General features: G+C 35.3%; 8 protein-coding genes across 8 annotated transcripts; all 8 read left to right on the top strand.

Moving 5' to 3' along the window:
- The first annotated feature begins 3,829 nt into the window (after positions 1 to 3,829).
- Positions 3,830 to 4,774, top strand: LOC105861281 (olfactory receptor 5D13-like). The gene has a single exon (XM_076001371.1). It carries the CDS (start codon positions 3,830 to 3,832, stop codon positions 4,772 to 4,774), a length of 945 nt encoding a protein of 314 aa, XP_075857486.1.
- A 4,525-nt stretch (positions 4,775 to 9,299) lies between these two features.
- On the top strand, positions 9,300 to 10,175 carry LOC105861323 (olfactory receptor 5D13-like). Its single transcript, XM_012746715.3, has one exon. The coding sequence runs from the start codon at positions 9,300 to 9,302 to the stop codon at positions 10,173 to 10,175; it is 876 nt and encodes a 291-aa protein (XP_012602169.3).
- A 5,365-nt stretch (positions 10,176 to 15,540) lies between these two features.
- Positions 15,541 to 16,485, top strand: LOC105861280 (olfactory receptor 5D13-like). The gene has a single exon (XM_012746671.3). It carries the CDS (start codon positions 15,541 to 15,543, stop codon positions 16,483 to 16,485), a length of 945 nt encoding a protein of 314 aa, XP_012602125.3.
- A 6,097-nt stretch (positions 16,486 to 22,582) lies between these two features.
- OR5D14 (olfactory receptor family 5 subfamily D member 14) lies at positions 22,583 to 23,527 on the top strand. The gene has a single exon (XM_012746696.2). It carries the CDS (start codon positions 22,583 to 22,585, stop codon positions 23,525 to 23,527), a length of 945 nt encoding a protein of 314 aa, XP_012602150.1.
- A 9,527-nt stretch (positions 23,528 to 33,054) lies between these two features.
- On the top strand, positions 33,055 to 33,996 carry LOC105861292 (olfactory receptor 5D18). Its single transcript, XM_012746680.2, has one exon. The coding sequence runs from the start codon at positions 33,055 to 33,057 to the stop codon at positions 33,994 to 33,996; it is 942 nt and encodes a 313-aa protein (XP_012602134.2).
- Positions 33,997 to 41,032: 7,036 nt separating this feature from the next.
- Positions 41,033 to 42,005, top strand: LOC105861317 (olfactory receptor 5L1-like). Its single transcript, XM_012746709.2, has one exon. It carries the CDS (start codon positions 41,033 to 41,035, stop codon positions 41,966 to 41,968), a length of 936 nt encoding a protein of 311 aa, XP_012602163.2. The 3' UTR covers positions 41,969 to 42,005.
- Positions 42,006 to 49,507: 7,502 nt separating this feature from the next.
- LOC105861316 (olfactory receptor 5L1-like) lies at positions 49,508 to 50,437 on the top strand. Its single transcript, XM_012746707.2, has one exon. The coding sequence runs from the start codon at positions 49,508 to 49,510 to the stop codon at positions 50,435 to 50,437; it is 930 nt and encodes a 309-aa protein (XP_012602161.2).
- Positions 50,438 to 60,175: 9,738 nt separating this feature from the next.
- LOC105861314 (olfactory receptor 5L1-like) lies at positions 60,176 to 61,111 on the top strand. The gene has a single exon (XM_012746705.2). The coding sequence runs from the start codon at positions 60,176 to 60,178 to the stop codon at positions 61,109 to 61,111; it is 936 nt and encodes a 311-aa protein (XP_012602159.2).
- Positions 61,112 to 72,089: the final 10,978 nt, after the last annotated feature.

Raw genomic sequence — 72,089 nt, 5'->3', positions numbered from 1 at the left:
TTTACTTTGAGTTTTACTATGTTATCTATGTGAATTTGAATATATTCTCTAATAAAAAGTTCTAAAATAAAGTAGTAAAATAAACGTGATGAGGCATTGTTTCCGCTGATTTAGAAGAAATTACATTCTGTAAAATGCTGCATAGGAAAGCATTTAAACTAATTTCTCTGATTGTGTACTAAAAATAAGTAGTTCAGTAAATGTTCTCTGGGGTCTAAATCCCCAAGGTCATGGAGGCATACATAAGCCCCACATTTTGTTACGAGAAGTCAGAGTCATCTTCCAACCTTCTTCTTCTCTCTCTCCTCCAGCTTCCTTTTCCTGAGTTTTTCTGGGTAGTAAGAAAGAAATATTCTTCTGGAACATTACTTGAAATTTATCATTGACTACTGCTATATTTACCATCTTTAAAATTTTAAGTAATTATAAAATTACTCAATTTTAAAGTAAATTCTGAGTGGGAACTTCCCTGGAGACTACTAATAAGTAAGAACAGGATCTTCTTAGGTGAGTTGCTTCAGAGGAGTGAAGTATCTTATCCTGTGTTATCTTTCTTACATTTGGGGGACATAGAAGTCTTGCAGCCTTGGAAGTAGAAAACTCTCCATTAGACTAAACGCAAAGTCCACTGAGTCTATGTGCACAAGGGCTCAGTTTGTTGATCTCTGATCTCTTTTTCCTTCTCTGGGGTATCAATCCTGATTTTTACTTTCAGGGTATCAAACATGCTTAGCATAGTACAGTCACACTATAGACAAATTTAAGGACTATTATAAATTCTGGGAACCTCTCAAATTCTTGTAGGAAGGAAAGAATAATAAGCATAAAGTAATAGTGCACAGAATATGCCATGACATTTTCAATTTCTAATAGTAATGCCTGTAGGTATACCAAGAATGCATAAGATCTTGCTGGAGTACGAAAGGGAACATTGCTTTGTGATAGAGTTTCATCTAAGGCTTCATCTAAGGCAAATACTGCATGAGTGTATTAGAAAAAGAGGATATTCCAGGTAAAATAAAATCAAAATTAAAAAAAGCCAAAGAATAAATGAACATATATTGTTCATTATAAACTGAGACTACTGGCGTGACTCAAGATGATTGAGTACAGGAGAGCACTAGGCTATGGCTTTAGGTAAAACCAAGCATGGAAATTTATATTTGAAAAGTTATAGAGGGCAAATGAAATTTTCAAATCCAAGATTTCCGTAAAACCACAAAACATGGGGGATGAAAAAATCAGTGATCTCGGTGGAGGCTGGGAGCACTACAGAGAAGTTGGCTGTGTCTCTGCTACCATAATCTGCTGGAGTCATGGTGGCAGTTGGATAAATCTTTTACAGGCACAAACTTGAGATGAGAAACAGAGCAACATAAAGAGTCAGATAATTATGAGAAGCAAATGGGAAACAGAGCAAATTTACTGAAGGGTTCTTATTAGTGAATTACAACTCAGGGGAATCAAAGGAGATTCAGGAAAAAGAGCTGAACTAAACTTTGGTGTTTTAAATTATATGTATATGTACATTGCTGCCCACTTTGGTCCTTGGTCTGTTTTGTAGATGTTTTATAATGAAATGAGGATTGAAAAACAAAATTAGTAGTCCATAAAACTAAAAATTAATAGGAGTGAAAATGGTGGAGCCTATATATCCTTGACTCCACAATCACCAGACTCTGAGCTCAGCATATTAGTATCATTTCTCAATGTGACACTTATATACCTATGAATTATGCATATACCTATGCATATACCTAATGCATATACCTATGCATTATCCCATCAGTGTTATTCTGTCCTTATTGATAAAAAATTGAGGCTCATAAATTTTGAATAATTTATGAAAGTTCACTCAGCCAATGACAAAGCCTGAAATTGAAATTGAATCGATATTTTCAAAGCCCATGCTTCCTTCACTATGCTGATCTGTCATGATTTGTTTGTCATTCCGGCTTCCTTTTGAATGAAATGCATTTTTTCCCGAGTGTCAGAAATAACACGTAGGTACAGAAGATATGACAGTTTCCTTCTACTTTAAACTGGTCAGACAAAAATTTTGTCTTTGTTGGTGGGATTCATACTCATAGTATTTTATTGACCTGAATGTTTCAGAGATGTGCTTGGTTTTGGCTCAACTTATTTTTAAAATCATTATTAAAAGATTATAGAGACTTGTGATTATGAACCGCTTGTGAATTTTAGATACTCATGCTCTCTCAAAATAACATGTCCAAATATAGCATAGATTTAGTGACTCAAAACGAGATAATCACATGTGTACCTTCAATCAAACCCCTCTGCAATCCCTATGATGTCACTGTTCTTGTTCTTGTCAGCAGAAATTTTGAGTGTGATTGTGTAACCACTGGTGATTACTACCGTATTCTCCATCTTGCTCTAAAGAACAGAAGAAGGCTTGGACAAAACACACTTTATGTTACTTTCCAATTCAGAAACTCCATGAGTATTTAATAATATAATATGCTGGGAAAGTTACAAGATTAAAAAATAAGAAGTTAAAAGATAATGAATACATAATGAGCAAGGGATCTAGATGAGTATGTTAAGAGCATAAGTGAAACCAGGTGAGAAAGCAGTTAACTAGGAAGGAAAACAAAGGAGTGGACGAACATATCAAAAATCCACCTTCACCGTTTTATCAAGTTGTTGCATTTTTTTAGAAAATTAAGGCAATTATGGCTGTATAAGGATGGAATCAATATAGAGGTTGAAGATATATAAGGCTATATTTCCTTCAATGTCTAAATATATTTTCAAAACTCAAAAATTCCTTTGATGCCTCATGAAAGTTCCCTTACATGAGATTCTCAGACTGAACATCTGCCAAGCAGCTATGGCAGCATCTTCTCCTCCAATGTTTTACCACCTTTGATCCTTTGTAATTTTTAGTGCTAAATTTATATTCATTAATATATTAATGCTATTAAAAAACACAGAATTTCAGAATAACGGAACTGTGAAAATAATGTCTTCAAGAAAACTGTAGAAGATTTTCTTCTATCCAGCCTAAAGAAAACTACAATAGTACCCCCTTTATCCATGGTTTCACTTCCTGTGGTTTCAGTTACATCCGGCCAACTGTGTTTGGAAAATAAATGAGAAATTCTAGAAGTCAACATTTCATAAGTTTTAATTCATGTGCTGTTGTGAGTAGTGTGATGAAATCTCACGCTGTCTATCCCACATGGCATGTGAATCATCCTTTTGTCTGGCGTATCTAAGCTGTACACACTATCTGCCCCTTAGTTACTTAAAAGGCATGTCCTTTATCAGATCAACTGTTGCTGCATCATAGTTTCTCTGTTCAAGTGACTCTTATTTTACTTTATAATCACCCTAAAGTGCAAAACTAGTGATGCTGACATTTTGTTATAATTGTTCTATTCTATTATTAGTTATTATGGTTAACTTTTCACTGTGCCTAATTTATAGAACTTAATCATGGGTATAAACATATATGAAAAAAACATGGTATATACAGTCTTTGTTACTATCGAGGGTCTTGAAGCACACCCACAGTGGATAAGTGGGGGGCACTATAGGTTGACATTTACCACTACAGATTAACTTCAAAAACTAGGTTAATACTAAGAAGATGTCTCACATCATAAACTTACATATGCCTTAGCTTGCTTATATAAACATTATGGGGCCACTTGCATTAAAATTCATCTTGTTATTGGGATATTTGAATTAATATGGTTTATGTTTTTTCCCAATGTCTGACACATGTTCAAAATTGTATAAATGCACCAGATAATAATTGTTTTGTTGTCATTATTTCAGATTTGCTTCAACAGTAATCATGTTGTCACCAGAAGGAAATCACAGTTTGGGAGCCACATTTACCCTCTTGGGCTTCTCGGAGTATGCAGATCTCCAGGTGCCCTTGTTCCTGGTGTTCCTGACCATCTACACGGTCACTGTGCTGGGGAACCTGGGCATGATCCTGATCATCAGGATCAACCCCAAACTGCACACGCCCATGTACTTTTTCCTCAGCCACTTGTCCTTTGTCGATTTCTGTTATTCGTCCATAGTGACACCCAAACTGCTGGAGAACTTGGTTGTGGAGGACAGGACCATCTCCTTCACAGGATGCATCATGCAGTTCTCCTTTGCCTGCATCTTCGTGGTGGCAGAAACGTTCATGTTGGCAGTGATGGCCTATGACCGATTCGTGGCAGTTTGTAACCCTCTGCTCTACACGGTTGTCATGTCCCCAAAGCTCTGTGTATCGTTAGTGGCTGGGCCCTATGCATGGGGTATAGTCTGTTCTCTGACACTCACCTATTTTGTCTTGGCATTATCCTTCTGTGGTTCTAACATCCTCAATAATTTTGTCTGTGAGCACTCTGTCATCATCTCTGTCTCCTGCTCCAATCCCTACATCATCCAAATGCTTTGTTTTGTCATTGCTGTATTTGATGAGGTGAGCAGCCTGGGAATCATCCTCACTACCTACATTATCATCTTTGTCACTATCCTAAAAATGCCTTCTGCTGGTGGGCGCCAAAAAGCTTTCTCTACCTGTGCCTCCCACCTGACAGCCATCACCATTTTCCATGGGACTGTCCTGTTCCTTTATTGTGTACCCAACTCTAAAAACTCATGGCTCATAATCAAAGTAGGTTCTGTATTTTACACAGTGGTCATCCCCATGCTGAATCCTTTGATTTACAGCCTCAGGAACAAAGACGTAAAAGACAGCGTCAGGAAGTTAATGAATCACCTAACAAAATTTTGTTGAAGACTATATTCCCAAAAGGAATTTGATTTATTATATTCAGGTATGTTCAATGCTTTTGGTAGAGATCATGATTCAGATTGTTACTAGACAATTCACTAGAGTTTTCTATTGTAATAAACAATTTATTAGATCATTTCCTTTTTATTAATATCAATGTTTAGAATTGTAGCTTTAAACCATATGTGAAGTAACAAAAGTGTTTCTAGTGGGATGAAATTTGTCTCTTAAACTGTTTATGTCCACCCAGAACATCAGAAGTCACCTTATTTTGAAATAAAATCTTAATAGATGGAATTGAGTAAGGATTGAGATGAAACTATAGTGGATAGTCTATAATGGATAGTGGATAGTCTATAGTGGATAGTGGATTAGAGTAGGGATTGAGATGAGACCATAGTGTATTAGGGTGAGCCTTGAATCCATGAGCATGTCCTTGCAAGAGACAGCAATGGTCGACACAGGGTTGCACAAAGAAGGCCATGTGGAGATGGGAGCAAATTGGCAGTTTGCTGTCACAGACCAGGGGCAAGGAAGAATTCTCCCCTACTTCCTTTAGACAGAGCAAAGTCTTGCCAGAACCTTGATTTCAGACTTATTTTCTCAAGAATTATGAGAAAATAAATTTATATTGTTTAAAGCCATCAAATCAGTGGTAATTTCTGTGATAACCCTGGGAAACATATGCAACAAGAAAATATCAGACCATAATACCTTAACCTTTCAACTATATATATATATATATATATATATAGCCTCTCAACTTATATATTGGCATGGCAAATCATTTCAAAAATATTCTCCAATGTAATGTTAGCAATGAGAATGCCAGAGTTACAGAAGAAATCTAAGAAGCCATAGCTGGATAGGGATGTGCATTTGGAAGTGTAAATGACAGAATGGGCCACTGTCTCCAAGATCCTACCAAGTTATTTGTTCTTTTCTTATCAAGAACTTCCTACACTTTTGTTATAATATAGAAGGTGATATTAAACACGACTTTTAATATCACGTAAAAAAGTTGATTCTATCTCTGCAGAAAAGACAGATAGAAAAAAAAACAAACAAACAAACAAAAAAAAAAAAGTTGATTCTATGTGATGGTCCTGAAAGATTACCAAGGGGACAAAAAATACAAAAATATATTAATCTCACAAGTCTCACAAATTGATGTGTCAAACTTGATTTTTTAAATTCTATTTAATAACACAGTGGACATGATGATATATTTCAGAAACAGTTTGTATAATCCTGCTTTGCTTGTTAAGGTTAATAATTAGTTGATTACACTTTTGACCTGCATAGAATGATTGTTTTTTTCCTGCCATACATGCTTGTATTCCTTTGATTCAAATATACTTTAAATTGATTATTCATGTGTTTGGCTTAAACTAGTGACTGACTGAGTTAGAAAAGATAATGAAGATGTTGTCTCTGTTTATCTCTTGCTAACCATGGTCTGTGTCACACAAAGCTCCCAGGACATGCACTGTGTAGGCACCTGATATTGTTGTTTCACATCATCAATTGTTTAGGTATTTTTTGTTTTCCTAGAGTTATAATGTTCATGTCAAATAAATCTTAACTTCACCATATTTTATAAAGTTATGCCACCAAACCCTGTCTTATATATGTGAGTTGATAGGCATTATAAAACCTAAAAGAAACAGATTTATTATTCTTAATTATTCTTAGTTGTAAACCAAGGATTCTAAAAGACTTTACCAATATTCTGGCCAATCACACATTTTTCAGGTAATGTGATTCAAAGTTTGTTCATCTTGGGAAATGAAATTAAACTTACAATTTTAATTTCACCATGGATTTGTATGTTTGTGTTTGTGTGTGTGCATAGTGTTGTGCTTAAGGATGCAAAATATATACCTTCACCTTCTCAACACACAACAAATTAAACATTATCAATCATCACGTTTCAGAATAAATTTATTACATGCATTCTGGTATATTGGCTTGTATATGGAGAACAGATGAGCTGTGAAAGGAGGAGCTCTTTGATCTTTGGTTTGTTAACAGAAGAGGAAAGTACGTGATAAGGGACAAAATAGAAAAGTCAGAAAAAAATTAATATTTATTTATTTATTTTTAATTCACTAAAGTATCTTACTACATCACCAGAATTTCCATCAAATCCAAGGTAATCAAAATCAGTGATTGTCAGACTTTCATGTACATACAAATTATCAGGAAAGGTTCTAACATGCAGATTCTGGTGCAGTGGATCTGGGGGGAGGCAGGATTCTGCATTTGTAGCAGACTTCCAAGTGATGCTGGTGTTATTGGACCTTGGACCACATTCTGCAAAGAAAGAATCTAAACAAATATATATTTTTATTTTGGATGAAATTCAACGGGTGTACGGTCACATTTAACAGACAAAAGATCAATATTTACAATATAGAAGTGTCTGTAAAATTAAGTAGAAAAAGAGAGTAAATACAACAGTGATAAAATTGGAAAACAAAATGAAACAAATTATTTTATCCATATGTTTATCCATGTGTTTATCCATGTGTGTCATACAAATATTATTTTCTGTGTATGCTGTGACATGAAAAATTGTGCCAAATCACTGCTCTGGAGAATGGAAAAACAAGCATCACATCACTTCCTAACACATTGGAACTAACCATGGGATCACAAGTGCACAGAGGAAGTAAAAGTCATAGAAAATCAAGTAGGAGAGAGGGGAAGTGGGGAGGGACAAAAACCCACCTAACAGGTACAATGAACATTATTCTGGTGATGGGTGCATTTATAGCCCTGACTCAAGCCATGTATCAAAAACATCTGGGCCGGGCGCGGTGGCTCACGCCTGTAATCCTAGCTCTTGGGAGGCCGAGGCGGGCGGATTGCTCAAGGTCAGGAGTTCAAAACCAGCCTGAGCAAGAGCGAGACCCCGTGTCTACTATAAATAGAAAAGAAATTAATTGGCCAACTGATATATATAAAAAAAAAAAATTAGCTGGGCATGGTGGCGCATGCCTGTAGTCCCAGCTACCCGGGAGGCTGAGGCAGCAGGATCACTCGAGCCCAGGAGTTTGAGGTTGCTGTGAGCTAGGCTGACGCCACAGCACTCACTCTAGCCTGGGCAACAAAGCAAGACTCTGTCTCAAAAAAAAAAAAAAACAAAACATCTGTACCCCGTTAATATTTTGAAATAAAAGAAATAAAAATAAAAGAAAATTGAATATTTGGGAAATGTTAAATAAAACATGGAAATATTTCCACTAAAAAAGAGAAAGTAAACGGTGTAATTATTTGAATCAATTTCCTGTAATAAGTCATTTATGTTGTGTGTCACTGAAGCATTGTCTGTTTTTGGGGAGATACAAGTAGATATTTTTTGTGATAAAAAGGGGCAATAATTCTTTTCTGATACCTTCATTCTCTGAGTTATGTGAATTCTATGAATAGAAAGCCTTAAACTTAAAACAGCTTACCTTGAAAATACACAGGACCACAGCAATTATATCTCTTGGGTAGATGATACTATAGAAGTTCAAAGAATTAGTTTAGAAATGACTGAAATCACAATTTCTTAATGGTTAAGAAAATGTAATTTTCAGTATACAATTTCCATCGTATCATTGAATATATTTGGTATTAAAATACTGTCAGTAGTTGTAATATTATTTTATTCTAATATTATATATTATAAAAATATTATAAAATATATAATATAGAAAACATACTATATAAAACACATATTTATATGTATCTATCTATAAATATATCTCATAAGGACCAACTAAACCACATTTCTGAATAAGTAATAAACATTTATTAGATTCCATTTATTTAGTAAAATAATAATAGTTATGCAGAATGTCAATAAAAGATCCATAAAAATACCCTAGGGGGCAGTGCACATTGATGGAGGGTTTTAATGGACGTTATAAAAGCATCTCGATGAGATTCTATAGCAAAGTATCAATCATTAGGTGGACATCATACATTAGATACATTTTAAGGTTTATTATAATTCTTAACCTCTATGGTCATTTAATTTTGTACTATGCCTAGAAAAGTTATAAAATGTAATTGCAATTAATACTATGATTTTATGTTCTACCAATAAAATGCCAAGCCATCTACTTGATCCTTAGTATCACTCTTAGATCAATAACGAGGTAATTTGTACTTCTTCTTCTCTTTTGTGTATTTTTTAAAAATGTATTTTCTGTCAAATTTATATGTTCAACTTGATGTTATATTGACGGGGCTGACATTTAAATAATAGAATGATTGCTATATATATTTGTACATCAGTGGTTCTCACACATTGGCATACATCAAACTTACCTGGAGGTGGGTTAAACCACAAATAGCCTCATCCCAGAGGTTTTGACTCAGGAGGTTGATGATGGGGCTGCAGGTTTGGCGACCACACTTTGATTATCACTGCTCTGTATAGCTCTTCACAGAAACACATGAAGCCTCTTTCCTCTTTCTATTCAGTTCTGCTTTTAAGGAATAACGCTTCTTTTTTTTTAATCCAGCAGGAATGATGATGTTATCTGAAAGAAATCAAAGCAGCAGACCTACTTTTATTCTCCTGGGTTTCTCAGAATACCCAGAACTCCGGGTTCCACTCTTTCTGTTTTTCTTGTTCATCTACACAGTCACTGTGGTGGGGAATTTGGACATGATAATAATTATCAAGATCAATCCGAAGGTCCACACAATTATGTACTTTTTGCTCAGTCATTTGTCCTTTGTAGACTTCTGTTATTTCACCTTAGTTACACCTAAACTGTTGGAGAACTTGGTTGTGGAAGACAGGATCATCTCTTTCTCTAGTTGTAGCTTGCCATTTTGCTTTGCTTGCATTTTTGCAGTGACAGAAACTTTCATGTTAGAAACAATGTCCTATGACCATTTTGTGGCAGTTTGTAACCCATTGCTCTATACTATTACTACGTCTCAGAAGCTTTGTGCTCTTCTGGTGGCTGGGTCTTACACATGGGGTGTAGTGTGTTCCCTGGTACTCATGTATTTTCTTCTTGAACTGTCCTATTGTGAATCTAACAACATCAATAATTTTATTTGTGACCAGTTTGTAATTGTTTCAGTCTCCTGCTCAGACCCTTATATCAGCCAGGTGCTGTGTTTTGCTATTGCTGTATTCAATGAGACAAGCAGCCTGATGATTATTCTTATTTCATATACACTCATTTTCATCACTGTTATGAAGATGCCTTCTGCAAGTGGGTGCTCGAAAACCTTCTCCACCTGTGCTTCCCACCTGACTGCCATCACCATCTTTCATGGAACCATTCTTTTCCTTTACTGTGTTCCTAATCCTAAAACTTCTAGGCTCATAGTAAAAGTGGCTTCTGTTTTGTACACAGTAATGATTCCCATGTTGAACCATCTGAATTGATCTATAGCCTTAGGAACAAAGATGTGAAGGATACATTTGGAAAATTAGTTCTCACTAGAATGCTTTGTCACTCATTAAAATTTTCTTAGATTTATAATTTCATTATAGAAAAAATGATTAACTATCCTATAATTTTCCACCTATTATAGTGCAATTGATGATTCAAATTATTTATTCAATCATATATCTATGGCAGAACGTTTTATGAGTATTGATTTTTGCATGTATGTTTAATGAAATAGTTCTAAACCACATGTAAATAAACATTAAAACAATTAAAAATTTTGGACCATCTGTTGCAATATTTTAAAATAATTTTTAAATACTTTACTATATGTACTAGAATTTTATATGTGTGCTTCCAAAGTAAAACTAATCCCCAATTCATCAAATATGTGCAGGTTCAGGATGGCCCCATAAAACTGTAAGCAGGACATCAAACTTCTGTGTGACTTTAACAAATGTTTTGGCTTACTGTACCTTGCACAACAAACAACCCTTTCCTTTTACTTGAGTCAAATGGCAGAAGTTGATTTTTATTTATGAAAAGTATAGCCTACTGACTAGGAAACAAAATTGAACTCAGCATTGTTCTGCCTTTTCTAAATACAACTCGTATTTTATTCTAAAAAATTATCTGACTAATCAACCCATGGGATATTATAGTAATAGCATCCCGGAATGGAACCACATAATTCAGGTCATTACTAAAAAACAATTATCGAGGAACTAGTTATCCATATGGATAAAAGAGACTTAACTTTTACTCCCCATTATACACATCTCTTAACTAGAATTAATTGAAAGATATCATTGACCTAAACATAAATGATAACAGCACAAAATTTCAACATACAAGATAGGGAAAACCTTTGCAAGTGTGTAGTGGAACTTTTTTTACATAGAATACAAAAAGAATTAATCATCAAAAAATTGATCAAATGGACTTCATTGACATAAACCTTATAGTTGCAGAACTGTCAGTGGTGGCTCATGCCAATCCCAGTGGCAGAATGACAGTGCAGATAGTTGGAATTCTGGAACAAGGCCATACTGTCTATGACAAAAATCCTGTGCCCTGTAATGAACAGCTATTATTGTTTTAGTGCTCTTTGGTGGAGAGTATGACAAGCATTAGTCACGTTGTCAGGAGTCCAGAGAGAGACGGAGTGGATCAAACTTAGAGTATTTAGGTATAGTGTAACCATGGGTCACCCAGTGGTTTTAGAGAGCTAAACATGCTTCCAAAGTACATCTGTTATTTAAAGAAGGTGTGGACTCAATTTATTTATGACTTAATTGTATTATTATAAGCTAGGAAGAGTGGCATACTATGATTAGAAGAAAACATATATTACTTTCACTGAGGTGAATCCATGTTTCCAAAGGCAATGATGATTATTTCATGTTAAATTAAAAAGCCAGAAAGTACACCCTATATCGTTTATACATCTCAAGACACACACACGACATATAAAGACAGAAAAATAAGGTAACCAATATTAACAACAGTTATCCCTTCATTGTTGTGTTTTCACTCATTTAGTATTTCCTTTGTGTTTTACTGTAGTTACTATGCTTGTTTCCTAAGTGAATTTGCATATTTTCCATAATAAAAATATATTTTCACTAAAATAAATTAGTGAAATAAACGTGATGAGGCATTGTCCCCAATTTATAGAAATTACATTCTGCAAATGCTATATAGGTAAGTATTTAACCTAATTTCTCAGACTGGGTTCTAAATATAAGTAGTTCAGCAAATGTTCTCTGGGGTCTAAATCCCCAAGGTCATGGAGGCATACATAAGCCCCACATGTTGTTACTAGAAGTCAGAGTCAGCTTCCTAGCCTTCTTCTTCTTCTCTGTCTCCTCATCCTCCTTTCTCTGAGTTTTTCTGGGTATTAAGAATGAAATATTCTTCTGGAACATTAATTAAAATTTATCATTGACTACTGCTACATTTACAAAACTTAACATTTTAAGTAATTTTAAAATTACTTAATTTTAAAGTAAATTCTGAGTGGGAACTTCCCTGGAGACTACTAATAAGTAAGAACAGGATCTTCAGGTGAGTTGCTTTCAGATGGGTGAAGTATCTTATCCTGTGTTATCTTTCTCCCATTTGGGGGACATAGAAGTCTTGCAGCCTTGGAAATAGAAAACCTTGCATTAGATTAAATGCAAAATCTCCTGAGTCTATGTGCCCAAGGGCTCAGTTTGTTGATCTCTGATCTCTTTTTCCTTCTCTGGGGTATCAATCTTGATTTTTACTTTCAGGGTATCAAACATATGCTTAGCATACTACAGTCACACTGAAAAAAATTAAGGACTATCATAAATTCTGGGAACCTCTCAAATTCTTGTAGGAAGGAAGGAATAATAAGCATAAAGTAATAGTGAACAGAATATGCCATGTCATTTTCATTTTCTAATAATAATGCCTGTAGGTATGCCAAGAATGCAGAAAATCTTGCTGGAGTAAGAAAGGGAACATTGCTTTGTGATAGGGTTTTATCTAAGGCTTTATATATTGCAAATTCTGCAGGAGTGTATTGGAAAAAGAGGATATTCCAGGTAAAATAAAATCAAAATCAAATAATCCAAAGAGTAAATGAACATGTACTGTTTATTACAACCTAGACTACTGTTGTGACTAAAGAAGTTTGAATACAGGGGAACAGCTAGGGTAAGACTTTATGTAAAACCAAGTACAGAAATTTACATTTGATAAGTCATAGAAGGCAAGTGAAATTTTCAAATCCAAGATTGCCTTAAAACCACAAAACTTGAGGGTTGAATAAATCCGTGACCTCAGTGCAGGGTAGGAGCACTGCAGAGAAGTTGGCTGGGGCTCTGCTACCATAACCTGCTGGAGTCATGTGGCAGTTGGATAAATCTACTGTAGGCACAAACCTGAGACAAGAAACAGAGCACCAAAAAGTGTCAGATAATTATAAGAAGCATAGGAAAAACATAGTAAATTTACCGAAGGGTCCTTATTAGTGAATTAGGACCAAAGGGGAGAAAAAGAGATGCAGGAAAAAGAGCTGAACTAAACTTTGGTGGTTTAAACTATATCTATATGTCCACTGCTGCCATATTTGGCTCTTGATCTGTTTTGTAGATGTTTTATAATGACACAAGGATTGAAAAACAAAATCAGTGGTCCATAAAACTAAAAATTAATAGGAGTGAGAATAGTGGAGCCTATATTTCCTGGACTCCACAATTATCAGACTCTGAGCTGAACATATTAGCTGAACATATCATTTCTCAGTGTGACACTTACATACCTATGAAACATGCATTATCCCATCTGTATTTTTCTCATCTTATTGATAAAAAAATTGAGGCTCAGAAATTTTGAGTAATTTATGAAAGGAAAATGACAAAGCCTGAAATTGAAATTAAATCGATGTCTCCAAAGCCCACGCTTCCTTCAATATGCTGGTCTGTCATAAGCTGTTTGTCATTCCTGCTTCATTATGAAGGAAATGCATTTTTGTTTTCTGAGTGTCAGGTATAGCATTTAGCTACAAAGGAGATGATAGTTTCTTTCTACTTTGAAGTGTTCAGAGAAACATGTTGTATTTGTTTGTGGGATTCATACTCATAATCTTTTATTGACCTGAATGTTTCAGAGATGTGCTGGTTTTGGCTCAACTTATTTTTAAAATCATTATTAAATTATAGCGACTTGTGATTATGAACTGCTTGTGAATTTTAGATACTAGTGCTTTCTCAAAATAACATTTCCAAATATAGCATAGATTGAGTGACTCAAAACAAGATAATCACATATGTACCTTCAATCAAACCCCTCTGCAATCCCTAGGGTGTCAGTGTTTTTGTCAGCAGGAATTTTGAGTGTGATTGTGTAACCACTGGCGATTACTACCGTATTCTCCATCTTGCTCTAAAGAACAGTAGAAGGCTTGGACAAAACACACTTTATATTACTTTCCAATTCAGAAACTCCATGAGTATTTAATAATATAATATTCTGGGAAAGTTACCAGATTAAAAAATAAGAAGAAGTTAAAAGATAACGAATACATAATGAGCAAGGGATCTAGATGAGTATGTTAAGAGGATCAGTGGAACTAGGTGAGAAAGCAGTTAACTAGGAAAGAAAAAAAAGGAGTGGAAGAACACATCAAAAATCCACCTTCATCATTTTATCAAGTTCTTGCATTATTTTAGAAAATTAAGGCAATTATTGCTGTATAAAGATGGATCAACAGAGAGGTTGAAGATATATAAGGCTATATTTCCTTCAATGTCTAAATATATTTTCAAAACTCAAAAATTCCTTTGATGCCTCATGAAAGCTCCCTTACATGAGATCCTCAGACTGAACATCTGCCAAGCAGCTATGGCAGCATCATCTCCTCCAATGTTTTACCACCTTTGATCCTTTGTAATTTTTAGTACTAAATTTATATTCATTGCTCTGTTCATGCTATTAAAAAGCACAGACCTTCAGAATAATGGAACTGTGAAAATAATGTTTGCAAGAAAACTGTAGAAGAATTTTCTATCCAGCCTAAAGAAAGCTATAATAGTACCCCCTTTATCCATGGTTTCACTTCCTGTGGTTTGAGTGACCTCTGGTCAACTGTGATTGGAAAATCTTGAAAGAGAAATTCTAGAAGTAAATATTTCATAAGTTTTAACTTATGTGCTGTTGTTAGCAGTCCAGCATGATGGATTCTCATGCTGTCCATCCCACACAGCATGTGAATCATATGTTTGTCTGGTGTATCTAAGCTGTACACACTATCTGCCCTTTAGTTACTTAGAAACCATGTCCTTTATCAGATGAACTGTTGCTGTATCATAGTGTCTGTGTTTAAGTGACTCTTACTTTACTTAATAATCACCCTAAAGTGCAAAAGTAGTGATGCTGACATTTTGTTATAATTGTTCCATTTTATTATTAGTTATTATTGTTAATCTCTCACTGTGCCTAATTTGTAAAACTTTATCACGGCTACACATGAATAGAAAAAAATACATGGTATACCATGTTTGTTACTATCTAGGGTCTTGAAACACACCCCAAGTTGGTAAGAGGAGATGGCACTATACTTTGACATCTGCTACTACAGATCAACTTCAAAACCAGGTCTCAACCAATATGTCTAACTTCAAACAAGTTCATCTTACTTATATATGCCTTAGCTTGCTTATATAAATATTATGTGGCTACTTGTTTTATAATTCATCTTGTTATTTCCATATTTAAATTAACATGTTTTCATGTTTTTGCATAATGTCTGACACATGGTAAATATTATATAAATGTACAAGATAATTATTATTTTGTTGTCATTATTTCAGAATTTTTTCAACAGTAACCATGTTGTTACCAGAAGGAAATCACAGTTTGGGAGCCACATTTACCCTCTTGGGCTTCTCAGAGTATGCAGATATCCAGGTGCCTCTGTTCCTGGTGTTCCTGATCATCTACATGGTCACTGTGCTGGGGAACCTGGGCATGATCCTGATCATCAGGATCAACCCCAAACTGCACATGCCCATGTACTTTTTCCTCAGCCACTTGTCCTTTGTCGATTTCTGTTATTCCACCACAGTGACACCTAAACTGCTGGAGAACTTGGTTGTGGAGGACAGGACCATCTCCTTTACAGGATGCATCATGCAGTTCTTCTTTGCCTGTATCTTCGCGGTTGCAGAAACGTTCATGTTGGCAGTGATGGCCTATGACCGATTCGTGGCAGTTTGTAACCCTCTGCTCTACACAGTTGTCATGTCCCCAAAGCTCTGTGCATCATTAGTGTCTGGGCCGTATGCATGGGGTATAGTCTGTTCTCTGACACTCACCTATTTTATCTTGACATTATCTTTCTGTGGTTCTAACGTCCTCAATAATTTTGTCTGTGAGCACTCTGTCATCATTTCTGTCTCCTGTTCTGATCCCTACATCAGCCAAGTGCTTTGCTTTGTCATTGCCATGTTCGATGAGGTGAGCAGCCTGGGAATCATTCTCATTACCTATATTTTCATCTTTGTCACTATCCTAAAAATGCCTTCTGCTGGTGGGCGCCAAAAAGCTTTCTCTACCTGTGCCTCTCACCTGACAGCCATCACCATTTTTCATGGGACTGTCCTGTTCCTTTATTGTGTACCCAACTCTAAAAACTCATGGCTCATAATCAAAGTAGGTTCTGTATTTTACACAGTGGTCATCCCAATGCTGAATCCTTTGATCTACAGCCTCAGGAACAAAGATGTAAAAGACAGCGTCAGGAAGTTAATGAATCACCTAACAAAATTTTGTTGAAGACTATATCCCCAAAGGAAATTTGATTTATTATATTCAGGTGTGTTCAATGCTTTTGGTAGAGAGCATGATTCAGATTATTTAGTCCTTCGCCAGAGTTTTAAATCTATTGTAATAAACCATTTATTTGATTGTTTCATTTGTATTCATGTTGATGTTTTTAAAAACAGCTGTGAACTGTACGTGAAGTTACACAAGTGTTTCAAGTATGAATAACATTGTCCCGTAAACTATTTATGTCCATCCAGAACCTCAGAACTGACCTTACCTGGAAGTAAAATTTTTGTAGGTGGAATTGAGTAAGGATTGAGATGAGACCATAGTGTATTAGGGTGAGCCCTGAATCCATGAGCATGTCCTTGCAAGAGACAGCGAAGGATGACACAGGGTTGCACAGGGAAGGCCATGTGACAATGGGAGCAAATTGGCAGTTTGCTGTCACAGACCAGGGGCAAGGAAGAATTCTCCCCTACTTCTTTCAGATGGAACAAAGTTTTGCCAGAACCTTGATTTCAGACTTATGTTCCCAAGAATTATTAGAAAACAAGTTTATATTGTTTAAAGCCATCATATCAGTGGTATTTTCTGTGATAACCTTGAGAAACATATGCAAGAAGAAAATATCAGACCATAATTCCTTAACTTCTCAGCTTATATACTGTCACAGCAAATCATTTAAAAAATATTCTCCAGCATAATTTTAGCAATGGGAATGCCAGAGTCACAGAGGAAATCTAAGAAGCCATAGTTGAATAGGGATGTGCATTTGGAAGAATAAATGACAGAATGGGGCACTGTCTCTAAGATCCTACCAAGTTGTTTGTTCCTTTCTTCCCAAGAATTTCCTACACTTTTGTTATAGAAAGTGATGTTAAATACAAGTCTTAATATCACGTAAAAATGTTGATTTTATGTGATGTTCCTGAAAGATGACTAAGGGGGCACAAAATATAAATACCACATATTAATCTCACAACTCTCACAAATTGATGTGTCATATTTGATTTTTAAGATTCTATTTACCAACACAGTGGACATGATAATATATTTCAGAAACTGTTTGTATAATCCTTGTTTTTTTTAATGTTAATAATTAGTTGATTATACTTTTTGTCTAAATAGAATGATTTTTTTTTCCTGCCAGGCATGATTGTAACTTTTTTGATTCAAATATCCTTTAAATTGATTATTCATCTGTTTGGCCTAAACCAGTGACTGATTGAGTTAGAAAAAAAAGAATCAAAATGTTGTCTCTGGAATTCTAATAGTTTCACACCTTAGGTTCAAGTCTGCTACCCAGCATGAGTTGATTTTTGTGAGATTATCTCTTGCTAACCATATTTTTTGTCACTCAAGTTTCCCAGGGCATGCACTGTGTAGGCAACTGAAATCGTTGCTTCACATCACTGAGTATTTATGTATTAATTGTTTTCCCAGAGTTACTATGTTCATGTCAAATAAAACTTAACGTCACCGTATATTATAAAGTTATACCACCAAACCCCGTCTCATACATGTCAGAGAATAGGCATTTTAAAACATAAAAGAAACATATTTTTCTTGGTTGCAAAACAGGAATTATAAATAACTTTACACATAATTCTGGCCCATCAGTAATATATATTTTCACACATTTTTCAGGTAATGTGACTCAAAGTTTGTTTACCTCGGGAAATCAAATAAAAACTTACAATTTTAATTCCACCATAGATTTGTATGTTTGTGTGGGTGTATGGTGTGGTGCTTAAGGAGGAAAAATATATGCCCTCCCTCTTTCAACACATTTATAAGAAATTAATCATTATCCATCATTAACCTTCAGGGTACATTTATCATGTCTTTCTAGTACATTGGCTCATATATCGAGAAAGGATGAGCTCTTTAATCTTTGGTTTCTTAATAGAAGAGGAAAGAAAGTGATAAGGGACAAAATTAAAAAATCAGAAAAAAAAGTTATGTTTATTTATTTGTTTTCTTACTACATCACCAGAATTTCCATCAAATCCAAGGTAATCAAAATCAGTGTTTTTCAGACTCTCATATACACATGAATCATCTAGAAGGATTCTAACATGCAGATTCTGGTGCAGTGGATCTGGGGTGGGGAGGCAGGATCCTGCATTTGTAGCAGACTTCCAAGTGATGCTGGTGCTATTGGACCTTGGACTACATTCTGAAAAGAAAGAATCTGAACAAATATATATTTTTATTTTGGATAAAATTCAACTGGTGTAGGGTCACATTTAACGGACAAAAGATCAATATTTACAACATAGAAGTATCTATAAAATTAAGTAGAAAAATGACAGTAAATAAAACAGTGATAAAATTGGAAAATGATATGAAACAAATCATTTTCTGTTTATCCATGTGTATTATACAAATATTATTTTCTGCATATGCTGTGACATGAAAAATTGTGTGAAATCACTGCTATGGAGAAACTCAGGTATATTAAGACAAATAGAAATTTATAGGAATGTTAAGTACATATGGCTTGTAATGACAAAATATGAAAACAGCCTACCTAATTAACATAAAACAAATGGTTAAGATGTATGATAGTCATAAATTTGATTCCACTAGGAAAGAAATCAACTATTAATGGTTCTATTACACTAGATTCCATGCTACACAGAGTGGCTCAATGTGAATTGGTTTATATTCTATTTGTTTTAACTCACACACATGCATAATACACAACACACCTCTCACCAAATATTGTATGAGAATATTACCACTTCAATGGACATATTGGGGATGAAAATGCTATTTCTTCATCCACATTTTGGAAAATTATGTCTGTGCTTTTCATATTTTGGTAATGATAAGAAACAATTCCAGGAAAGAAGCAGATATACCATTTATATATAATGAAGTTTAGAATTGGAAATTGATTTAGACAATCTTCTTTACATTCTGATTTATGCCTATTTATCTACTTTTTTACATATATACATGCACGTGCGCACATACACAGACACATATTTGTTTGCCTACTCTAACTGAAGCACCTGTAGTCAGCCACATGCTCAGCTCTGAGCATGGGAATGCAACTTTACAGGAATAATGAATGTTGCAAGTAATTTTGTAAACAAATCAATCCATGGAAATTATAAACTAGAACATATTTCAGACACCCTAGAACTTAGGGGCTAAAAACAATCTGTCATTTCTTAACATGCTGTGGGCTGACTGAGCAGTTCTTTTGCTAGTCTCACTTGAGCTTATGTTGCTGTGATTACATGAGGATTCTATTAAACAAGGGTAAAACTTCTATGATTGCATCACCCATTTTTTATCTGCCTTGATGCTGGTTGTTGGCTTTGGTGTCTTGGTATTTTCCCAAGAGGTCTATCATCCCATAGTAGGTTATACTGACTTTCTTATGTGGTGGTTTCAGCAACGTTCAAAAAGAAAGTAGAAACTGTAAGGCATCTTGGTGCTTCACATCAGAAAGTTTACAACACTCTTGCCACATTCTCTTGGCCATGAAAGTCTGAATTCCAACTTAATGAATCCTTTACTGTGTTCCCTAGTGGAAACATAACTCTGTGGGAGTTAAGAGCTCTAAACCACTAAAGCTCGTGGTTTTGTGTATGGGAAGCAAAGATTTAGCTAATGGATCATTAAGGATGATAGGTAGAAGAGTCATTCCTATTTACACTTTAGACCCATAAATTTGGGGTCTCATGTGTTACTGGAGAAACAACAATGCATATTGGTTGCAGATTCACAGCACATAACAAATTCAGAACGCTACTACTCTATGCCTCTAAGGTATTGCCACAGAGCTTGACCCATAGCTAAGTTTCAAAAGGTGCACTCAATGTTGCAAGCACACTTTTTGAATTTATAAATACTGAAATAATTTTTGTTCACTTCTGTCTTTCAGAACCATCCCAGAGCAGGATTACAGTGCTGCACCTGTGGTTATCCACTTCTGTGCCATGCCAGCATATCATGGAGAACTATCAGAAAATAAGGTCCCCAGTGCTTTGTTCCTTATTGAAGTTGTCATAGGAAATATGCTATGAGGTATGAATTCAGGTTTAGTAGGAAGAAGCAATATAGGAAAAGTATGAACTGTGGGCTTTGTACCTCTGGCTCATAAAATTCACTTATGTCTTCAGGAATAAGAGTTCTGTTGACTGCTGTCATGCCTAATTTTATAGATTAGCAGGATAGACAACACCCCATTTATTACAACAAGTACAGATTGCATGTTACTTGGTGGCCTCTTGTTAATATTTCAATCTCTACTAAAGTCCATTAAAAAAATCAGGAGCTGTTTCTTAAAAGGTGAATAGTTATCTGCAGAGGAAGTTATTGCTTCACTTTAAAATCCTAAAGGTCTGATCTATAATTCACTATAAAAGTCTATTCAAAGTTCTGAATAATCTTTATGTGTCACATAGACTTCAAGAATAATCATACATACTAAGTAATTTGGCCCAAATAGCACAGAAGCTTGCAAGGTAGACTAGCCTTATTACATAGTTTTCTCATGTTTCAGGAACCACTCAAAATGGACACACTTCTGGGTCATTTTGTGAATAGGTTGGAATGACTTGTCCACAATCAGTATACGCTTTTTACATAATCCCAAGACATCCACTGAATTTTGGAGTAGATGAGGCAATACTTGAGTTTTATTTTAGTTCATTAGTTACAGAAGGTATTTTAATTATTTGCAAGCAAAGCCTGATAGTTAACTTCATCTTGCAATTTTCCTATGTGATTTCAAGGAAATTCCAGTCGTTAGAGAAGGTACAGGAGACCTAGCATTTGCTTAATTACCTGTTTTGATTCTTGTGAGGAATAAGTTGCTAAGGATTCTCCAGAGTCTGCGTCCCCAGGGCTATGGGGTTAGATGTAAGAGTTTTGGTGCTCAAGGCACACATAGCCTACAGAGAAACAGGAGGGTGGTGGCCTGTTTCTCTGTGGCAGGTAAGTTTATTCCATTTTTCTATGAAACTGTAAAAAATAGTATCTTCCTTATGTGGCAGCCAGGGTCTTTGACTTTTCCTTTTATATTAAGTCACTATAAATATTATCCAATTCTGAGCTCAATAACAGTAAAGAGAAAAGTTAATGCTCATGGAAATATTTGGCCTTAGGTCCATTGACAATCATTTCACATAGAATAGAATAATTTGCTATGGAAATGGATGTTTATATGTATTCTCTTTATATGTATAAATAGAAAAAGTATATAAACTTTTACAAGAATAGAAACTATTTAGTCTTGTACTATATGTTTATATAGTATAGAAATATAGTATATATTTCTCTTTATATGTATAAACAGAAAAAGTATATAAAACAGAAAAAATATGTAAACATTTTACAAGAATAGAAACTATTTGGTCTTGAGAAAACTCTGACCTGATAAACTAGTCAGTCTTGAGACCATTATGAAATATCAATGCAATGCTTGGGCTATAGTGAATACTAACCCTTAAATCATAAACCCGAACAAAGTGTACACTCCAGTTAGCGCTCAAAAGTGGGCCACTGTCTTCTTCCTCAATCCCTCAGCAAATGAAGATTTTCAATAAGAGTAGTAGCCTTTATAGAATAAAACTTCCTGAAGTGGGATTGCTAAGCTCTTTTTATAGATTTCTTTATTATTTTATTCTGTTCTTAGAATAGAAACATATCCTTTTCAATATTTTAATTGATTTGTGTATATAAGCAAAATACATAGCAATGCATGTTGTTCTTTGAAGCAGATATTTTACCTCTTTCATGGAATATTCGCTAGCTCATATGTAAACATTTTTTACCAGTTATGTGTGTGTTATGCTGCTAGCTAACATGTGCATGCATATACTACAATATAAATATTTTTATGGAAACCCAAAGTGCGATACAAATGCAAAGACACTTCAGAGACTCAGCTTGGTTTGATATATACAGAACAACTCTCTGCTTGAGGCATGTTCTTCATGGAGAAAACTAGGACCAGTAACTCTTCCTTCTCATTTTTTACCTCAACCATAGAAAGTCATGACATAATTATCACTCACCCCCACAAATCTTCTTTTTCACAGGAACCGTTCTCTTCAACCATAATTTTTCATTAAAAGGAATTATGGTGATGGGTGCAAGAAATCTGAGTGTGGAGATAACCTTTGCCCTCTTAGGGTTCACAGATCACCCAGAGCTTCAGATTCCTCTCTTCCTAGTGTTTCTGATCATGTACATCATCACTGTGATTGGAAACCTTGGGATGATAATAATCATTAAGATTAACCCCAAATTTCACACCCCCATGTACTTTTTCCTTAGTCACCTCTCTTTTGTTGATTTTTGTTACTCTTCCATCGTCACTCCCAAGCTGCTTGAGAACTTGGTCATGGCAGACAAAAGCATCTTCTACTTTAGCTGCATGCTGCAGTACTTCCTGTCCTGCACTGCGGTAGTGACAGAGTCCTTCTTGCTGGCAGTCATGGCCTATGACCGTTTTGTGGCCATCTGTAACCCTCTGCTCTATACAGTGGTCATGTCACAGAGGCTCTGTGCCCTGCTGGTGGCTGGGTCGTATCTCTGGGGTATGTTTGGCCCCTTGGTTCTCCTTTGCTATGCTCTCCGCTTAGGCTTTTCTGGACATAATGTAATCAACCACTTTTTCTGTGAATACACTGCTCTCATCGCTGTCTCAAGCTCCAATACACACATCCCCCACCTGCTGCTTTTTGGCTTCGCCACCTTCAATGAGGTAAGTACGCTACTGATCATCCTCACTTCCTATGTTTTTATTTTTGTGACTGTACTGAAAATCCGTTCTGCCAGCGGGCGTCGCAAAGCCTTCTCCACCTGTGCCTCCCACCTGACGGCCATCACCATCTTCCACGGGACCATCCTTTCCCTCTACTGTGTGCCCAACTCCAAAAACTCTCGGCAGACAGTCAAAGTCGCCTCTGTGTTTTACACAGTTGTCAACCCCATGCTGAACCCTCTGATCTATAGCCTGAGGAATAAAGATGTGAAGGATGCGTTTCGGAAATTAATAGACACAAAAGGCCCATTTTACTGAACCACTCCAAAAGATGTTTTCAATCCTAATGAACAACTTGAACAGAGCCTAAAATGTTTCTAAAACCCATAGCATGTATTTCTATAAGGTTTTTACAGATGACTGTGATGCATAAATTACAAAGTTCAAATCCCTTGAAGAAGCCAGCATTTAATTCTGGGATAAATTCCACAGGATTTTGATCCATAAAGCATATATTTCTTCAATTTTTATAAAAACAAACACACAAAAATACTGCAGAGCTTAATAGATTACCCAATGTGGGGAATAAAGTTACTGAGAGAATGATGTTAACTCATGATAGAAAAGGCTTTCCTTCCCATTTGAAATTACAGCAGCAACAAAAATAAATAAATGGGACTTAGTTAAATTAAAAAGCTTCTTCACGGGTAAGGAAATAATCAACAGAGCAAATATACAACCTACAGAATGGGAGAAAATATTCACAATCTACATATCTGATAAAGGGCTAATATCCAGAATTTACAAAGAACTCAAACAAATCAGCAAGGAAACAAAACAAAACAAAACAAAACAAAACAAAACAAAAACAAACAACCTCAATAAAAAGTGGGCAAAGACATTAACAGACATTTTTTCAAAAGAAGATAGAAAAATGGCCAATAAACATATGAAAAAATGTTGAACATTACTAATCATCAGGGAAATCAAAATTAAGACCATAATGAGATATTATCTTACTCCTGTTAGAATGGCTTTTATGAAAAAGTCCAGAAACAATAGATGCTGGTGTGGATGCAGAGACAAAAGAATGGTTATACCCAGTTGGTGGGACTGCAAATTAGTACAACCTCTATGAAAAACTGTATGGAAATTTCTCAAAGAACTTAAAGTGGACCTATCATTCGATCCAACAATCCTATTACTGGATATCTACCCAAAGGAAAAGAAGACTTTTCATCAAAAAGACACTTGCACTTGAATGTTTATTGCAGCACAATTCACAATTGCAAAGACGTGAAGCCAACCCAAATGCCCATCTGTTCATGAGTGGATTAACAAATTGTGGTACATGTATACTATGGAGTACTACTCATCCATAAAAATGGATGAATTAATGCCTTTTGCAGCAAGTTGGGAGGAACTGGAGACCATTATTCTAAGTTAAGTATATCAAGGATGGAAAAGCAAGCACCACATGTACTTCCCAACACATTGGAACTAACCATGGGTGCACAAGTGCACAGAGGGAAGTAAAACTCAGAAAATCAAGCAGGAGATGAAGGAAGATGAGAAGGACAAAAACCCACCTAATAGGTACAATGAACACTATTCTGGTGATAGATGCATTTATAGGCCTGACTCAAGCTATGTATCAAAACAACTGTACCCCTTTAATATTTTGAAATGAAAAATAATAAATAAACAAATAAAAATAAAAGAAAATTGAATATTTGGGAAATGTTAAATAAAACATTGAAATATTTCCACTGAAAGAGAGAAAGTAAAAGGTATAATTATTTCAATTAATTTACTGTAATGTTGCAGAAATTAATTACATTTAGTTCCATTAAATAACAAACTATCAAAAAGAAAAGAAGAAAGAAAATAAAAGGCTTTTCTGATTTGTTGATGCATATGACAACAAAAGCCTTACTTTCAAATTTATTTATGATGTGTGAACATTGAAGCATTGTATACCTTTTGGGAAAGTACACTGAAGCATTGTGTACTTTTGGGGAAATAAAAGTAGATATGCTTTGTGATAAAAGGGGAAATAATTATTTTGTGACACCTTCATTCTCTGAGTTCTGTGAATTCTATGAATAGAAAACCTTGAACTTGAAACAGCTTACGTTTAAAGTACACAGGGCCAGGGCAATTATATCTACTGGGTAGATGATACTATAGAGGTTCAAAGAATTAGTCTAGAAATGACTGAAATGAGTAATGTAAGACAGGAACTTCACTCTGTTGACTCCAAGGCTAGTGCCTTTTCTTTATAGTGCTTTTGAGGTTGTTATGAGATGTTCATAAAAATTATTTTTTTCCTTTGGAAAGGACAACCTTTAGAGAAATTTTAATATTTCTATATTGCACTTTGATATTGTTACTCAGAAGATAGCATCCCTAGGATTATTAGGTGTGGAATATTTACAAGTTTTGTCTAGTGTACATCATACAGAATGAATATAAATAAACTTTTACTCTGGGAGTAGTGAGGATTCATATTTTAAAATTTCTGTTATAACATTCCATGAGTGAATAAACAAACATATCTTGTAGCAAATACCCTAAAACTTAATGCAAAATTGAATAGGATGGCTAACCTTAAATAATTTAAAATAAATTATAAAGTTTGCATTATTAAAACAATGTCATATTAGGACAAATAGTCTTATAAGAAAAAGATAAAATTAGATCCCTTCCTTATTTCATATGCCAAAACAAAATTCTAAAAGCACGATTATAATTTAGGGTACACAAAACTTCTTTGCAAAAGCAACAGAAATTAAAGTGACAAATGACAAACTGAGAAAAGCCTCTACCTACAGCACATATATTGAAATCCTATAGAAAAATAGATATATGGTATAATTAAATAGTCTGTAGAAAAGAAATACAAGAAGACTTTTTTTTTTTAATTTCGGCATATTATGGGGGTACAGATTTTAAGGTTTCAACAAGAAGACTTTTAACATATGAAGGATTATTCACCTGACTCATAATAGTAGAAACACAAATGAAAACTGCCCTGAACTATTATTTCTCACCTATCAAAATGACAGAAGTCTAAAAGTTTAATCACATATCTTGTGAGCAAAGCTGTAGGGAAACAGGCATTTTTATACATTTGGGACAGAAAATAGAACATGTTTGTCAGAGTATGAGATAAAAATTACAGCTCCAAAGTAAGAGAAGGTAAATAAAAATATTTTCATACTTTCGAATTTGAATTAGAAATTTAGTTTAAAATAATACTTTTATCTGAAAACAAGTACCACCATAACACAGTAGCCACGGACATTCTTATTCCACAAATTTTCTCTAAAAGGAAACTTTTTTTTCTCTAAACAAAGCTAGGGTTCCTTGGAGAAATCGCTGGTTTGAAGTTTAGGGAAGAAAATATACAAGATGAGGCTTGGGAAGTTTAATTTTCTAGAATGCAAGCATGCTGTCAACAGCTAGTCAAATTAACTCAAAGAAGGCAATTTTAAATGGCTGCCACTGGCTTATGGTTACAAAATTTCAACATAAAAATGAATAATGACTGCAACTGATTAGAAGGTCTCCTATATGTTTAAATCTAGATAAAAAAGAAAAAAAAAGTCATTGGTTCCTATTAAAGTTTACTGGGGCACCCATTCATTATTCTGAAAATTGGCAATTAAAGGAAACAAATAATTATTCTATTTTTCTTTTATGTGTTGTATGTCAGGGTCACCTAACAATTAATGGAGGGAAGTTCAGAATAAATACAAGCATAAGTAAGGGTGGAGTTAGAAAATCACAATGTTAGAATTCTTAATTTTTTAAGAAAGGATCGAGCTGATGATTTCAATGGATATTAAAATTATTTGGCAAAATATTGGTGGGTAATTTTAAAATGAAGTAAACAAAGCCGACACTACCTGAATCCACTGGTCAGAATGATCACTAAAAGCAGGACAAACAGTTGGCATGTGTCTCCAAATGGGCACTGGTCACTGGCAGTGTTTAGAACCATCTGTGAAGAATTCTTGCCTAAATGAAACTAAACGAATGAACTCAACTAATAAATATTCTTGATCTGAATATCAGTTTAGAAGAATCGGTCCAGAAACAAGTTAAATGGCACCAGATGAAGCAATAAGCCAAATACAGAGCATGTAGGATTGTACAAATGGCCCACTTTTTCCTCCTGAAAATTATATGAACACACATGCAGATGCTATCACATAATAACAGTTATATAATAAAGTAAAATTAGTTATAACCACAATATTTGTTTGATTCTTGATTCAAACTAACTAGAAAAAGATGTCTTTGACACAATTGAGGAAATTTAAACATGGATTGGGCATCAAATGATATTAGGATTATATCATTATTTCTGTTAGGTGCAGTTTGGGCATGTGTGTTCAGTTAAGTATTCTTTAAGAATGGTCACACTTTTAAAAAATAAACTATGAGTGACTTTGTTCTCTTAGCAAGTGGAATGATAGAGAAATATGAAATATGATATCCTATAAATAAGTATGATTATGTTCTAAATGACCCAAATCTATATGGGATTGGAAGTCAATGGCTCAGTTTCTACAAATGTCTTGACCCTTCAAGAAAAAAAGCATGCCACACAGTCTTGTTTTTCAGGAATACTTGGTCAAGAAATACATTTGAAACAGGAAAAAAGCAAATGTCTCAAGCACTTCCTGTAGTAACTTATGTTGAGGCTTGAGGCATTGCCTGAAGTACTTTTATTGTTTCCCTAAAAGTCTTCAAAAGACTTAAAGGTTTACAATAGCATTTGTAAGCCTTTTCTTGTTTTATCATCTCATATTTTTTCTGCAAACCTGAAATTATTTATTGGTAATTTTTTAATGAAAGTGTTCTACAAAAGCATTCTACTAATGTAATTCCACATTTCTTTATTGTTCTAAGATATACCAACCTGGGCTGGACACAGTGGCTCACTCCTGTAATCTCAGCACTTTGGGAGGCAGAGCAGGGAGGACTGCTTGAGGCTAGGAATTTGAGACCAGCCTGAGCAACATCGTGGGACCCTGTCTCTACAAAGAATAGAAAAATTAGCTAGGCCTGGTATAACATGCTTATATTCTAAGCTGCTTGGGAAGCTGAGGCAGGAAGATCACTTGAGTCTAGGAGTTTGGGGTTGCAGTGAGCTATGATGACACCACTGTTATGCCCAAGTAATAGAGCAAAACCCTAAAACTCAAAAAAAAAAAAAACTCAAAAAAAAAATCTACTTAGTGACAAAATATTGCTTTGCAAGACATACATAGACATACCCAGATAGATTTTCTTCTTTTTCTTTCTATTATACAATAACTAATGTCGTTCTGCATATTGGTTAATATGTTATATTTTTGTAAAAGGGTTTAGTAAGTGCAGAACATCACCACATACTATAGAATTGTTGAAATGAAAAAAAAAAAAGTAGACGAAAATAAGTTGTATTTGTTCTTCCCTTTGCCTCAAACTCAACACCAGTTATTTGCATAACTCACTCCCTCACATCACAATGGGCCAAGCTCAGATAGCACCTCACTGTGGCCTTGCCTGACCTCTCTACTTAGGATGACACCTCTAGTTATATCTATAAAATTGTCAATAAGTCCTTGGCAACTTTGACTTTAAGAGAAGCAATATATAATGAAATCAATTTTACCATAGGCTAACCGATAGGAACAAAAGTTCCTCCAGTATATTTCTGGTCACAAAGTCGTCACCCAATTTCTAAATAAAGACCAAAACATTTCTAATATTAAACATGGAAATGAATATGATCTATACATACATTTAAGAAAAATTAATAAAAATATGTAAGATTATTATTTAGCCAATTTTTGGTGAGTCAGTGTGTGATAATGGTCATGGGGTGGTGGGTTAAATCAAGAAATAAGTGTTTGCAAATAGAAATTGTCAGAACTACTTCCTACCACCACACAGTTCAAACAATTATATATCTGGTGGGCTTGATCAGTGCTTACACACCACATGGTTTACTCTTCTGCGCTTGCATGATAGCCATTACACATGATGAATTTTTCTTTTCTGATAATTTGTATTCATTCACTCATTTTCCAACCTGCTTATTTTAGCTCAGGCTCACAGATGGCTGAAGCCCATCCCAGCAGCTCAATGCAAAGGCAGGAACCAGCCCTAGACAGGATGCCCGTCCATCACAGGGTACACACACACACACACACACACACACACACACGTGCGCGCACTCCGACTGGGAAAATGTAGAAACACCAATTCACTTAACATGCACATCCTTGGGATATGGGAAGAAATGAGAGTATGCAGAGAAAACCCACATAGTCTCAGGGAGAACATGAAAACTTCACATAGATGGTATCCCTCACTGGAAATCTATATTTTTTCTTATCAGTATTATACAAAACAACGTTGAGGGAACTGACCTTATTCATGGACCTGCTATATCTTTGTTGTAATGAATCTGACTAGAGATAGGAAATACAATAGAGTGGGTGTTTGTTTTGTTTTTGTTTCATTTAATTTTGAATGTACATTTTAAATTTTTTATTTTAATTGACAAATGACAATTTTAAATAATCAATTTTTGTAAAAACAGCCATATTTTTCTTTTACGAACTATCTTCTCTCTGCACTCTAATTACTCATAATTCTGACAGGCTTGGCTTTATTTCCAGTTACATCATTCAATAAATAATTATGGTACACTTACTTTGTGCTAGCTACTGATCTAGCTGGCTTGGAACATATCAGTGAACAAAACATTGAAAAAAATCCTACTTTTCTGGAACTTTTATTCTATCAGGGGAAATTAATAATATATAATAATAAACAATACATGCAAAAATAAACATTAAAAATGTGGTTTACCCACATTAAGTACTTTAAACATTAAAGTGGGTAGCAGGGTAACCCCTGCAGTGTAAAAGTGTGCTCGTGGAAGGTTTTGCTGAAAAGAAGCATTTGAGCAAAACTTAAGAAAAATAATTCCAGGTAGGTAAAACACTAGTAGAAAAAGGCCATAAACAATGAGTGTGCTTCAAAATAAATAAATAACTGGAGGAGATAGCAGGGAAAAGGAATAATAAATAACATAGAGATTAGAAAGTGACTATATTGTTTATCTAGTTGAACATTTACTTTGTAAACATTTTTGCTTTAGCTCTAACTGAATCATGATGATCTGAAAACTGGATCTTCACACTTCTTCAGTGTGGCCAGAGTGTGTGACATTGAGGAAGAGGGTTATGCCCAGCAAATAATCAACAACCAATATTTGACAATGATAAATCATATATATATATATATATATATATATATATATATATATTATAATTGTAGGAGGGTATAGGAGTGATCACAGAACTAGTGAAGGTAACTTTAAAAGATAAGTTTTTAAGATGACTTTTAAATATGAACTGTTTTATATGAAATGCCCCTAATGCTGCTATATGTTTTTTTCTCCAGGTTTCCAGGTATATAAGAATTACATCACATAAAGGTGATTAATTTTAATTGCTTGTTTCAAGACCTCAAGAGAATGGGGCAAGAGTTAATCTCCAGAGTTCATGTCTCCAAGGTTATAAGTACAGTTAAATGAGAGCAGATCTCACTCCCAACATGGGGAGGTCCTACCTTTGCCATCAACAGGTTTGTTTTAAGATTCTAAAGACAGATTGATATTAATTTCAATTTAGACAACAAATGAGGAGAAGGAAAACTTATTCTTTAGAGCGAAACAGTTCTTGACAAATATTATGTGAATGTGCAACGCACAGGAAGAACCTTTCTTATGTAAAGCTTTGCATTGGAGGGCCTGGCTCAGCTAAGTTCCTCAACAGCCCCATGGAAAACTGGTACCTGAAGTGGGAAATAGAAGAGCTCTGAAAATTTTGAGAATTCATATTTCTTTGATTTTGTTAATTTTTGGAGGAATAGTGAAGGTAGAATAACCAAGTATTTAGGTAAAATGTAACATACAGAGATCGAATAGACTTTCTAGTGATAAAAAATAAAAGGGTCTACCTTTAATTAAGATCATAAAACAGGAAACATATGTGACTCTAAGAGCAAAATTAACAGCAAAATTGAGAGAAGAAAGAAACTATGAGGAAGAAGATTTCAGCTGTCTTGTTTCCTGGACTCAAAAATAAAGAAATTTTTACCAGTAATTAAATAGCAGCATTTGGGACACAAAAGCTATTATATTACATGTAACATTAGTTGAATATAAATTTTTAAATGCCCTAGATAAATGAAATACGGTATTAAAAACTTGACAGAATGTCTGCTTTTGTAACGGATTGATTTTTGAGGTTGTCTTTAATACTAAAATTGTTGAGTATAGAAACCGAGAGCCATTGTGTGTCTCAATCTTGCATATGATCTGATAGCTTTTGTGATGGGCCATCTTAAAACCATTTCTTGGGTTATGTGAACAGAGAAAACCTTATCAGAAATGATAGCAAAAGAGATTCCTGTTCCTGGTATGGTAGTAACCGAGAGATGTTGGGCATGAATTAGGGGCATATAATAATTACTTCTTATTAACTATTTTCTCATGAAGTGTCTTCATAGAGCAGTACTACCTCAGGTTTTTAATCTTTCTCTTTCACAGGTAATATATGAGCAGAGAGAATATCCTAGGTGCCTTGAAGAGAGATAAGAGAAGTAGAAATAGAAATATGTGTGTGTGTGTGTGCATGTGTGTGTGTGTGTGTGTTTGTGTGTGGGGGGGTATAAAGGCAGAGATAGAGGGAGAGAGAGAAGGAGAGACAGAGAGACTTACAAAAGGGAAGAGAGTTTTTACAATAATTAGTTATATTGGGGTGAGAAAACTGCCCTAAATCCTGTTTAATCTTGATGCTGATTTCCTATATACGTCTGTAGCAGGTGACTATCATTGAACTATTTCTCATAGGTTTAGAGTCTCCAGTTTGGCCACTAATTGGAAGTATAATTATTAATAAATGAAACATGTTAGTATCTAGATGTGGAACATGGTTCAGAGTTTGGGGTAGACAAGTAAATACCTGCCTATGAGGGTAAGGATCAGGGTTCTAGCCACAGATGTGTAGATTGGTCTTTGCAGGGCATTGAGAAAGTCAAGATTTCTCTGGCTTCTATTTTGTTACCTCTATAGCAAAGACGTAAACTAGATTACATTTATAACCTATTCCAATTTTATTATTTCTCAAGTAATGAGAAGGATTGATAATTAAAATGCTCTTAGTTGAGGAGAGTACTTTCTGTGAAAAATAATCACAGTGTATTTTGATATCTGATTTACTGGGTCAGACAGACAAAAATACATTAAAGTGATATATAGAATTAACAAAGAAGGCACAGACATTAAGTATTGATGCTAAAGGTGTGTGAACATATGATGTAAAAAAATCACTTTGTTTAGAAATTTTTGATTTTTATTACTCATTACAGAGCTGACATAATCAGTCATGTAGTTATGTTAGACTTATCTTTGTGGACTTACAACGTTCAAGGTGAGCTCAAAGTATCATGGGAAGATTTGATTTAAAATAACCAAATAACCAAACTGCTTTTCTCTCTTTTTCTTCTACCTGTAAATATTAAAAATTATACCTGAGAACTTAGTATTTAACTCAATAATTATATTTTTCTGAAGAAAATTTTTTAAAATGATTATGATATTAGTATATCCTAAGGTATTAGTATCTCTTGGCTAAAGAACACATAGATTCTGAAAGGAATATCTTGCTTCATCCTCCAGGCTCAGTAAGGGTAGTCAACCATGGTTCCTATTTCCTCACTCCGCTAATGTTTTTGTTTCAGGACTACCTCTCAGATTCTGACAAATGGAAGTCATGTTACTGTCAGACAGAAATAGAAGTGAGGCTACATTTACACTCTTGGGCTTCTCAGATTACCCGGAACTGCAAGTCCCACTTTTCCTGATTTTTCTGGCCATCTACAGTGTCACTGTGGTGGGGAATCTTGGGATGATTGTAATAATCAAAATTAACCCCAAACTGCACACCCCTATGTACTTTTTCCTCAGCCACCTCTCCTTTGTGGATTTCTGCTACTCTTCCATCGTTGCTCCCAAGACCCTGGTAAACCTAGTCGTCATAGACAGAACCATTTCATTTTTAGGATGTGTAGTCCAATTCTTTTTCTTTTGTATCTTTGTGGTAACTGAGTCCTTCTTATTGGCCGTGATGGCCTATGATCGCTTTGTGGCCATCTGCAATCCCCTGCTCTACACGGTTGCCATGTCCGAGAAACTCTGTGCCTTGCTGGTGGTGGGATCATACGTGTGGGGAGTAGCATGTTCCTTGATACTGACGTGCTCTGCTTTAAAGTTGTCTTTTCGTGGTTTCAACACAATCAATCACTTCTTCTGCGAGTTCTCCTCTCTGCTCTCCCTGTCTTGCTCTGATACTTACATCAACCAGTTGCTGCTTTTCGTTTTTGCCACCTTTAATGAAGTGAGTACGCTGCTCATCATTCTCACGTCCTATGTGCTCATCGTTGTTACCATCCTCAAGATGCGATCGGCCAGCGGGCGCCGCAAAGCCTTTTCCACCTGCGCCTCCCACCTGACTGCCATCACCATCTTCCACGGCACCATCCTCTTCCTCTACTGTGTGCCCAACTCCAAAAACTCCAGGCACACGGTCAAAGTGGCGTCTGTGTTTTACACACTGGTGATCCCCATGTTGAATCCCCTGATCTACAGTCTGAGAAATAAGGATGTCAAGGATACAGTCAGAAAGATAATGGACACCAAAGTCTTTTCTTTCTGAGCATGTTATTTTAGTAGAATTCGCCCCTGGTATATAAATGAAGTATGTTAATAAACATTAATTTTAAAGATATCTTTAAAATAAATAGAGTCAGTGTTGTACAATGGAATGAAAATATATTTTGGTTTCAAGAGACTAAACTTGGCTCTATCTCTTACTTTCTGGAAACGATCAGCAATCTCTGTATTATGTAATATTTCATCTATAAAACTGGCATAACATGAGTTATTCATACTCTGTTAAGATTAAGATATGATACACCTATCATGTGAGGCACCTTGTATAACTTAGAAAACATTAATTTCATTCCTCTTTCTTATATGATAGTGGAATAGACTAAGCTTTTAATAAATATATGAATTTATCTCATAAAAAGACTAAAGTAGTTAAGACATACTGTGTTTCCCTGAAAATAAGACAAGGTCTTATATTTATATTTCCTCAAGAAGACACCCTAGGGCTTATTTTCAGGGGATGTGTTATTTATTTATTTTTTTTAAAGTATGGTACAACAATCTACCTTTATTCAAATATAGTTAAGTCGTCTTCTTCTGGAACATCATCATAACTCTCCAAATCCCGAATTCCATCCTGAATTGCTTGAAAGTCTATTTCCTTTAGAACCATTGGCTCCAATCTCTCATGTCGAGCAATAGAGCTCTCATTAAATAAGCAGGGCTGGCTTATTTATCAGAGATCCAGTGAGCACTGGGTCCAATCTGCACAGTGGAGCAGAAATGATCTCTCTGGGCTCAGTAGGAGACTGCTTGCTGAAGCTTTTCCCCTGTCCCCTGGTGTGTGTGGGGTATGGGAGAGACCCACAGTGCTGAGTAAAATGGTAACCACAGCTTTCCTTCTCCCCCCTGGGGACACACAATACCTAAAGCGGAGCACCCCGCTCCTCACTTCACTGAGGAGACTTTCTCTTCAAAGCCTCAGCTTGCAGCACGCACGGGATGGCCGGGAACTAACAGGGGGAGCCGATCTTGTTGGTGGGGCTGCCCGCACCTTTCTGGTCACCTCTGGGATAATAGCTGTCACAATAGGGCAGATGAGAAGGGCTGCTCCTGTTCTTTATCGTTCCACAACAAAATGCATGGGTTGTGCAGATATGCTGCATAGCCACGCCCATCACTAGGTCTTATTTTCAAGGTAGGGCTATATTGTGCAAATGCTTAGAAATTCTTCTAGGGCTTATTTTATGGGTAGGTCTTATTTTCAGGGAAACACAGTGGTTCTTGCCTTCAAGAGTGCAAAATCCAATGATAACAATAGAACAATGAAGAAGTGACCATTGTATAAGGCAGAAAATGATCACTAACACTGAAAGTTTGAGAGAAGGAAAAGTCCAAATCCATTTAGGTATATTAGAAGGATGTCCTCATAAAATAGGTATTGTTTGAATTTGGCCTTCAAAAAAGAAATGGGCAGAGTTTTAGGGTATACATTCCAGTAAGAAAGGAGTTTTATTCAGGAAAAAAGAGCATGAATAGAATCAAGGCAGTAAGAAATGCAATACTATTTCAAAGATCATAGATATTTTATTGAACAATCATGGTATAGCATGGGTGTGTGTTGCATTGTGTATACAAGTTAGTGGACATGAATGCAAATTTGATTAAGATATAGTATATAATATGAATGTGTTTTTAAAGGAGCTCCAGTGTGAAAGTGTGATAAACTATGATAGATTTCACCAAAGGCCTAGAAATTATAGAACAGATCTTAGAAGATCTTATGCCAAAGTAGGGATGGTGAATGCCTGACCAGCCTGAACTTCATACTGGTATTCTTCCTACAAAAATAGCACAAACTTTATCAATCCTATGTAAACTTTTTATTTTTTTTTTCCCTGAGCATGGAAATACTCTGTGAATCCTTCTTAACACAATTCACTCACCTTTAAAAAAAAGTGTTTGGAGTAGTTTTAAGTGTTCAAAGCTGACTGTATACATAAATGTATTCAAAATAAAATGAAAATCAGGCAATGATTAGTATCAGCACCTATTTAATATGGCAAATTAAAAATGCCAGCTCTCTTACCTTGATAAGTCACTTTTGCAAAATAACTTTCTCCTTCTCCTCTCTACTCCTGTGTCCAAATAAAATTCCAAACACATCATCAATATAGTGAAAGAAATAAAGTTCTTGTTTTGTTAAGAGAGAAAATATAACTGGGAAAACAATTTTATATGGACTTAATAAGGTTATTTAGAATACTCATATTATTTTGAATTTATGATTACTATTAAAAAATTCATTTCATATAAATTATTGGATAAGAGGTCAAACAATTATTGTAAATGGATAAAAAAAATCATAAGGAGTTGTGTTTTAGGTATTGGATGTCTAATAAGGAAATGCTTTTTCTCTTGACTTCTCTGAGTACTCTGAGTACTTAAAAATTTATCTTTCATAACATATGGTACTTGTAAAATTTCTAATTTTCTTTGAAATATGTACCTAATATTACTGCTGAATTGAATTTTAAATTTCACACTCTTCTGGGAATCCTGAAAAGCTGCCATGTGAACAAGTCCAAACCAGTGTATTTGATAATGAGAACAAAGAGCCCACATCCCCATCACATCAGCTGCGACCTAGTGAACTGTGAGATTTCAGCATGACTCTTTTAGACAATTTGACCTGCAAGCTGATATTGGACACACAGACAAGGCAAGGCAGGGTCAGCCATGCTAGGGTCAGATTAGCAGAACTACCAGGATTATCCACACATGTCACAAGCAATAAATGGTTGTTTTCAACCAATAGGTTTTGGGGTCTTTTGTTATGCAGTCATTAGAGTAATTCACTTTCTCAAATTCTGGGAAGGTTACCAAAAAGACTCCCCCAATTCTTATCCTATAACAATTAAGGACATCTGTACTTATTCTACACAGAGACAACTCATTTAAAACAACATAATTTGTTTTAAATTTAAAATTGCCAATTTCATTAAAGCTTGTAAATATATTTTAAATGGTATTATCTTATGTGATTTAATATATTTCATCAAAATCTTAGTGCTTCATATTTATATTATTCAATTTATGAATAGTGATTGTGAAATTACTTCCAATCAAATTTTTAAATGTAAAACAACTTTTAAAATCACCTCCCATCTCTCCAAGATAAACAGATCAGCAAATAGGATTTCCAGTGAATGGGTTGCCCAGATGATATAAGGCGTCACTGCCAATATTATTTCTTTTAGATGCTCTTTCAGCTTTTCTGCCATAAGTCTCTCTCATTTTAAAGGGACAGATTTTGGGACAATAGCATGGTGATGCAGTAAGAACAAAATGAATAGGCGTTAGACAAATGTTTTCATTATTGTACTATATATCTGAGTATATATAATATACTATATATGTATATGAGGGCTGTCAGGAAAGTATCCAGCCATATAACTGTTCTTGTTACATTAACTCTGGCTGTATACTTTCTGGACAGCCATCACATATCATATGTACACTCATACTTTATAGCCCATAGGTGATGGATAACACAATATTAAGCTGTCCTTATGTTTTAGATTTTGGATGATTGCTTTTGTTTTTCCCATCAGAATAATTCACATAGTTAGATGTGAATGTATTATAGAAATACTTTGCTTGTGAAGAGTGAGAGACAGGAAATGTGAGAATTCTAGGTGGAAAAGGAGAACCAGAAAGCCTCTTAAATTTAGGGAATTCTCAGATAGGTCAGTTTTAGGAAAACACATATAGATTGTTGAGAATGTGGAAACCGATAACTTGTAACTCATTGCATTCACAGAATTCTTAAAGTGTTTGGTGTCTGCAGGGGCACACAGATGGTGGTATGAACACTACAGTTCAGGTTGACATTGCTGTATGCAGTCAGTAAAGGAGCAGACCTGAGAGGAATCTCTGGTGGTTACTATGGAGTAAGCCACCCCAGAAACACCTTGGAGCTATGGTCTTCCTCACAGTCATTGGGTGATACAAACCAATCAGCAGCATAAGGCCTCTTTCTACCAGGGGGTCTGCGTGTGACCTCGGGGTGAGTTACATCTGCTGTGTCTCAGTCACCTTAATGTAAAAAGGGATATCGGTACTGATCTCTCTTTTATATATATATATATATATATATATGTTAATAGTTGTAGTTATGATAGTGCCTAGCACATAGGAAATAATCAGTAAATGTGAGCAATTATCATTATTCCCAGTAAAAGAGATTCATTGTCCCCACCCCTATCTGGTAATTGGAAAATCTCTTGTGTGGCTTCACACCATACATCCTTTAGGAAGGAGATTTTGAGTATAAAGCAAAGTTTAAAAGACCTATTCATACATTTCATAATGGCAATGTAAGTACTGGCTCCCAGAGGCAATGCTTGGATGCAGCATATGATGCTTTACATACAATTCATCATGAATCTGAATGTAACTGTGTTATGTTATAATAACATGTACCAAGTTGGATTTTCCCCCCTGCTTTCTATATTCCATAATGGTCAATAATTGTTGGAGTCCCAAGATAGAGTCATTTTATAGATATCCAGTTGATATTCCACAGAGATCAATGATTGTCTTGGGAAACTTATGGAAGGTGGGCCCCAGAGATTCACACACACATAAATATAAAGAGCGTAATATTTTCCTTCATAGCATTTTCAGAAACACAGGAAGCAGCATCTGTCTAATAGTTTGGTTGGTTAGAGTACACTTTGTATTTTGAGGAATAGAAATGAAAAATATTTGCTGGGAGATGGAAGCTGTATGTATTTTTCTCATCAGGTAATTTATTATAGTCCTATGTAGGAAAAAGAGGAATTGTAAAGGAGGGCAAGATTATTCGATAATTTTTTAAAATCTGTATTTTACCCTTCTTTTAATTAGAAACTATTAATATTTTAAGAGTACCATATTTTGAGCACTTCTTAATGAAAATATTTTTGTATTTGTGTATTAAGAGACAACTTGATGGGAAATGGGAAGAATCTGCAGAACCAAATAGCTTGTAATAGATATTAGTATTATAGGGAAATGGTGTGAACAAATTGGGATGAATGCTTGTTTTCTCTTTTGCTACCTCTTCTCCTTTCTTACCCTAACTCCATCCCTGTGAGATGGTGAAGACTGCACAGAGATCATCTGGACTGTCACCCTTATGCTGAGGGAGGCAGTGAGAATCTTTCAGGACTGTTCATGGAGGGATGTGGACATGAGAACCACTTGTGAAGCAGGAAAAAAATGTTCATTGTGATTTGTGCAAAGCCCTCTGAAATGTCTCTCTGTGCCAGGTTTCTCTACTATTGCACTATAGACATTTTGGTCCAGACAATATTTTGTTTTGTGTGATGAGGGCAAGTGGTTGTGTGGTGGGGACCCTCATGAGCATAGTCGAACATTTAGCAGCATCTGCATGAGGTGTCAGTAGTATCCCCTCCCATTGTAGCAACCAAAAATGTCTCCAGACACTGACAAAGATGCTATTGGAATCATAGTCACTCCTGGAAAAGTGCTCTATGTGAAATTTCCCACTGCTCTGTGGGAAATTAACATCCTGGTATGTCATGTTTAGACATGAAACCGGAAAGGGTTTTCAAAATTATAACAGCTTTGAACTCAAGGAAAGACAAATGACTCACTTTTCTTTGTCATTTGAAGAGCAAAAACAATATCATCAGAACAATTATTTGTTCCCAAACTAGGATTTAATAATACACATACCCTGCACATTTTTGGAATAGGTTGAAGATTGGGAAAAACACCAGGCTGTCTTGGTCTCTAGCCAAATTCTTTTTTCTCTTTGAATACTGGACTGGTGCCTCTACAGTCACGTAGGTATCTACTAAGGGTTGGAAAGACAGAGAATAAATGAGGGGCATCTCACTCTCTTTGCAGCTGTTCTGCTTCAAAGGCCTGGAATTTACGAGTCCCTCATTAAAAAATTCTGCCCTAGTCCCTACTCCACTACATAATGTTTTGGGAATTCAGGAAAATTTATAAATTCCTTAAATAAACAATAGGGAGAAGATATTTATGTTCCTGGATGCTATAAGGATTAAATACCTAATGCTGTGTGTGTGTGTGTGTATACACTTAATATTTTTTCTGTATTATTTGGCAGACTGTTTTTTAGCTCTAAGTTTTATCATAGTCATTTTTCATTTCACCAAAAATGATGCAAAGTTACCAATTTCTTTTGCCTCATATTTGTATCACTATATTTTTATCAATGTTATACTATGGTTTAGATAATTTCCCTGTTGTTTGAGACTTTATTTTAAGCTTGAATATCATAAATAATGCTGCAAAGCAGCAGCAGACATTTTAAAAATAATTTCTAATGCATATCTTTGGTTCTTCAAATGGTTTCAAAGCAAACACTTCATTTACAAAACAGATATTTTAAAGGCTGATAAATCATAGTTATAGTAATGTTGTAGTGAAGGGTACCAAATCTCTGAACCATGGCTGATATTGAAGAGGGTAATTAACAAAATTGCTATGCATATTTAATGGAGAAAATGTTAATATAGAGTATGATACTACTTTACCCCTCTAAAATATAACAACAAACCATGGATACTGTTCATTAACAATCTTAAATAAGCATATCTTCCACTACATCAGTGGGAAAACTCAGAGAAGGTATATATAGATAAAAAATTATCTCCTAGAATCCAAATATTTGGAATCTGCCAGGAATGAAGAATTTGAATTTCACACAGCAAAAATGCTAATTCAATAATACTTTCACCTCTTTTCTAATGATTCAACAACAAGCTCTCAATAGAGAAAAACTATTTATAAAAATCATAAAAGTTCTTATAAATGTTAATGTTTTTGTTTGATCTCAGAACTGAGTTTTATACATTAGTATTATAAAATTACACAATGTCTGTACTTCTAAATTTAACCAAAGTCCTATTCTTTGCAGATATAATTAACAGTCCCACTTCATCTAATATATTTTAATAGGAGACAGATGAAACCAAATTTTGGATCATATAGTGGAAAACGACTTTAAGGTTTTTTTCCTCCAGTCATAAATAACTAGGGACATGGACAAGGAAAACTGCACGACTGTGACAGAGTTCATTCTCCTTGGACTATCAGATGCCCCTGAACTGCAAGTTTTACTCCCACTGATGTTCCTCCTCATCTATGGAGTCACAGTTTTGGCCAACCTGGGAATGACTGCACTGATTCATGTGAGCTCTGGGCTTCATACCCCTATGTATTTCTTTCTCAGCCACTTATCCTTCATAGATTTCTGCTACTCTTCAATCATCGTGCCAAAGATGTTGGCTAATATCCTCAACAAAAACAAATCCATCTCCTTCCTGGGATGCATGATGCAGTTCTACCTGTTTGGCTCGTCTGTGATCACTGAGATCTTCCTGCTGGCTGTGATGGCCTATGACCGCTTTGTGGCCATCTGTACCCCACTGCTGTACATGGTCACCATGTCTCAGAAGCTCTGTGTGGGGCTGGTATCTTGCTGCTACTTCTGTGGGACGCTGTGTTCTCTAATCCACCTGTGCTTGGCTCTTGAGATCCCATCTTATAGATCCAATGTGATTAACCACTTCTTCTGTGATCTACCCCCTCTCTTAAGTCTTGCTTGCTCTGATGTCACTGTGAATGAGGTGCTGCTGTTCATTGTGGCCAGTTTCAATGAGATCAGTACAATTGTGATCATCCTCACTTCCTACTTGTTTATTGTCATCACCATCCTGAGGATGCGCTCTGCAGAGGGAAGGCGCAAAGCTTTTTCTACCTGTGCCTCCCACCTCACGGCCATTGTGGTCTTCCATGGGACGATCCTTTCCATTTACTGCCGGCCCAGTTCGGGTACCAGTGGGGATGCTGACAAAGTGGCCACAGTGTTCTACACTGTAGTGATTCCCATGCTGAACCCCCTGATCTACAGCCTGAGGAACAAGGATGTAAAGGAGGCTCTCAGGAAAGTGCTGGGCTCCAAAGTATATTCCTAGAGATGATTTTGTAGCAGGATTCAGGATTCCAAAGTGGAGACAGGTGAGGGGTCAATATTAGGGTTGCAATGTTGGAATGGAGAGAAGAGTAAGGAACTTGGTAGTTATGCACCAGTCTTTTTGATCTGCTTGTATTGTGCTTTTAAGTTTAAAAGAGTATATTTAACATGTGTCAAACTTTACATTGCTCTGTAATGTTATAAATAGGTACGAATAATACCATTATTAAGGGACACACATTTAGTGTGCTGTAGCACCCTTCCAAGTCTATTATCGGAACTATGATTCCTTTCAAAATAAAGTTTCTGTTGTTTTATAATGCATATCATACCATTGTCAACATGAGTGTATACAAGATAAGAATTCCATATATATATTTATCTTTTATTATTTTTTCTCTTTTATGTTCATTATTTAGTTTATTGTATTATTCCATTATTTTATTGTAATTGTTATAGAATTCAGGGTTGTTGGAAAGTTGGATACCATGTTATCTGATAAATGAAAAATTTATAGTTATTTCATAGGAATCTGAAGAAAATTGAATTAAAGAAGCTGGAAACATGTACAAGGAATTTAGAATAATAACTAAAACATAATTAGTTCCTGTTCTCTGTGTGTAAATATATATCTTAATATATATTAACATAATAATTTAAAAACATTATCATAAATAGAAGCATTTCTGAATTAAACCTCTTCTTTCACTTTTTTTCATTTAACTTTATGATAACTTTAAAATTCATTGTGGATAATATGCTTACTGACAACTTATAAATGGACTTCTAACCTTTGTTTATGTTGTTTGCAAGTCTTTGATTTTGCTGAAATGCCTTTTATTTCATCTTTTCTCTATATATTTAAAGCACATATCTTTATTTGTTCCTGATTTATACACACAATTGACACTTTTTTTGTAAATTCCACTATGACTTATGTAAATTGCCTCCTTGTATTATACATGTCTAAATTAAACTTCTCTCTGTGGATCTATAATAATGTTAGAAAAGCAATAGGCTTGAGGTCTTGAAGACTTAAGATTTATAATTTGTCAAGTAATGTAATTTCTTCAATTCTTGGTTTTCTCCATTTTAATGTTGAATAATACTGCTAACCTCACATTTTAATGGATTAAATTTTCACATCTATATACTCACTGACATTAAGAAAGTAGTCATTTATTATTTAAATGAAGTTTGAGACCTGGGGTTATTTAATTTTTATTTCACTATCAGTAGCATATGATAAGTTTTTTTTTTATTTTTCCAATTAATTGGATGGTTGAGTAAATACTGGTGAATTATTGGTATGCATGTTGAGATTAATGTATGAATTTAGAGCACTTAACAATATTAACAATATTTGATAGCACAACATAGTGATTATAATCAACAATAAGTTAGGGTGTACTTTAAAATAACTAAAAGGGTGAAATCAGAATGTTCCTAACACAAAGAAATGTTAAATGCTTGAGGTGATGGCTACCCCAATTACCCTGATTTAATTAATTCATATTGTATGCCTGTATCAAAATATCCCATGTGCACCAAAAAGATATACAGAGATTATGTACCCATAATAATTAAAAATAAATTTGACTCAAACTGAACAAAAATAATTCATGTAACCAAAATGCTTGTACACCTGTAATCCTTTGAAATTAAAAAATCCTTAGAAAATAAAAAAATCAAATTAAAAATAAAAACATTTAAAAATGAAGAATGTCTTCCTACACTGTGTATTGTTTGAACTTGATCTTTAAAAAAAGAATGAGCAGAATTTTAGGATGTACATTTCAGTAAGAAAGGAGTTTTATTTGGCAGAAAAAAAAAAAAGCATGAATAAAATCCAGGAAGTGAGAATGTAATACTTATCAAGATCCAACAGATATTTTATTGATCTAACATGGTATAAAATGTGTGTCTGTGCATTGTGCATAGAAGTAGCTGACATGAATGTAAACTTGATTAAGAGGCGTTGTATGTCACCAATGTGTTTTTAAAGGGGCTCCAGTGAGAAAATGTGATAAACTGTGATAAACTTCACCAAAAGCCTAGAAATTATACATTAGAGATTAGATTATTTTAGGACAAAATAGAGATTATGAATGCCTGCCCAACCTGTAGTTCATGCTGGTATTCTGATTAGAAAGATAGCACAAATATTATCAATCCTTAATAAACTATTTTTTCCCCTAGCATGGAAATAATCTCTGAATCGGTCTCAACAGAATTCTCACTCACCTTTAGAAAAAAGTGTTTGCTATGATCAACACCTAAGTATGCATACAGAAACAACATTTATTGGGTGACGGGCAGATGGGAGGGAGATGGGGGATGGGTAAATACATACAATATGAGTGTGATGCATCTGGTGGATGGACACACTTGAAGCTCTGACTGCGGGGGCAAGGGCAACTTATGTAAACTAAACATTTGTACCCTCATAATATGCAGAAATTTTAAAAAGTGTTTGCTGAAAATCAGCAAGAAGAAATCAAAAAACCCTATCAAAAAGTGGGCAAAGGAAATGAACAGAAATTTTTCAAAGGGACATACACTAATGGCCAACAAATATGTGAAAAAATGCTCAACATCTCTAATCATCAGGGAAATGCAAATCAAAACCACAGTGAAATATCACTTATCACCAGTGAGAATGGCCTTTATCAAAAAGTTCCAAAATAATGAATGTTGGCGTGGATGCAGAGTGATAGAAGCACTCATAAACTGCTGGTGGGACTACAAACTAGTGCAACCTCTGGGGAAAGCAATATGGAGATACCTCAAAGAGATACAAGTAGACCTACCATTTGATACAGCAATTCCATTACTGGGCATCCTCAAAAAAACAGAGGACATTCTATAAAGAAAACATCTGCACTAGAATGTTTATAATAGCACAATTCACAATAGCAAAGATGGGGAAACAACCCAAGTGCCCATCAATACATGAGTGTATTAATAAAATGTGGTATATGTATGCCATGGAGTGCTATTCAGCTCTAAGAAACAATGGTGATATAGCACCTCTTGTATTTTCCTGGATAGAGCTGGAACCCATTCTACTAGGTGAAGTATCCCAAGAATGGAAAAATAAGCTCCGCATGTAGTCACCATCAAATTGGTTTTAACTGATCAACACCTAAGTGCACATACAATAGTAACATTCATCGGGCATCGGGCAGCTGGGAGGGGGAAGAAAAGGATAGGTATATACAAACATAATGAATGTGTTGCATGCTATCTGTAGGAGAACACGCTTGAAGTTCTAACTGGGGGGAGGTAAGGGGTAGCAAGGGCAATATATGTAACCTAAACATATGTACCCCCATAATATGCTGAAATAAAAAAAAAGTGGAGTAGTCTTAAGTATTGAAAGCTAACTGCCTACATGAATGTGTTCAATATAAAATGAAAATTAGGCAATCATTAGCATCAAGACTTATTTACCATGGGAAATTAAAAATGCCAGCTCTCTCTTACCTTAATAACTCACTTTTGCTTGAAAAACTTGTACACCATGCTTCTCTCTACTCACTATTCAAGGATTGAAGTTCTTGTTTTGTTAAGGGAGAAAAAACTAACATGGGAACAATTCTATATAGGCTTAACCAACTTACTTGTAATGCTCATATTATTTTGAATTTATGATTATTATTTAAATGTTTATTTTATGTATATATTATTTGATAAGGACTGAATTAAATAATTATTTCATACAGAAAAATAAGAAATCAGATAAGATTGTGTTTTAGATGTTGGATGTCTGATGAGGAAATGCTTTTTCTTTTGATTTCTGTTTTTCTGAGTAGTCAAAAATTATTTTTGTAACATGTGCTGCTTATGCACTTTCTAATTTTCTTTCAAATTAGGACATTATATTACTATTCAATTCAATTTTGAATTCCACATTTTTTTTTTGAATCTTGAAAAACTGCCATATGAACAAGCACAAACAAGTGTATTTGATAATGAGAAAAAATAGCCCACATCTCCATCACATGAGCTACCCCCTATCAGCTACCGACTTAAGTGTGAAATCCACTTAGATGATCTGACCTGCCAGCTGATACTGGACATATAAGCAAGCCAAGCCACCATCAGCCATGCCACGGTCAGATCAGCAGAACTACCTGGATAATCCTTGCAATAGTGTCACAAGCAATAAGACCTACAGACACAAAACACTTTAAGAATTCTATGGATGTAGTGAGTTATAGGTAATCTATTTACACATTCTCAAGAATCTGTATATCTTTTGCTAAAATTGATCTAGCTGAGAATTCCCTAAATTTAAGAGTCTTTATAGTTTTCTTTTTCCACCTAGAATTTTCACATTCACTTTCTCCCACTCTTCACAAGTGACTTATGTAATCCGTTCACATCTAACTATCCATGAGGTCTGATTTTTTTTTTTTTAATCTAGAAACCTCAAACCCATGGGACTGCAAATTAGTACAAACTCTGTGGAAAATAATTTGGAGATATCTCAAAGAAATTAAAATAGAACTACCATTTGATCCAGCAATACCACCACTGGGCAGCTACCTGAAAGGTAAAAAGACATTCTATAATAAAGACATCTGCATTAGAATGTTTGTAGCAACATAATTCATAATTTCAAAGATGTAAATACAACCCAAGTGCCCATCAATACATGAGCAGATTAATAAAATGTGGTATATGTGTACCATGGAGTACTAGTCAGCCACAAAAATCAATGGTGATATAGCACCTCTTGAATTATCCTGGATAGAGCTGGAGCCCATTCTCCTAAGTAAGGTATCACAAGAATAGAAAAACAAGCCTCAGATGTACTCACCATCCAATTGGTACTTATTGATCAGCATTTATGTGCACATATAGTAGTAACACACAACGAGAGTTGGGCAAGTGGGAGACGGGAGTAGGGATGGGTATGTACACACCTAATGAATGTGTTATGAATCGTGTGGGGGATGGACATGCTTGTAGCTCGGACTTGCACAGTGCAAAGACAATACATATAACCTAAAAGTTTGTACCCCCATAATATTCTGAAATTAAAAAAAAAAAGAAATTAACTTGTTCCCTAGTGAAAGAAACTAAAAAAAAAGTTGGGAGGATAACAGTCTGATCTCTCTTTTTTTGTATAAAGATGAAATATGTTAATAGTTGTAGTTATAATAGTACTTAGGACATACGAAATACCCAATAAATATGGCAGTTATCATTATTCTCAATAAAAGAGATTCATTGTCCCCACCTCTATCTGGTATTTGGAAGATCTCTTGTGTGGCTTCAAATTTTACATCCTTTAGGAAAGAGCTTTTGAGTATAAGGTAGACAAAGTTTCTAAGATCTATTCATATATATCATAACAACAATGAAAGTACTGGCTCACAGACAATGCGTGTATGCAGCACACACTGTTTTGCAATTCATCGTGGACTCTGAATGTAAGTGTATTAGATTATAATAACAAGTAACAAGTTGGTTTGTTTTCACCATTGTTTATATTCCATAGTGGTCAATAATTGTTGAAGTCCCAAGACAGAGTGGTTTTTTGGTATCTTGTTGATATTCCACAGGGATCAACGACTGTATTGGGAATCTTATGGAAACTGGGCCCTGGAGATTCACACACACTCAAATATAAAGCATATTTCCATCATAGAATCTTCAGAAACAGGGAAAGCAACATCTGTTCAATAGCTTGGTTAGTTGGACTACACTTTGCATTTTGAGGAATGGAAATGAAAAGAGTTTTCTGAGTGTATTATATATTTTTCTAACTCGGTAATTTATTACAGTCCTATGTAGGACAAAGAAGAATTGTAAAGGAGGGCAGGGTTATTAGACAATTTTTTGAAAAAAAAATCTGTGTTTTTATCCTTCCTTTAATTAGAAATTATTTTAAGGAGTATCACATTTTGAGCACTCCTTAATGAAAATATTTTTCTTTGTGTATTAAGAGATAACTTGATTGTAAATGGTAGCAGTTGCAGAACTAAATATCTGGTAACAGATATTAGTGTAATAGGGAAATAGTATGAATGAATTGGGATAAATGCTTGTTTTCTCTCTCCCTCCCTCTTTCCCCCTCTTCCCGTAACTTCATCTATGTAAGCTGCCAGAGACTGCACAGATAATCTGGACTGTCACCTTGATGCTGAGGGTGGCAGTGAGAATCCTACAGGACTGTTCATGGAGGAAAAAGGACATGTGAACCACCTGTGAAGCAGGAAAAAAATAAAGGATTATTTTGACTTTGGGCAAAGCCCTCTGAAATGTCTCTCTGTGCCAGGTTTCTCTACTGTGGTTCTATAGACATTTTGGTCCAGATAATGTTTTGTTGTGTGTTGGGGGCAACTGATTGTAGGGTAAGGACCCTCATGAGCATAGTAGAACGTTTAGCAGCATCTGCATGAGGCGTCAGAGTACCCACTCCCCATTGTAACAACTAAAAATATCTCCAGTCATTGACAAATTGGAATCAAAATCACCGCTGGAAAAGACACACTGCTCTACGGGCAATTAACATCCTGATTTGTCATGTTTAGACATGAAAACAAGAAAGGGCTTTCAAAATTACAAACTGCTTTGTCCTCAGGTAAAGACAAATAACTTAGTTTTCCTCCTCATTTGAAGAGTGAAAAACATATCATCAGAGCAAAAATGATGCAAAATTCTCATTTTATTTAGCTATATATTTTTCATCACATATATGCTATAATTTTGATTATTTCCCTATTGTTTGATACTTCATTTCTATGTTTTAATAGCATAAATAATGCAGCAATGCAGCAGACATTTTAGAAAAAATTTCTGATGGACATCTTTGGTTCTTCAAATAGACTCAAAGCACTAAATTCATTTAAAAAATAGGTATTTTTAACACTGACAATTCATAGTTACGGTAATGTAGTGAAGGGGGCCAATTCCTTGCATCATTGCTGATATTGAAGAGTGTGATTAACAAAATTTCTATGCATATTTTATGGGGAAAATGTTAATATAGAGTATAGTAGTACTTTCTCCCTCTGAAATATATTAATAACAACAAAATATGAACGACTGTGAGTTAACAATCTTAAGTAAGCATTTCTCCCATTACTTCAGTAGAAAACTTAGAGAAAGGTATTATATAATATAAAAATTATTTCCTAGCATCCAGATACTTGGTATTTGTCTGGAAAAGGATTTGAATTTCACACAGTAATAAGGCTGATTAAAGAATATTTCACCTCTTTTCTAATGATTCAATGACAAGCTCTCAATTGTGAAAAACTAATTACAAGAATCATATCAGTTCATATAAATGTTAATGTTTTTGTTTGATCTCAACACTGTGAGTTTTATTTATCTGTATTCTACAATTATATAATGTCTGAAATTATCTTAAGTTTCTCCAAAAGTCCTATTCTTTGTTGATAACATTAATAATTCCACTTCATCTGGTATCTTTATATAGGAGACACATAAAACTAAATTTTGGATCACATAGTGGAGAATGACTTTGAGATTTTTTTCCTACAATCCCAAATAACTTGGGGCCATGGGCAAGAAAAACTGCACCACTGTGACAGAGTTCATTCTCCTTGGACTATCAGATGCCCCTGAGCTGCGAGCTTTCCTACCTCTGATGTTCCTTCTCATCTATGGAGTCACAGTTTTGGCCAACCTGGGTATGACTGCATTGATTCATGTGAGCTCTGGGCTTCATACCCCTATGTACTTTTTCCTCAGCCACTTATCATTTATAGATTTCTGCTACTCCTCAATCATCATGCCAAAGATGTTGGCTAATATCCTCAACAAAGACAAATCCATCTCCTTCCTTGGATGCATGATGCAGTTCTACTTATTCTGCTCATTCGTGGTCACTGAGGTCTTCCTGCTGGCTGTGATGGCCTATGACCGCTTTGTGGCCATCTGTAACCCACTGCTGTACATGGTCACCATGTCTCGGAAGCTCTGTGTGGAACTGGTATTTGGTTGCTACTTCTGTGGAATGCTGTGCTCTCTAATCCACCTGTGCTTGGCTCTTGAGATCCCATCTTATAGATCCAATGTGATTAACCACTTCTTCTGTGATCTACCCCCTCTTTTAAGTCTTGCTTGCTCTGATGTCACTGTGAATGAGGTGCTGCTGTTCATTATGGCCAGTTTCAATGAGATCATTACCATGGTGATCATCCTCACTTCCTACTTGTTTATTCTCATCACCATCCTGAGGATGCGCTCTGCAGAGGGAAGGCGCAAAGCTTTTTATACCTGCGCTTCTCACCTCACGGCCATTATGGTTTTCCATGGAACAAGCCTTTCCATTTACTGTCGGCCCAGCTCAGGTACCAATGGGGATGCTGACAAAGTGGCCACAGTGTTCTACACTGTGGTGATTCCCATGCTGAACCCCCTGATCTATAGCCTGAGGAACAAAGATGTAAAGGAAGCTCTCAGGAAAGTTAAGGAGAAGATTTTATAGCAGGATTCATGATTTTAAAGTGGAGATGGGTGAGGGGTCAATAGGAAGGTTGCAGTGTTGGAATGGAGAGAAAAGTGAGGAACTCAGTAGTTATGTGCCATTCCTTTTGATTCACTTATCTTTGTGCTTTGAAATTTAAGAGAATGCACTTAACATGTTTCAGAGCTTGCATTGATCTATGTTATAAGTATGGGTAACAATATTATTAAGACACACACATTTCATTTGGTATGGACCCTTCCCAAGTCTATTATGTAAACAATGTTCCTTTCAAAATAAAATTTCTATGATTTCATAATGCAGATCACATCATCGCCCATAAGCGTGAACACATAAAAATAATTTCATATATCTTTTATTTGTATTCTTTTTTATATTCATTGTTTATTATATTATTCCATTACTATTTTGTTGTAATTGTTGCAGTATCCAGGGTTGTTGGAACTTTGTATATTCTGTTATCTGATACACATAAAAAAATGATAGTTATTTCACAGGAGTCTTAGGAAAATTGAATTAAAGCAGTTTGAAACATGTATAAGGAGTTTAGAATAATAACTAGAACATAAATAGTTTTTGTTGTCTCTGTATGTAAATATATATGAATATATATTCATAGAATCATTTAAAAACCATTTTTAGAACTAGCAGCATTTCTGAATTAATTCTCTTTTCTATTTTTTTCTTTTCTTTTATCTTCATGGTAACTTTAAAATCTACTGTGGATAATGTGCTTACTGACATGTATTCATGGGCTTCTAACCTTTGTTTATGTTCTTTGCATGTGTCTTTGGTTTTGTCAAAATGCCTTTTATTTCATCCTTTCTCTATATATTTAATGAACATCTCTTTATTTGTTCTGTGATTATACACACCGTTGACACTTTCTTTGTAATTCCACTATGACTTATATAAGTTTCCTCATTGTATTATACATGTTTAAATGAAGCTTCTATCCATATATCTATAGTAGTTTTAGAATAGCAGTTGTCTTCAGTTCTTGAAAATTAAGACTATTTAATTTGTCAATAATGTAACTTCTTCAATTCTTGTTTTTTTCCAATTAACATCGGATAATACTGCTAACCTCAAAGCATTTTAATGAAATTAAATTTTCACATTTATGTACTCACTGACATTAAGAATGTACTCAGAGGGTGTTCTAATGAAGTCATTGAGGATTGAGGCCAGGGGTTATTTAACTTTTATTTCACTATCAATGGTATATAATCAGTTTTTTAATTTTATTATTAAATGGATGGCTGATACTAAATGAATAGCAGTTGAATTAATAGTATGCATGTTGGGATTAATGTATGAATTTAGAGCACTTCAGAGCCTTCAATAATGTGAATTGGCCCTGATTATCATGTGATTTCTATCAGTCAGATTCCATTTAGGAAAACATATGCCCAGCAGGATGTAATAGAAAGAATATTAGTTATTAGAGGCCTGGAAGAGCACAAAGAGGACATTGTATATTAAATTAAGGATCCTTAACTGCTATAGACAGCTATTGCTCTTCCCTGTTAGAGGGCAACAGGCAAGAGGTATTGTTATCAGGACCTCAGAGCTTAGGGGAAGCAGGGAGGCCAGTTGGTGTTAAGCCCTTGAGAAAGAGACAAAGCTTTGAGTGTGCCTGGGCCTCTGAGGCTGGGTTAGCACTCAGTAGTTTTCCCACCTCTGGTGGCACACAGAGCAGGGTCTTTGGATACCAAAGGCGACTATGCAAGACCCCTGCTCCTACCCCTGAGTAGAGTACAATGTTAGGCTGGAGGAAGACACCAAGTGTCTGTTGTAGCTGGATTTACATGAACAGATACTGAAAAATCTAGAGGAATTTCCACCTTTTCTCCTCTCCCTTTTCTTCCCATCTACCCTTTTTTCTCTCCCCTCTTCCTTTTCTCTGTTTTGCAGAATCTAACAGGAAGCCAGCTGGAAATGGCATCTGGGGGATGCACTTTGCAATCCCCAGGAGAAGCAGCACAGCCCAAAGCATAGGAGGGTGGACGTGAAAGTGAGCCCAGAAGCAAACAAACACATCTTGTGAGGAAACTGCAGTTTATACTGCAAGAGACATGGAAAGAGCTGCTTTTACCTCTTCTCACCTCACCAAGAGTGTGTAAATCTTTCTGTATCTGAACACTTGAATATGAGTCAAGGCTTTCACTCTATTTCTCAAAAGAAGATATGCAAATGGCCAGCATGTACATGAAAAAGTACTCAACAGCATTAATCATCAGAGAAATGCAAGTCAAAACTACAATGGGACAGCATCTCACCTCAGTTAAAATGGCTTTTACCCAAAAGACAGGCAGTAACAAATGCTGGTGAGGATATGGAGAAAGAGGAATCCTCATATGTCTTAGCTGGGAATGTAAATTAGTGTAACTGCTCTGGAAAACAGTATGGAGGTTCCTTATAAAACTAAAAGTAGAAATACCATATGACACAGCAATCCCACTCCTGTGTATGTGTTCACAAGAGGGGAGTTTAGTATATTGAAAAGATATCAGCAGTGTCATGTTTATTGCAGCACTATTCACAATAGTCAAGTTACTGAATCAACTTAAGTGTCCATCAATGGTTGAAGGGATAAAGATATTGTGATACATATACACAATGGAAAATTATACAGCCAAAAAGAATGAAATCCTGTATTTTGCGACAATATAGATGGAAATGAAGAACATTATGTTAAGTGAAAAAAGCCAAGCACAGAAATAGAAACCTTGCATGTTTCCACTCATTTGTGGGAGGTAAATATTAAAAATAATTGATATCATTGAGACAAAGAGGAGAATAATAGTAATCACAGGCTAGGAAGAGTAGGAGGAAGTGGTATATAGTGGGGAATGTTAATGTGTGCACAAATAGTTAGATAGAATCAACAATATTCAATAACACAACAAAGTGACTGTAGTCAACAATAAGTTAGAGTATACTTCAAAATAACTAAAAGGGTGAAACTGGAATGTTCCTAACACAAAGAAATGCTAAATGTTTGAGGTGATGATACCCCAATTACCATGATGTTAATAATTCGTATTGTGTGCCTGTATCAAAACATGACATGCATACTATAAAGATATACAGATATTATATACCCATAATCATAAAAATAAAGAAGAATAATTTCACAAAATAGGTATTGTTTGAACTTGATCTTTGGCAAATAATGAGCAGAATTTCAGTATATACATTCCGGTAAGAGAGGAAATTTATTCAGGAGAATATTGCATGAGGAAAATCAAGGAGGTAAGAATGTAATATGGATCAAAGATCCAACGTATATTTTATTGAGCTAACATGGAACAGTATGTGTGTGTCTGTCGTATGGAATTTAAAAGTAACTGACATGAATGAAAACTTGAATATGATATGACCTATATCCTGAACGTGTTTTTAAAAGGGCTCTATTATGAAAGTGTGATAAAATATGATAGTCTTCACCAAAGGCTTAGAAATGATAGACCAGGTCTTAGAAAATCTTACACCAAACTAGGAATGATGAGTGCCAGCCCCACCAGTAGGTCATGCTGTTATTCTGCCTACAAAGATATCACAAACATTATCAATTCTTTATGTACTGTATTTTCTGAACCTTGGAAATAATCTCTGAATCCTTCTCAACAGAATTCTCACTCACCTTTTAAAAAGTGCTTGAAATAGTCTTAAGTGTTAAAAGCTAACTGCCCACATAAATTTATTCAGAATAAAATGAAAATCAGGCAATCATTAGCATCAAGACTTTTTCAACATGACAAGTTAAAAATGGCAGCTCTCTCTTACCTTAATAACTCACTTTTGTTTGCTTGAGTAATTTTAGAGTTTTCTCCTCTCTGCTCACTGTATCCAGATAAAATTCCAAATATATCATCAATATAGTGTAAAAAATATAGTTTTTGTTTTGTTAAAGGAGCAAAAAAAATCCTGGGAACAATTCTATATAGGATTAACAAAGTTATTTGTAATACTAATATTATTTTGAATTAATGATTACTAACTAAATGTTCATTTTGTGTATAATATTTGATGAGAACTCAATTAAATAATTCTTATATATGAAAAAATAAGAAATCAGAAAATACTGTGTTAGACTTTGGATGTATGATGAGGAAATGCTTTTTCTCTTGACTTCTGTTTCTCTGAGTACTCAAAAAATTTTTTGCATAACCTGTGCTATTTATGCAATTTCTAATTTTCTTTGAAATTAGGACATAATATCACTATTAAACTGAATTTTAAATACACATTCTCTTACAATCTTGAAAAACTGCCATATGAACAAGCACAAACAAGTGTATTTGATAATGAGAAAAAATAGTCCTCATCCCCATCACATGAGCTAACCCCTATCAGCTGCCATACTTGAGTGTGAAGCCCTCTTATATGATCTGACCTGCCAGCTGATATTAAAGAGGGCTAAGGCAAGATCAGCTATGCCAGGGTCAGATCAGCAGAACTACCTGGATAATCCTTGCAATACAGTCACAAATAATAAGTGGTTCTTATTTTTAACCAATAAGTTTTAGATTGCTTTGTTATATTCTCATTAGAATCACTCACTTTTTCAAATTATGGTTGATGAATATCAGATTTTTGCTCTAGGTTTGGAAAGTTCTCTGTTATTATTTCTTTGAATAAACTTTCTACCCCAATTCCTCTCTCTATCTCCTCTTTAAGGCAAATAACTCTAAGGTTTGCTCTTTTGAGACTATTTTCTAGAACTTGTTGGCATTCTTCATACTTTTTTTTTCTTTTTTCTCTTCTGACTATCCATTTCCAAATAGCCTGTTTTCAAGCTCACTAATTCTTTTTGCTGCAGGTCAATTGTGCTGTTTAAAGTCTCTGATGTATTGCTGAGTCAGTCAATCAAATTCTTAGGCTCTAGAATTTCTGCTTCTTTAAAACATTACTGTAACGTCTTTGTTAAATTTCTGATAGGCTTCTGAATTGCTTCTCTCTGTTGACTTGCAGTTCATTGAGCTTGTTCAGGACTGTTATTTTGAATTCTTTGTCTGAAATGTCACCGATCTCCATCATTGCAGGATTGGTCACAGGTATCTAATTTACTTCGTTGGGTGGGGTCAAGCCTTCCGGTATGTTCTTGATGCTTGTGGATGTTTGTACATGTTTAGCCAGTGAAGAGTTAAGTATTTATTTAATGTTCACTGTGAGGGCTTATTTGAACCCATGCTACTTGAGAAGGCTTTCTAGATTCTCAAAAGGAATTCAGTGTTCTAATCTAAGCCTCTAATCACTACAGGTGTATCAGCAGTGGAGTAGCCCCGAGACCCGTGATGCTGTGACTCTTGCACACTCCCATGGTACTGCCTTGGTGAGATGATATGTGGTCCTTCTGAAGGTGGTTCCTTATTCAGATAGTTGTTGCATTAGGTGTTCATGTGAAGGGAAGATAGCTAGAGGTTTCTATTCAGTTATTGTGCTCTCCCCCACCCCACATACTTTATCAAATTCTGGGAATGTTACTACAACAGAGACTTCCCTAAATCTCATCCTATAACTGTTAGGGATACCTGTTGTTATTTCACAGAGAGACAACTTGTTAAATAATGCAATTTTTATAAAATTTATTGATTTTATTAAAGCTTGTTAATACAATTTTTAATTTATTATCTCATGTGATTTAAATACATTTACCAAATGCTTAGCACTTCAAATTTATTAATGTATGATTCCATTTATGGATAGTGATCATAAAATTGATTCCAATCAACTATTTACATTTAAACCAACTTTTAAAATCACTTCCCATCTCTGTAAGTCTAAGATAGATAAGAAAAGCAACATTACTATGAGTGGGTTGCTTAGGCGACATAAGGCATTGCTGCCAATAGTGTTCTTTATATAGATGTGCTTTTCAGTTTTATGGCATAACACTCTCTCCTTTTATGGGGAGGCATGTTGTGACAACAGTGTGGTGGTGCAGTAACAACAAAAGGAATAGGTATTAAAAAATGTTTCCATCATTCTGCTGTATATGTGAGTATATATACTATACTACACATGTAAATATCATATGTATACTCATAGTATATAGCCAATTGGTAATGGTTATATTGGCTAGTATACATGCCAAATGCCATTCATTTCAATAAAGACATTTGCACATGCTACAGAGATACAAGAAGTCATACCATGATTTGAAGTGTCTTGATTAAAAAAAATCTTCAGACCTGGTGGACCACAACGTTTTAAGTTATGCTTATGTTTTAGACTTTGGATGCCTTTGTTTTCCTCATCAGAGTAATTCATGTAGTTAGATGCGAATGTACTAGAGAAATGCCTTGTTGTGAAGAATGATAGGAAAGGGAATATGAGAATTCTGGTTGGAAAGGGGAACCAGAAAGCATCCCAAACATAGGGAATTCTCAGATAGATCAGTTTTAGGAAAACACATATAGAATTTTGAGAAATGGGACGGACACTAGTTACCTGTACCACATTGCATCTATAGATTTCTTGAAGTTTTTGATTTCTCTAGAGGCAAATATTAATAGGTGGTGGTTTGAACACTAATAGTACAATTTGAAATTGCTGTATATAGTCAATAAAGGAGCAGACTTGAGTAGTATGCTTGAGACATTCTCCTTTAATTACCTGCAGTATTCAATAGGGAGTGAGTCACCCCAGAGACTCTGTGAAGCTATGTTCTTCCTCAGAGTCATATGGGTGGTACAAACCAATCACCAGCATAAGGCGTCTTTCTACCCGGGGGTCTGTGTGTGACTTTGGGAAAGTTACATCTGCTGTGCCTCAGTCACTTCATTTGTAAAAGGGGATAAGAGTACTGACCTTTCTTGTTTTAATAAAGATGAAATATATTGATAGTTGTAGTTAAGGTAGTCCCTAACACATAGGGAATACTCAGTAAATGTGAAAAATCACTGTTATTCTCAGTAAAAAGAGATTTACTACCCCCACCCTTATAATCTGGTATGTGGAAGATCTCTTGTGTGGCTTCAGACCCTATATCCTTTAGGAAGGAGCTTTTGAGTATAAGGGAGAAAAAGTTCATAAGAACTATTTGTATATTTAATAAAGGTAATGTGAGTACTGGCTTACAGAGACAGTACTTGGATGCAATTCATCATGGACTCTGAATATACACTCTGTTAGATTATAATAACATGTACCAAGTTGGATTGTTTCCCCCTGCTTATATTCCACGGTGGTCAATAATTGTTGAAGTCCCGAGGTAGAGTGGTTTCCTTGATACCTTGTTTATATTCCACAGAGATCAGCGGTTGTTCTGGGACGCTGTGGAATGTGGCCCCAGAGATTCACACACACGTGAATATAAGGATCATAGCATTGCCCATCATAGCATTTTCAGAAACAGGAAGCAACATCTGTCCAGCAGTTTGGTTGGTTGGACTATACTTTGTAATTAGAGGAATGGAAATGAAAAACATCTTCAGGGAGATGGAAACTGTATGTATTTTTCTCACTTGGTAATTTATTACAGTCCTATGTAGGTGAAAACTGAATTGCAAAGGAGGGCAGTAGTATCAGATAATTTAAAAAATATATATCTGTTTTATCCTCCTCTTAACTAGAAATTATTTTAAGGAGTGCCATGTATTGAGCACTCCTTAATGAAAATAGTTTTCTTTATGTATTAAGAAACAACTTGATGGGAAATGGGAACAATTGCAAAAGCAAACATCAAAGATAGGGAAACAGTGTGACTCAATTGGGATGAATGCTTGCTTTCTCTCTCCCTCCCTCTTCTCTCTCTCTTACCCTAACTCCATCCATGCCAGATGGTGAAGACTGCACAGAGACCATCTGGACTGTCTCCCTGATGCTGAGGGTGGCAGTGAGAATCCTATAGGACTGCTCATGGAGGGACATGGACAAGTGAAACACCCAGAGGCAGGATACAAAAAGTGACCATTTTAGCTCTGTGCAAAGCCCTCTGAAATGTCTCTATGGCAGGTTTCTCTACTATGGTGCTATAGACATTTTGGTGATGATAATGTTAGGTTGTGTGGGATGAGGGCAAGAGGTTGTGAGGTTGGTACCCTCGTGAGCATAGTAGAACATTTAGCAGCATCTGCATTATGTGTCAGTAGCACCCACTCCCTGTTGTAAAAAACAAATGTCTCCAGACACTGACAAATATGCTATTGGAATCACAGTCAACATGGGAAAAGACACACTGCTCTATGAGCAATTAATATCCTGATTTGTCATGTTTAGACATCAAAATAGGAAAGGGTTTTCAAAATTACAACAGCTTTGAACTCAAGGAAAGACAAACAATTCACTTTTCCTTGTCATTTGAACAGAGAAAACCATATTATCACAACAATTATTTGTTCCCAAAGTTGGATTTGGGAGTATGTGTATCCTGTGCATCTTTGAAATAGGTTGTAACTGGAAAAAATACCCAGCTCTTTTGCTTTCTAGTTCAGTTCTTTTTTTCTCCATGAATAGCCCTGACTGGTGCCTGTAGAGTCACATAGGTATCTACAGAAGTTTGGGAAAACAGAGAACAAAGGAGGGGCCACTCATACTTTTAGCACACTAATTCTGTGTCAAAGGCTTGGGATGTATGAGTCCCTCATTAGAAAAAATTTTACCCTCCTTCTCCCTTCTACAACATAATGCTTATATTTTGAGAATTCAAGCAAATTATAAATTCCCTTAAATGACAATAGGAATAAAATATTTATGTTCATGGATGCTATAAGGATTAAATATGCAATGCAGTGTGTGTGTGCATTGCACATGCTATTTTGTGTATATACTCTAGCTTTTTAACCTTTATGTTTTATCTTGTTGATTTTTATATCACCAAGAATTATACAAAATTATTTTATTTAGCTGCATATTTTCATCACATATATAGTATAATTTTGAACATTTTCCTATTGCTTGACACTTTATTTCTATGTTTTAATATCACAAATTATTATGGAAGGCAGCATCAGACATTTTAAAAATAATTTTTCTATGGACATCTTTGATCAGTCTTTCAAACAAATAAAAAGCAGTAAATTCCTTTACAAAATAGATCTTTGTAAGTTTGATGGGTCATAGTTACGATAATGTTGTAGTGATGAGTACCAATTCCCTGAGCCGTGGCTGATATTGAAGAGCGTAATTAACAAAATCACAATGCATATTTTATGGAGAAAATGTTAATATAGAGCTCCATACTACTTTCTCTCTCTAAAATATAATAGCAATGTATGAACACTTCTGGGTTAACAAACTTAAGCAAGCATATCTCCCATTACTTCAGTGGAAAACTGAGAGAATGTACTATACTTTTTAAAAAATATTTCCTAGCATCCAAATATTTGGAATTTGCCTGGAATGAAAAATTTAAATTTCACAAAGCAATAAGGATAATTAAATAATGCTTTTACCTCTTTTTTAATGATTTAATGATGAACTCTCAGTTGTGAAAAACTAATTACAAGAATCATATTAGTTCATATAAATGTTAATGCTTTTGTTGAATCCCAGACCTGTGAATTTTGATACATCTGTGTTATACAATTAAATAATATCTGAATTTTTCTTATATTTCACCAAAGGTAGTATTCTTTTTTGATATGTTAACAGTCCCACTTCATCCACTATCTTTTTATAGGAGACAGATACAACTAAACTTGGATCATAGACACAATTAAACTTGGATCATAAAGTGGAGAACAACATATAAGTTCTTTTTTCTCCAAACCCAAACAATGCAGAGACATGGGCATGGAAAACTGCTCCACTGTGACAGAATTCATTCTCCTTGGACTATCAGATGCCCCTGAGCTGCGAGCTTTCCTACTACTGATGTTCCTCCTCATCTATGGAGTCACAGTTTTGGCCAACCTGGGTATGACTGCATTGATTCATGTGAGCTCTGTGCTTCATACCCCTATGTACTTTTTCCTCAGCCACTTATCATTTATAGATTTCTGCTACTCCTCAATCATTGTGCCAAAGATGTTGGCTAATATCCTCAACAAAGACAAATCCATCTCCTTCCTTGGATGCATGATGCAGTTCTACTTATTCTGCTCATTTGCAGTCACTGAGGTCTTCTTGCTGGCCGTCATGGCCTATGACCGCTTCGTGGCCATCTGTAACCCACTGCTGTACATGGTCACCATGTCTCGGAAGCTCTGTGTGGAACTGGTATCTGGTTGCTACTTCTGTGGATCGCTGTGCTCTCTAATCCACTTGTGTTTGGCTCTTGAGATCCCATCTTATAGATCCAATGTGATTAACCACTTCTTCTGTGATCTACCCCCTCTGTTAAGTCTTGCTTGCTCTGATGTCACTGTGAATGAGGTTCTGTTGTTCATTATGGCCAGTTTCAATGAGATCAGTACCATCGTGGTCATCTTCACTTCCTACCTGTTTATTCTCATCACCATCCTGAGGATGCGCTCTGCAGAAGGAAGATGCAAAGCTTTTTCCACCTGTGCCTCCCACCTCACGGCCATTGTGGTCTTCCATGGAACGATCCTTTCCATTTACTGCCGGCCCAGTTCGGGTACCAGTGGGGATGCTGACAAAGTGGCCACAGTGTTCTACACTGTAGTGATTCCCATGCTGAACCCCCTGATCTACAGCCTGAGGAACAAGGATGTAAAGGAGGCTCTCAGGAAAGTGTTGGGATCCAAAATAAATTCATAAAGGAGATTTTTATAGCAGGATTCAGGATTCCAAAGTGGAGACAGGTTAGGTCAATTAAGAGGGTTGCAATGTGGAATGGAGAGAAGAGTAACGAACGTGGTAGTTATGCACCAGTCTTTTGATCTGCTTATATTGTGCTGTTAAGTATTTTTAACATGTTTCAAAGTTTGAATTGATCTGTAATGTTATAAATAGGTATGGATAATAGTATTATTAAGGCACTCACATTTAGTTTGCTGTTAAACATTCATAAGTCTATTATGGATATTATGTTTCCTTTCAAAATAAAATTTTTGTCATTTATACTGAAGATCACACCACTGTCAAGCAGAGTGTATGCAGTGTATGAATTCCGCATATGTATATATGTTTATTATCTTTTTTATGTCCATTGTGTATTTTATTATTTCATTATTATTTTTTGTAATAGTTGCAGTATCCATTGTTTTGGGAACTTTGAATACTATGTTATCTGATTAATAAAAAAAGTATAGTTATTTCACAGGAATCTTAGGAAAATTGAATTAAAGAAGCTGGAAGCATGTACAAAAGTTTAGAATAATTGCTAGAACATAATTAGTTCTTGTTCTCCCACTGTGTGTGTAAATATGTATACATATATTAACATATATTCTTGTACTCATTTAGAAATTATTATTATAAATAGTAGCATTTCTCAATTAAGCCTCTTCTCTGATTTTATCATTTCGTTTTATCTTCATGCTAACTTAAAAATGCACCGTGGATGATATGCTTACTGACACTAATAAATGTGTCTTTGATTTTGCTGGAATGGTTTTTACTTCACCCTTTTTCTGTATATCTAAACCATATATCTTCATTTGTTCCTGATTTATACACATGATTGACACTTTCATTGTAATTCCATTATGACTTATGTCAATTTCCTCATTGCTTTACACAAGTTTAAATGAAGCTTCTCCCCTGGATCTGTAATAATTTTAGAAAAGCAATAGACTTGAGTTCCTGAAAATTAGGACTTTTTAATTTGTCATGTAATATAAATTCTTCAATTTTTGGTTTTCTCTATTTTAACATTGGATAATACTGCTTACCTCAGACCACTTAATGAGATTATTTTTTTCTCATCTTTGTACTCACTGACATTAAGAATGTACTCAGAGGGTATTTAAAAGGAATCTTTGAGGTCTGGGTTTATTTAACTTCTCTTTCACTATCAATGGCATATGATAAGTTTTCTTTATTTTTTTATTAAATGGATGTCTGAGTAAATGCTAATGAATTAATGCTATGCATATTGGTATTGATGTATGAATTTAGAGCATTTCCAAAGCATTCATCAATTGTGAATTGGCCCACACTGTCTTTTGTGTTCTAACATTCAGGTCCTCTTAGGAATGCAAATGCCCAGCAGGATTTAATAGAAGGAATGTTAGTTATTAGAGGTCAGAAGGAGCACAAAGGGGACATTGTGTATTTATTTTTATTTTATAATCTTTTTATATTTTTATTCACTGTTTTAATTTTTTTTTCAATTACAGCATATTATGGGGATACAAATGTTTAGGTTACGTAAGTTGCCCTTTCCCCACCCAAGTCAGAACTTCAAGTATGTCCATCTCCCAGATGGTGCGCACTACACCCATTGGGGGTATATATACACATCCCCTCTACCCCCACCCATCCGTCTGACACTCAATGAATGTTAATACTATATATGCACTTAAGTGTTGAACAGTTAATACCAATTTGATGATGAATACATGTGGTGCATGTTTTACCATCCTTGCGATACCTCACTTGGAAAGATGGGCTCAAACTCTATCCAGGATAACATAAGAGGTGATAGATCCCCATTGTTTTATGTTCTTGAGTAGTATTCCATGGTATACATATAACAACATTTTATTAATCCACTCATGTATTGATGGGCATTTCAGTTGTTTCCACATCTTTGTAATTGTGAATTGTGCTGCTATAAACATTTGAATGCAGATGACATTTTTATAGAATGTCTTTGTTCCTTTGGGGAGATGCCCATGGGATTGCTGGATCAAATGGAAGATGTACTAGTATCTCTTTGAGGTATTTCCATATTGCTTTCCACAGAAGTTGTACTAGTTTGCAGTCCCACCAGCAGTGTTGGAGTGTTCCTATCTTTCCACATCAACGCCAACATTTATTGTTTGGGGACTTTTTGATAAAGGCCATTCTCACTGGAGATAAGTGATATCTCATTATGGTTTTGATTTTCATTTACCTGATGATTCCAGATGTTGAGTATTTTTGCATTTTTTCATATTTTGGGTGGCCATTAGTCTATCTTCATTTGAAAAGTTTCTGTTCATATCCTTTGCCGACTTTTAGATAAGATTGTTTGATTTTTGATGCTGATTTTCCCGAATTTTATATAGATTCTACTTATCAGCCCTCTACCGGATGTGTAGCATGAGAATATTTTCTTCCATTCTATAGGCTGTCTCTTTGCTCTTGTGAAAGTTTCCTTGGCTGTGCGAAGGTATTAGTTTGAACAGCCCATTTATTTACGTTTGTTGTTGCAATTGCCTTTGGGGTCTTCTTCATAAACTCTTCACCTAGGCCAATGTCCATGAGAGTTTTGCCAACATTTTCTATAACTTAAAGATTTTTAACCACTGAATAAGGAACTATTGATCCTGATGTCAGAGGGCAACAGAGAAGAGGTAGTGAAGCAAAACCTCAGATCTCAGGGGAAGCAGGGCAGTCTGCTGGTGTTACACCCTTGTGGAAGAGACAAAACTCTGAGTGTGTCTGGGCCTCTGGGTCTGGGTTAGGACTCAGCAGTTTTCCCACCTCTGGTGGCACAAAGAGCAGGGGCTTTGGACGCCAAAGGCGGCTATGCCAGACTATTGCTCCCACTCTGCAGAGAGTACCATGTGAGGCTGGAGGAAGACACCAAGTGTCTGCTGTGGCTGCATTCACATCAATGAAAACTGAAAAATCTAGAGGAATTTCTTCTTTTCTCCTTTCCCTTTTCTTCACATCTTACCTTTTTATCCTTCCCCCTCTCAATCCTTTTTTCTCATTGGCACAAACTAGCATGGAGTTAGCCAGAACAGGCATCCAGGGAATAGTTTCCAAACCCCAGGAGAAGAAGCAAATCCCAAAGAATAGGAGGGTGGAAATGAAATGAGACAAGATCCAAACAAACACAGCTTGTGAGGGAATTGCAGTTTATGATGCAAAAGATAAAAGGAAGAGCTGCTTTCACCTCTTCTCATCTCACCAAGAGTGTGTAATTCTTTCCATATCTGAACACTTAAGTAAGTGTCAAGACTCTCATTCTTATTTCTCAAAAAGAAGACATACAAATGACCAGCATGCACAGGATGAAATACCAAAATCATTAGTCATCAGATAAATAAAAACTACAAGGAGATACCATATCATCCTAGTTACAGTGGCTCATATAAAAAAGACAGGCAATAAAGAATGCTGTTGAGGAAGGGGAGAAAGAAGAGCAGAATCTTGTGCATTAACTGGGAATGTAAATTAGTATAACAACTCTGGAAATCATTATGGAGGTTCCGCAAGAAATTAAAAATAGAACTACCGTATGACCCAACAATCCCACTGGGGATTACATCCAAATGGGGGTGGTGGTGGATTTAGTGCATTTAAATGATGTCTGCACTCTCATGTTTATTGCAGCACAATTTGCAACAGTCGAGTTATGTAATTAACCTAAGTATACATCAATGGATAAATGGATGAACATGTTGTGATATATATGCATAATGGAATATTATAATATATAGCCACAAACAGTTTGAAATTCTGCCTTTTGCAACAACGTGGATGGAAATGGAGAACATTATGTTAAGTGAAATAAGCCAAGCATAGAAAGACAAATCTTGTGTGTTCTCACTCATATATGGAAGCTAAATATTAAAAACAAGTGATCCCATGGAAACAGAGAATATAATATTAGTTACCAGAAGCTGGGAGGGTTGGGAGAAGGTGAATCTAGTCGGGAAGACTAGTAGGTGAAAAATATACTTAGATATTTAGATAGAATGAACAATATTTGATAGTACAACAAAGAGACTATAATCAACAATAGATTAGTGTATGCCTTAAAATAATTAAAGGAGTAAAATTATAATGTTCCTAAAAAAGGGAAATGTTAAATGCCTAAGGAGATGGATACCTCAGTTACCCTGATCTAATTAATTCTTGGTATGTCTGTATCAAAACATCACATATGCACTTTAAAGAAATAAATACATTATGTACCCATAATAATTAAATAAAAAAATAAAATAATGTCTTCACAAACAAGGTATTGTTTGGACTTGATCATCAAAAAAAGGAATGAGCAGAATTTTAGGATATTACATTCCAATAAGAAAGGAGTTTTAGTCAGGAAAAAAGAACATGAATAAAATCATAGAATTTAGAATGTAATACTTATCAAAGAACCAACAGATATTTTATTGAAGTAACATGGTATAACATGTGTGTATGTCTGTTGTATTGTGTATAAAAGTAGCTGACATGAATAGAAACTTGAAAAGATATGGTCTATATCCTGAATGTGTTTTTAAAAGGGGCTTCAGTATGTAACTATGATAAAATATGATAGTCTTCACCAAAGGCTTAGAAATGATAGATAGCATTAGAAAATTTTATGTGAAACTAGCAATAATGAGTGCTTTCTCAATCTGCAACTCATGCTGTTATTCTGCCTACAAAGATATCACAAGCATTAACAATCCTTTAGGTACTTTTTTTTTTCTGAGCATTGAAATAATTTCTGAAACCTTGTGAACAGATTCTCAGTCACCTTTTTAAAAAATAGTGTTCAGAATAGTCTTAAGTGTTGAAAACTAACTGCCTGCATAAATGTATTCAAAATAAAATGAAAACCAGGAAATCATTAGCACCAAGACTTATTTAACATGGCAAATTAAAATGCCAAGTCTCTCCTTAATAACTCACTTTTTATTGAATAAGTTGTACAACCTTCTCCTCTCTACTCACTATGCCCAAATTCCAAACACATCATTAATACAGTGGAAGAAATAAAATTCTTGTTTCGTTAAGGAAGAAAAAAATAACATGGCAACAATTCTATAGAGGCTTAACAAAGTTATTCTGAAGAGTCATATTATTTTGAATTTATGATTATTATTTAAATGTTCATTTATATATATATTATTTGATGAGAATTCAAATAATTATTATACATGGAAATACACGAAAAATGAGAAAAATCTTTGTGCTAGATACTGGATATCTGATGAGAAAAAGCATTTTCTCTTTACTTCTGTTTCTCTGAGCACTCAAACAATTTTTTTCCTTAGCATCTGCTACTTATGCAGTTTCTAATTTTCTTTGAAATTAGGACATTGTATTACTATTAAAATGAATTTTAAATCCACACATTTTTTTACAATCTTGAAACACTGCCATATGAACAAGCACAAATCAGTGTATGTGATGATGAGAAAAAACAGTCTGCATCCACATCACATGAGCTACCCCCTATCAGCTGCCAGACTAGAGTGTGAAGCCCTCTTAGATGATCTGAGCTGCCAGTGATATTGGACATATAAGCAAGCCGAGCCAAGATCAGCCATGCCAGAGGCAGATCAGCAGAATTGACTGGATCATTCTTCCAATAATGGCACAAGCAAAAAGTGGTTGTTGTTTTTAACCAATAAGTTTTAGATTGCTATGTTATGGAATAATTAAGAGTCACTCACTTTCTCAAATTCTAGTGCATGAATATTGGCATCTTGCTCTAGGTTTGGAAAGTTTTCTGTTACTATTTTTGAATTAACTTCCTACCCCAATCTCTCTTTCTACCTCCTCTTTAAGGCTAATAACTCTTAGATTTTCTGTTTTGAGACTATTTTCCAGACCTGGAAGGCAGGCTTCATTCTTTTTTTTTTTTTTTTTCCTATCTTTTTCCTTTGTTCTCTTCTGACTGTGTATTTTTGAATAGGCTATCTTTAAGTTCACTAATTCTTTCTTCTGCTGGGTCAATCCTACTACTGAGAGACTTGATGCATTTCTGAGTCAATCTGATTCTTAAGCTCTAGAATTTCTGCATTTTTACTACCTTGATGTCTCCCTTAAATTTCTGATAAGCCTCTGAATTGCTTCTCTGCATTGACTTGAAGTTCACTGAGCTTGCTCAGGACAGTTATTTTGAATTCTTTGTCTGAAAGATCACCTATGTCCATCACCCCAAGATTGGTCACAGGTAACTTATTTACTTTGTTTAGTGCTGTCAAGCCTTCCTGGATATTCTTGATGCTTGTGGATGTTTCTCAATGTCCAGGCAATGAAGAGTTAGGTATTTATTTTAATCTTCACAGTGTGGGATTATTTTAACCCATCCTTCTGTGTGCAGATACTCAAAGGGAATTGAGTGTTGTAATGTAAGCCTCTTATCTCTACCGCTGTGTTAGTGCTGGGGTTTCTCCAAGCCCAGTCACACCTTGACTCTTGAAGACTCCTGGTGGTACCACCTTAGTGAGATGATGTGTGTTCCTTTTGAAGGTGTTTGCTTGTGTGGATAGGTGTTGCATTAGGTGTTCATGTGAAAGGAAGGTGTGAGCAGGCCGCAGGAAGATCAGCTACTTCTCCCTGTGAAACTAGATCCCTTAGGTTAGGTACCACAGAGAATAAGAAATTAATAGGAAATAGAGAGAATAAAAGAAATAAAGGAATATGTAGAGACAAAGGTATAGTTTTATAGGTTTATATGAAGTAATTAGAATAAATCGAGGGTACTCAGGAGTCTCCTTTACATTTCCATCAGTAGAAGAGCCTGGAGGTTAGATTCACATAGATTTTTATAATCACAAATATCAGTTATCAGTTGCCAGGGTAACATATTTACATAATATCACATAGTAGGGTTGCTATGGGTAACAGATTTACATATCAGATAGTTTCAGTTTGTGTTAAAAGTTTTTTCAAAGGACTTTCAACAATGTCTAATCTTTCTAAGTGAACTGTTACCAAATCTTTCAAGGACCAACTTCTAAGTTCTAAATAATAGTTGTCAATCAAGAGAGGAGTAACCAGAGATATAGTGGGTCTATATGTCTTTTATCTAGTTAATGTGGATTTGAGACAGACAGTCAGGACAAAGCAGGAAGCCCATCTCTACATTCTAAATTGCTCATAGCCACCAGGGTGCATCTCTGGGCTACAGCGCTCATTGTTCTGGCTCCCATCCTGTGAACCATGCATATACCTGTCTTGTCTTTCAAGATCAGGTAGGCATCACAGACCTGAGATAAAGAGAAGTCTCATGGAATGCATCTGCACAGGAGCTTTGAGAGCTCTCCCAAGGGGAGGCAGCTGTTGATATGCAAACTAAAGAGTTCACATATTCCTTCAGGACAAAGCACTGCAAACTCCTGAAATCAATTCTGCCTTTAATAGAGCGACAATGGGTGATATAATAAAATAATAATCTTATGAATCACATCTCATTAATTTCTCAATCATCTTTCCTCAACAGAAAGATAGCTGGGAGTTTCTATTCAGCTATCTTGCTCCACGCCCACCTCCCACCACTTTCTCAAATTCTGAGAAGGTTACTATAAAGACTTATTCATGTCTCATCATATATCCATTAAGGATATCTGTTGTTATTCCATGAAGGGATAACTTGTTTAAACAATACAATTTGTTTGAAATTTAAAATTGTTGATTTCATTATAGCTTGTTAGCATAATATTTTAATGTGGTATTATCTTATGTGATTTAAATATATATCACCATAAGCTAGTTAGACAATAATGTTCAAACAATACCTAGTTTGTGAAGACATTAGTCATTTAATTTTTTATTTAATTATTATAGGTACATAGTGTCTGTATTTTTTATAGTGTATATGTGATGCTTTGATACAGGCATATGATATGAATTAATCAAATTAGGGTAACAGAGGTATCCATCACCTTAGGCATTTAATATTTCCTTTTATTAGGAACATTATAATTTTACTCCTTTAATTATTTTAAGGCATATACTAATTTATTGTTGATTTATTGTCTCTGTTGTACTATCAAATATTGTCCATTCTATTTAAATATCTGAGTATATTTTTCACCTATTAGCCATCCCCACTCGATCCACCTTCCCCCACAACCCTCCCAGCCTCTGGTAACTAATATTATATTCTCTGTTTCCATGAGATCACTTGTTTTTAATATTTAGCTTCCATATATGAGTGCTACAAGGCAAGATTTGTCTTTCTATGCTTGGCTTAATTAACTTAACATAATGTTCTCCATTTCCATCCATGTTGTTGCAAAAGGCAGAATTTCATTCTCATTTGTGGCCATATATTATAATATTCCATTATGCATATATATCACATGTTTATCCATTTATTCATTGATGTATACTTAGGTTAATTACATAATTTAACTGTTACAAATTGTGCTGCAATAAACATGAGAGTGCAGACATCATTTAAATGCACTAAATCCACCCCCACCCCCATTAGGATATATAATCAGCAGTGGGATTGTTGGGTCATATGGAAGTTCTATTTTTAATTTTCTGAGGAACCTCCATGTTGATTTCCAGAGTGGTTGCACTAATTTACATTCCCAGTATCAGTGCATAAGTTTCCTCTGTCTTTTTTCCACATCCTCAAAAGCATTCATTATTGCCTGTCTTTTTTATATGAGCCACTGTAACTGTGATGAGATGATATCTCCTTGAAGTTTTTATTTATCTGATGACTAATGATTTTGGTATTTTTTCCTGTACATGCTGGTCATTTGTTTGTCTTCTTTTGAGAAATAAGAATGAGAGTATTGACACTTACTTAAGTGTTCAGATATGGAAAGAATAACACACTTTTGGTGAGATGAGAATAGGTCTTCCTTTTATCTTTTGCATCATAAACTGCAATTCCCTCACAAGCTGTGTTTGTTTGGATCTTGTCTCATTTCATTTCTACCCTCCTATTCTTTGGGATTTGCTTCTTCTCCTGGGGTTTGGAAACTATACCCTGGATGCCTGTTCTGGCTGGCTCCATGCTAGTGTGTGACAAATGAGAAAAAAGGATTGAGAGGGGGAAGGAAAAAAGGTAGGATGTGAAGAAAAGGGAAAGGAGAAAAGGAGAAATTCCTCTAGATTTTTCAGTTTTCATTGATGTGAATGCAGCCACAGCAGACACTTGGTGTCTTCCTCCAGCCTCACATGGTACTCTCTGCAGAGTGGGAGCAATAGTCTGGCATAGCCCCCTTTGGCGTCCAAAGCCCCTGCTCTGTGTGCCACCAGAGGTGGGAAAACTGCTGAGTCCTAACCCAGACCCAGAGGCCCAGACACACTCAGAGTTTTGTCTCTTCCACAAGGGTGTAACACCAGCCGACTGCCCTGCTTCCCCTGAGATCTGAGGTTCTGTTTCACTACCTCTTCTCTGTTGCCCTCTGACATCAGGAGCAATAGTTCCTTATTCAGGGGTTAAAAATCTTTAAGTTATAGAAAATGTTGGAAAAACTCTCATGGACAATGGCATAGGCAAAGAGTTTATGAAGAAGACTCCAAAAGCAATAACAACAACAAACATAAATAAATGGGCTGTTCAATTTAAAACCATCTGCACAGCCAAGGAAACTTTCAGAAGGGCAAAGAGACAGCCTACAGAGTGCAAGAACATATTCTCATGCTACACATCCAGTAAAGGGCTGATAACTAAAATCTAAATAAAATTTGGGAAAATCAGCAAGAAAAATCAAACAATCCTATCTAAAAGTGGGCTAAAGACATGAACAGAAACCTTTCAAAAGAAGATAGATTAATGGCCACAAAACATATGAAAAAATGCAAAAATACTCAACATCTCTAATCACCAAGAAATGCAAATCAAAACCACAATGACAGATCACTCATCTCCAGTAAGATGTGCCTTTATCAAAAAGTCCCAAAGCAGTAAATGTTGGCGTGGACATGGAGAGATAGGAACACTCCTACACTGCTGGTGAGACTGGAAACTAGTACAACCTTTGTGGAAAGTAATATGGAGATACACCAAAGGGATACTAGTATAGCTGCCATTTGATCCAGCAATCCCATTACTGGGCATCTATCCAAAGGAACAAAAGACATTCTATAAAAAAGATATCTGCAGTCAAATATATATAGCAGCACAATTCACAATTGCAAATATGTGGAAACAAAGCAAGTGCCCATCAACACATGAGTGGATTAATAAAATGTGGTTACATGTATACCATGGAATGATACTCAACTACATAAAACAATGGTGATCTAGCACCTCTTACATTATCCTGTATAGAGATTGAGCCCATCCTTCAAAGTGAGGTATCACAAGGATGGAAAAGCATGCACCACATGTACTTGCCATCAAATCAACACTTAAGTGCTTATAGAGTAATAACATTCACCAGGTGTTGGACAGATTGTTGGGGGGAACAGGGAATGAGTATATGGACCCTTAATGGGTGTGATGCACACCGTCTGGGGAATGGAGACACTTGAAGCTCTGATTCAGGTGGGGCAATGGCAATATACATAACCTAAACATTTGTACCCCTACTATATGCTGTAATTGAAAAAAATTAAAGCAGTAAATAAAAAAAAATTATAAAATAAAAATAAATACACAATGTCCCCTTTGTGCTCCTTCAGGCCTTTAATAACTAACATTCCTTCTATTAAATCCTGCTGGGCATTTGCATTCCTAAGTGGACCTGAATGATAGAACACAAAAGACAGTGTGGGCCAATTTACAACTGATGAATGCTCTGAAAATGCTCTAAATTCATACATCAATACCAATACGATTACCATTAATCCAGCAACATTTACTCAGACATCCATTTAATAAAAATATAAAGAAAACTTATTATATGCCATTGATAGTGAAACAGAAGTTAAATAAACCCAGGCCTCAAAGATTTCATTTAAATATCCTCTGAGTACATCCTTAATGTCAGTGAGTATAAAATGAGAA

Source organism: Microcebus murinus, chromosome 4 (assembly GCF_040939455.1).
Source record: "Microcebus murinus isolate Inina chromosome 4, M.murinus_Inina_mat1.0, whole genome shotgun sequence".
Classification (NCBI taxonomy): Eukaryota; Metazoa; Chordata; class Mammalia; order Primates; family Cheirogaleidae; genus Microcebus; species Microcebus murinus.
Note: the sequence above shows the minus strand (reverse complement) of the source record. Positions and strands in the feature narration are given on the sequence as shown.

Bases quoted from the DNA above. Each gene is read 5' to 3' on its own strand.
- LOC105861314 (XM_012746705.2), top strand. From the start codon at position 60,176: ATGGGCATGGAAAACTGCTCCACTGTGACAGAATTCATTCTCCTTGGA.
- LOC105861292 (XM_012746680.2), top strand. From the start codon at position 33,055: ATGTTACTGTCAGACAGAAATAGAAGTGAGGCTACATTTACACTCTTG.
- OR5D14 (XM_012746696.2), top strand. From the start codon at position 22,583: ATGGTGATGGGTGCAAGAAATCTGAGTGTGGAGATAACCTTTGCCCTC.
- LOC105861317 (XM_012746709.2), top strand. From the start codon at position 41,033: ATGGACAAGGAAAACTGCACGACTGTGACAGAGTTCATTCTCCTTGGA.
- LOC105861280 (XM_012746671.3), top strand. From the start codon at position 15,541: ATGTTGTTACCAGAAGGAAATCACAGTTTGGGAGCCACATTTACCCTC.
- LOC105861281 (XM_076001371.1), top strand. From the start codon at position 3,830: ATGTTGTCACCAGAAGGAAATCACAGTTTGGGAGCCACATTTACCCTC.
- LOC105861316 (XM_012746707.2), top strand. From the start codon at position 49,508: ATGGGCAAGAAAAACTGCACCACTGTGACAGAGTTCATTCTCCTTGGA.
- LOC105861323 (XM_012746715.3), top strand. From the start codon at position 9,300: ATGATGTTATCTGAAAGAAATCAAAGCAGCAGACCTACTTTTATTCTC.